The sequence below is a fragment of the Eleutherodactylus coqui genome, chromosome 12, assembly GCF_035609145.1.
Source record: "Eleutherodactylus coqui strain aEleCoq1 chromosome 12, aEleCoq1.hap1, whole genome shotgun sequence".
Lineage (NCBI taxonomy): Eukaryota > Metazoa > Chordata > Amphibia > Anura > Eleutherodactylidae > Eleutherodactylus > Eleutherodactylus coqui.
Window position 1 is genome coordinate 127,336,022 of NC_089848.1, and position 60,948 is coordinate 127,396,969.

Genomic DNA, 60,948 nt, shown 5'->3' on the forward strand with positions numbered 1-60,948 from the left:
AAGGCCTACTAGTGGCCTTTGGACACTTGACTGCTTCTGTGCTGTGAATTCCACTTGCTCAGTCATACGCACCTACGTCTCACTACAGGCTTGCGCAAAATTCTTTCCTGGCTCTGCTGTGCATTCCGTAAGCGAAGTCAGCCTCCAACCACAGGCCAATAAGCGGCACATTTAATTACAGCGTTCTGTTTATGCACTACGGGTAATACAGCATGCTGAGGGGTAGGGGTAGGCCTAGAGGACGTGGACGCGGGCGAGGACGCGGAGGCCCAAGTCAGGGTGTGGGCACAGGCCGAGCTCCTGATCCAGGTGTATCGCAGCCGACTGCTGTGGGATTAGGAGAGAGGCACGTTTCTGGCGTCCCCAGAATCATCTCACAATTAATGGGTCCACGCGGTAGACCTTTATTAGAAAATGAGCAGTGTGGGCAGGTCCTGTCGTGGATGGCAGAAAGTGCATCCAGCAATCTATCGACCACCCAGAGTTCTACGCCGTCCACTGCTGCAACTCTGAATCCTCTGGCTGCTGCTCCTCCTTCCTCCCAGCCTCCTCACTCCATTACAATGACACATTCTGAGGAGCAGGCAGACCCCCAGGAACTGTTCTCGGGCCCCAGCCAGAATGGGCAGCAATGGTTCCTCTCCCACCGGAGGGGTTTGTCGTGACCGATGCCCAACCTTTGGAAAGTTCCCAGGGTCCAGGGGATGAGGCTGGGGACTTACGGCAACTGTCTCAAGGGCTTTCAGTGGGTGAGGAGGAGGAGGACGACGATGAGACACAGTTGTCTATCACTCAGGTAGTAGTAATTGCAGTAAGTCCGAGGGAGGAGCGCACAGAGGATTCAGAGCAAGAGCAGCAGGACGATGAGGTGACTGACCCCACCTGGTTTGCTAAGCCTACTGAGGACAGGTCTTCAGAGGGGGAGGCAAGTGCAGCAGCAGGGCAGGTTGGAAGAGGCAGTGCGGTGGCCAGGGGTAGAGGCAGGGCCAGACCAAATAATCCACCAACTGTTTCCCAAAGTGCCCCCTCACACCATGCCACCCTGCAGAGGCCGAGGTGCTCAAAGTTGTGGCAGTTTTTCACTGAGAGTGCAGACGACCGACGAACTGTGGTGTGCAAGGTTTGTCGCGCCAAGATCAGCCGTGGCGCCACCACCACCAGCATGCGCAGGCATATGATGGCCAAGCACCCCACAAGGTGGGATGAAGTCCGTTCACCGCATCCGGTTTGCACCACTGCCTCTTCCCCTGTGCCCCAACCTGCCACTGAGATCCAACCCCCCTCTCAGGACACAGGCACGACCGTCTCCCGGCCTGCACCCACACCCTCACCTCCTCTGTCCTCGGCCCCATCCAGCAATGTCTCTCAGCTCACCGCCCAGCCGTCGCTAGCGCAAGTGTTTGAGCGCAAGCGCAGGTACACAGCCACGCACACGCACGCTCAAGCGTTAAACGTGCACATTGCCAAATTGATCAGCCTAGAGATGCTGCCATATAGGGTTGTGGAAACGGAGGCTTTCAAAAACATGATGGTGGCGGCGGCCCCGCGCTACTCGGTTCCCAGTCGCCACTACTTTTCCCGATGTGCCGTCCCAGCCCTGCACAACCACATCTCCCGCAACATTGTACGCGCCCTCAGCAACGCGGTTACTGCCAAGGTCCACTTAACAACGGACATGTGGACAAGCACAGGCGGGCAGGGCCACTATATCTCCCTGACGGCACATTGGGTGAATTTAATGGAGGCTGGGACCGAGTCAGAGCCTGGGACCGCTCACGTCCTATCCACCCCCAGAATTGCGGGCCCCAGCTCGGTGCTGGTATCTGCGGCGGTGTATGCTTCCTCCACTAATCCACCCTCCTCCTCCTCCTCCAACGCAACCTCTGTCTCGCAATCAAGATGTGTCAGCAGCAGCAAGTCGTCAGCAGTCGGTGTCGCGCGGCGTGGCAGCACAGCGATGGCCAAGCGTCAGCAGGCCGTGCTGAAACTACTCAGCTTAGAAGATAAGAGGCACACGGCCCACGAACTGCTGCAGGGTCTGACAGAGCAGACCGACCGCTGGCTTGCGCCGCTGAGCCTCCAACCGGACATGGTCGTGTGTGACAACGGCATAACCTGGTGGCGGCTCTGCAGCTCAGCAGCCTCACACACGTGCCATGCCTGGCCCACGTCTTTAATTTGGTGGTTCAGCAGTTTCTGAAAAGCTACCCATGCTTGTCAGATCTGCTCGGAAAGGTGCGCCGGCTCAGCACACATTTCCACAAGTCCAAGACGGACGCTGCCACCCTGCGCACCCTGCAACATCGGTTTAATCTGCCAGTGCACCGACTGCTGTGCGACGTGCCCACACGGTGGAACTCTACGCTCCACATGTTGGCCAGGGTCTATGAGCAGCGTAGAGCTATAGTGGAATATCAACTCCAACATGGGCGGCGTACTGGGAGTCAGCCTCCTCAATTCTTTACAGAAGAGCGGGCCTGGTTGGCAGACATCTGCCTGGTCCTTGGAAACTTCGAGGAGTCTACCCAGGTGGTGAGCGGGGATGCTGCAATCATTAGTGTCACCATTCCTCTGCTATGCCTCTTGAGAAGTTCCCTGCAAAGCATAAAGGCAGGCGCTTTGCGCTCGGAAATGGAGACGGGGGAAGACAGTATCTCACTGGATAGTCAGAGCACCCTCATTTCTATATCTCAGCGCATTGAGGAGGAGGGGGAGGAGCATGAGGAGGAGGGGAAGAGACAGCTTGGCCCACTGCTGAGGGTACCCATGCTGCTTGCCTGTCATCCTTTCAGCGTGTATGGCCTGAGGAGGAGGAGGAGGATCCTGAAAGTGATCTTCCGAGTGAGGACAGCCATGTGTTGCGTACAGGTACCCTGGCACACATGGCTGACTTCATGTTAGGATGCCTTTCTCGTGACCCTCGCGTTACAAGGCTCAGTCATATAATTTTTGTAAACAATTTTTATACGTTTCAATGCTCATTAAAGCGTTGAAACTTGCACCTGAACCAATTTTTATTTTAACTGGGCTGCCTCCAGGCCTAGTTACAAATTAGGCCACATTAACCAAAGCGATTAATGGGTTTCACCCGCCCTCTTGGTTGGGCATGGGCAATTTTTCTGAAGTACATTTGTATTGCTGGTACACCAATTTTTTGGGCCCTCGTCTACAGTGTAATCCAATTAATTTTTAGCCCACCTGCATTAAAGCTGACATTAGCTCAGCTGTGATGGGCACTGCAATGGGATATATTTATGTACCGCCGGTGGGTTCCAGGGAGCCACCCATGCTGTGGGTCCACAGGGACTTCACATTAGGGATTTGTACCTGCCAGTGTCTATGTATTAAAAACCCCGGTCAGACTAGGGCATGCAGTGTGGGCCGAAGCCCACCTGCATTAAACCTGACGTTACCTCAGCTGTGATGGGCACTGCAATGGGATATATTTATGTACCGCCGGTGGGTTCCAGGGAGCCACCAATGCTGTCGGTCCACACGGAGTTGTAACTGCATGTGTCCACTTCTAAAGAACCCCAGTCTGACTGGGGCATGCAGTGTGGGCCGAAGACCACGTGCATTTAATCTGACGTTACCTCAGCTGTGATGGGCACTGCAATGGGATACATTTATGTACAGCCGGTGGGTTCCAGGGAGCCACCAATGCTGTGGGTGCACACGGAATTCCCATTGCGGAGTTGTACCTGCCTGTGACTATTTATAAAAAACCGCTGTCTGACTGGGGCATGCAGACACCTTGACAGAATGAATAGTATGTGGCACATGGGTTCCCCATTGCTATGCCCACGTTTGCAGCTCCTGATGGAGGTGGCACAGGATTGGATTTCTCATTGCTTCTGTACAGCATTATGGACTGTCGCCCCGCCCCTTTTAAAGAGGGTCGCTGCCTGGCCGTGCCAACCCTCTGCAGTGTGTGCCTGCGGTTCCTCCTCATGGCAGACGCACTTATAAATAGACATGAGGGTGGTGTGGCATGAAGGCAGCTGAAGGCTGCGCAGGGACACTTTGGTGTGCGCTGTGGAGGGGAGGGGGGGCGGTTGGGCAGCATGTAACCCAGGAGAAGTGGCAGCGCAGGGTCATGCAGGCAGCGATTGTGCTTTGTTGGAGGTAGTGTGGTGCGTAGCTAAGGTATGCCATGCTAATGAGGGTTTTTCAGAAGTAAAAATTGTTGGGAGGGGGGGCCACTCTTGCCGGTATTCTGGCTTAATAGTGGGACCTGGGAACTTGAGATGCAGCCCAACATGTAGCCCCTCGCCTGCCCTATCCGTTGCTGTGTCGTTCCCATCACTTTCTTGAATTGCCCAGATTTTCACACATGAAAACCTTAGCGAGCATCGGCGATATACAAAAATGCTCGGGTCGCCCATTGACTTCAATGGGGTTCGTTACTCGAAACGAACCCTCGAGCATCGCGAAAATTTCATCTCGAGTAACGAGCACCCGAGCATTTTGGTGCTCGCTCATCTCTAATAGGGATATAAATACTACTTTTCATTCTTGTGCATGTGTTTAATTACTTTGAGTAGGATATTGTAGAACCCTTCTGTTCTGGCAATATATCTGGCATAAATAAAAAAAATACCCACTGAAGGTGGATGTATCCTGAGAATATGTGTATGAGGCATGCCAGCCTGCACAAAAAACGCCAGTAATGAACCTAAGAGCCAATTCAGAAAGGCCCAGCACTTCTTCTTCCTCCTATTTAATATGCCCATTGATTGTAGTCAAATACACATAATTACCGTCTCTTCCTTTTGCCTTTGTTCATGGGGTTTAAGACTTGAGGGGAATACTGTAATAATTTTAAATGATATGAAAGATGCTCCGTGTTCTCTCCAACATCTGGATAATTGCTTCTAATGAATTATTGATTATGTAGCAATTCACAATTCTTCTCTTAAAAAAAGCATATTGAAGAGATAAACAAGCTAAATGAGTGACATATGTCAAATCCAAAGAAGTCAAGGGTAAGGTAATCATGTCAAAGTGGAAGTTACATACATAAATCACCCAGGAGATCAACTTTGGAGGGCAGCCATGTTTGTTAGTGCTACTTACTAATATTAATTACTGTTTCTTTGCAACAAAAAACAAACATCATACATATGTACACACACACATATATATATATACACACGTTCTGTAAAAGGCTCTCGGAGGCTCCTTGTGTGTAGTGACCTCTTCTTCCGCTTGTGTAGAGCTTGTTGGCCACTAGACGCCTCTACGACGCAGAGAAGAGATGTCACCCCATTACCAGAGTCTGAGAGGGGCGCATTATTGGGATGTGAGAAGCTGGATGGTCGTATCCAAGGGCGTAACTATAGAGGATGAAGGGGATGCGGTTGCACCCGGGCCCAAGAGCCTTAGGGGGCCCATAAGGCCTCTCTTCTCCATATAGGGAGCCAAGTACTATGAATAAAGCATCATAGTTGGGGGCCCTGTTACAGGTTTTGCATGGGGGCCCAGAAGCTTCAAGTTACGCCTCTGGTCGTATCCATGAATTATCCCCCACCGGGCCGCTCTGGCCAGACTGTTAGGAGGCGTTGGGACCAGTGGATGTGTGAGGGCACACATGGCGACTGTGCTCAGGACCCCCGACAGACCACCAGTAGAGAGGATTGTCTTCCAAGTACGAGAGACTCCAACTGCTTTGTTATCTACCTTCCAGAAACAGTTGACACCATCGTTACAGGCCCCAGTGTCTGGCGGAACCATTTCCAGACATTTGGCTGAAGGACATTTGGTCTCATGAAGCCCATTATGCGTATTGCCTTTGACACCCACCAGCACCTTATGTTTGCAATGGTGTCGTAAACGACGAGTGGGTCCGGGTTGCCTTCAGAGATAAATCCAGGTTTCAGTTTGAGCACTGACGACGGCCTTGTTCGGGTCTGGAGACCTTGGGGTGAGCGACTTAATCTTACCTTTGCTGTGGAACAGCACATTGACCCCACTGCTGGTGTGATGGTCTGGGTCCATCACATATGACAGTCAGTCCCTCATAGTAGTGGTACAAGGGACAATGACAGCTCAGCGATATGTTCAGGACATCCTGCAGCTTCATGTGTTCCTCTCATGGCGGCTTCCAAGAGGCAGCAGGATAATCCTTGGCCGCGCAGCTGAGAAAGAGACAGAGTACTGTGCAAACGTTATAGGCAGATGTGTAAAAAACGCTACAAAGTTAGAATGTTTTCAAAAATAGATGTGCTAATAGATTACTTTTTGACAGTTACCAAAATGCAAGTGAATGAACAAAAGAGAAATGTAAATCGCATCAATATTTGGTGCCTCTGCCCATTTCCTTCAAAACAGCATCAGTTCTTCTAGGGACACTTGCACACAATCGGGCATTTTGTATAGTCAGGCGTATGATTAACCAATTATACCAAGCTGGTGACAATCATCATCATTTTCATATGTAGGTTGAAACACAGTCATTAACCAAAACAGAAACAGCTGCGTAGGAGGCTTAAAACTGGGTAATAAACAGCCAAACTCTGCTACAAAGGTGAGGTTGTGGAAGACAGTTTCATGTCACAGGTCATACAATATGACATGACTGAGCACAGTAACAACACAAAAATTATACTGTATCAGCAAGGTCTCTCCCAGGTAAAGACTTCAAAGCAGACTGGGGTTTCAGGATGTGCTGTTCAAGCTCTTGCACCTGTGGTCCTGGTTTGCTTGTAATAAATGAAGATCCTCAGATATCCTTCGGATTGAAGGAGGGCAGCAGGAAGAAAAGACCCCCAAAGGGAGGAAGTATTCCAGTGGGTTAATACCCAAAGTCCAAAGGTTAGAAAAAAAGATTTCCTCCGCGCTCTTGCTGTGGATCTTTTGCCCAAAAAGAATCAACTGTCATACCAGACAGTCTTTTTCACAGGACAAATTTATTCAAATTTTCCAAACAAGTAAAACAATCTTATATCGGTGAATTGCAAACAAGAAAAAACTCTCTTGTAGCGGTAAAAATGCAACGCGTTTCGGGGTTTTGAAAAGGGCGTTTTACCGCTACAAGAGAGTTTTTTCTTGTTTGCAATTCACCGATATAAGATTGTTTTACTTGTTTGGAAAATTTGAATAAATTTGTCCTGTGAAAAAGACTGTCTAGTATGACAGTTGATTCTTTTTGGGCAAAAGATCCACAGCAAGAGCACGGAGGAAATCTTTTTTTCTAACCTTTGCACTTTAATCATTAGCGTAATAGTCAGATATAGTCCCTTTTTTGAAGTATATAAAAGAGTTATGGAATTACTACCATTTAAATAAGATTTGCTCTGCCAATTATTAACAAAGGAAGACGACTCCAGACCTTAATCTTATCCTCAAACGTTTGCAGCAATACAAGCAAATTAGCAGAAATAAAGATCTGAGGTCTAGAAGATACCACAACTCCCAAATATTTGAATGTTTCAATGGAAAGTCTACTGGCTATGAGAATAATGACAGTTTCCCCCAATGAATAGTAAGACCTGAAATCCTACCAAATATATCAAAGATGGACGTAATGGGGCACATAGATTTACTCACATCCCCATATACAACAAGTCATCTGCGTACAGTGAAACATGTCCTTCAATTTATCCATGATGCAGTCTGCCCATATCAGGTGATTGCCTTATAAAACCAGCCAGGCGCTGAAATGCCAAGGCAAAGAGAATATAAGGACCGGCTGTTCGCGGGTCCCTCGTACCCTCTCAGCCAGTCCTGTCACACGGGCTGCTGCTGTGCGGCACAGGGCAGCCCCGATCATCGTCACCTCCCCTGTCCGCCGAGCTCCTCCTCACTGCTGGGTAGCTAGGGACACGGTGGGTGTTGTGCCGCGTCCTCGGTATCTTGGCAACCAGGCATGTGTCTCCTTCCCTGCCTCCTGCAGGGCTTTGCCTGACACTCTTGTATTGCATACCCTCTCGTTGCCGACCCGGATAGTCTGACTCTCCTTGCTGTTGTTTGTTCCAGTGTCTGTCTGTCTGTTAGTCCCGGTTTTTCCCCTTCCCTAGTGAGTGTAGGGACCGTCGCCCAGTTGTCGCCCTGGGGCTTAGCTCAGGGGTAAGTAGGTAGACACAGGGGTTGCGGGTATTCTCAGGGACCTCCAGTTTCCCAAAACCTGAGTCCTGACAGAGAAGAAGGGACATTGGACATCCCTGCCTTGCTCCCCTCTCTAACACCATGTGTCCAGAGCTGTTTACCCTCACTCTTGCCCCTCGCATTGAATAAAGCAATTTAACCTATACCAAAAACTTCTCATTAAAGCCCATCCTACCAATAACAGATAATTCTGCTCAATGACATCAAAAGCTTTGGCAGCGTCAAGTGAAAAAACATCCCTTTCCCCCCGAACCCGATGGTCCGCCTGAAGACTCTAATATAATCTCCTTAAATTAATAGAGATTGATTTATTTGTCATAATGCCGGACTGATATTCATGTATTAAATGAGTCATAACCAAAATTAATCTTTTCGCAAATACCTTGGCTAAAAATGTTACATTGGTAGTCAATAAAGATATTGGATGGTGAGAATGAGGAAGAGACAAATCCCTTCCCGGTTTAAAGGGGTTGTCCCGCGCCGAAACTGTGTTTTTTTTTTTCAACAGCCCCCCCGTTCGGCGCGAGACAACCCCGATGCAGGGGTTAAACAAGAACACCGGAAAGCGCTTACCTGAATCCCCGCGCTCCGGTGAATTCTTACTTACCTGCTGAAGATGGCCGCCGGGATCTTCTCCCTCGGTGGACCGCAGGGCTTCTGTGCGGTCCATTGCCGATTCCAGCCTCCTGATTGGCTGGAATCGGCACGTGACGGGGCGGAGCTACACGGAGCTACACGGAGCCCCATTGAGAAAAGAAGAAGACCCGGACTGCGCAAGCGCGTCTAATTTGGCGATTAGACACTGAAAATTAGTCGGCTCCATGGAAACGAGGACGCTAGCAACGGAACAGGTAAGTGAAAAATTTCTTATAACTTCTGTATGGCTCATAATTAATGCACAATATACATTACAAAGTGCATTAATATGGCCATACAGAAGTGTATAGACCCACTTGCTGCCGCGGGACAACCCCTTTAAGAATTAGAAGAATTGTAGCATCTCTCATAGATGATTGAAGTCTGACTGGATGCAATGAGTCATTAAACACTATTGATAAATGTGGCAGAAGGACGTCTTGGTAACGTGTACAATTTATTTGGTAGACCATCCAACCCAAGCGTGTTTTCGTTAGGAATTGCTGCTACTGTATCCTTTAATTCAATCCGTGTGTAAAAACATCCGTGTGACTGAGCCCTAATAATTGCTGGATGCCTCCATGATGAGCGCTATAATGCATAATAAGCAAGTTAAGGGACTTTTATGTCAAAGTATTCACCTTAATGTATTATAATTCTCTTTTATTATAACTCCCACAAGAAGGGAACCTGCTGAGCGATGTCATGCGAGATTGCAGAATGGCAATGAGGAATAAGAAAGATCAAGACCAGATGCAGCTCTAGAGAAGCTCTTAAAGCTTACCTGAGTTTTCAACAAGTTTTATAAAATTCACCAGATTCTCCTCACCCTCATTTGCTGCTGTTTGCTCCCTGTTTCATGTCCGTAAGTTCTCATTTTCTGGTGGTCGTCCTCATTTTTCTGTTCTGATCCACTTTCAGGGAGGCGGCATGTAGCAAGCGCAGTATTCTGACAGTAGTTCACTGTCCTAACTTCATTGCCCTTACTTCCCATGCTGCATTGCGCTGTCTCTGGTCCAATCAGCAGGGAAGCAATAACTAAATGCCTGACCCTTTTCTTAGCTAGGATGATTAGGTATTTACAGACTTTCTGGCCAAATGCTTAGTAAAACTGCATATTGTAACAGCAGGAGAAGCAGAGACTGCGGAAATCGTTATCACAGTGTCTGCAGATCTGTCAGTCCGCAGCCAGTAAATGCAGGGGAGCTGTCTGTGAAGATAGCCCCTCTCCTGTTGCTATGGAAATGTCAGTGTCCTTGTTACTACAGAAGCTCTGTACTTAATGACAGAGAATTGATTGCAGGAAGCTGGAAGGGTGACCCCTAGTGGTGATTTTCAGCTGTAAAGCAACACATTTTTTATGTGCAAGTATATTACAGAAATGATGAGCTTAGCCCTAACCTCACCCAGGTACCCACGAGCCGCTTTCTCATGACTTTTCTCTTATTTGTGCAAAGATTTCTTCAAGCGGCTTTAGATCCTCACAATTTGACCTTTTTTGATGGAAATATTGTTTTACCAGAATTTTTAAAGCATGTAATCATTTAAAAAAATGGAGTTGAAAATAACGCTCCCGAGGCGCACCCAGAGTTCTCGGGGACACATGTGTAGTTTTGTATTATAAATGAATTTTTAGCTTTCGAAAATGGTAAGAATATTAAACTAAACATCTGGAACATTCCTTAATGATAATATATAACTCATTTCAACTATTTAATTATTATTACTAATTACATGCTTATTGAGTAACAATATTCTCACAGAGGATACATGTTGTCGTAGTTACGGCGTGCGTCGCACACGCGTTTACTACAATTCGCACAAGATTATCTTTTGTTTTTTGGAGTTTTCTGATAGTTTGCTGATGGCAAACGTGGCAAGAACCAAACACAACTTTTCGACCAGTTCGATCTAATTGTGACTGAGATGCCGAAGTTAGTGAAACCGTGGAAATCGATCGACGACGCTCTCAACTGCCAATTTGGTTTCATAATTTCTGACAACTTGCTGATTATCAGAAGGATCTTATTATTGGTTCTGCAAACTCTTCACTCAACTGTCTCAAGAAAAGCCGTCTTCGGTCAGTTTTCTTTGGAATCATTTTATTGTTTCGTAATAAATAATGTACGCGGCTGAACTCGCAACACCGACAATGTTGTAAAAAACGGCTAATGGCCATCTATTTGTACACCGATGCGCGGTATATCTGCCTAACATTTGGCCCATAGTGCCAACACCAGATTTGTATTTATTATAATTTTTCCAGGGTTTCCTAACCTCACATCAGAACGCATTCAGACTCCTAATGAGATACAATGCATTACAAGTTCTATTCATATTTGAATAAACATATAATAATATCATAAAGAAAAAAGGAAAAAACTGTAAATTTACAGCACCTGGTCCCGGGCTTAAAGCTCAGCCGTATGTAAAATTATGGCGAGCATTCAAGACTCCTGCTTCTCCAATCAATCAGAGACAGGACGAGTTGTCAGCTGTTAGTGACAGCTGATAACCTGGAGAAGAAGGCAGGACAGGTCTTTAACCCTTTCTGCCTTCTCCTTTCCCGAGTACACAGTGCTCAATGAGCGCAGTGTGCTAAAAGGAAAAGTGGAAGTGTAACTTCCACTACTGGAGCCGGGGGTCACATGACCGCTGGGATTCTCTGCTACAGCAGAGCTACAGGGTCATACTAGACCCTGGCCAGCTTGGCCAGTGATTACTGTTACTACAGGGGATGTTTTTCCCTGTAACTAGGGCACCTATGGATGCGGCTCCTATTGTTCCCCTCAGCTACAGTGGAAAAATGTTAAATTTAAAAAAAAAAAATGTGAATCTCTCCCAAGAGGTTTTATATGACGTCATGGGGGACATAGATAGTAAAAAACATAATTACAAAAATTAGTAAAACAAAATTACAGAATACAACAACAATATATACATAAGAAAGAAAATAACCCAAAGCTGGTGCCAATCAAAACCGTCGCTATAAGCACCCTGTAATCCAAAACCATACATAATATATATCAAAACATCTGGAACAAAATGAGGAACCCGTCCCGTACTTTATTTTAGTGTACATATAATTTTAAACAAAAAGTAACTACAAAGGTTAAAAAAATCTTTTCTTTAGCTTTTTATTCCCAATAAAACTAAAAAAACGGGGAAAAAAGTCAGTGAAAAAGATATATGAAAAATCGCCCTATACGTCACGGGGGGGGGGGGAAAGCAGCAAATATAATTTTGGTAGCTGAAGGGGAAAAATAGGGCAGTAAAACAACCACATGGGTAAAATCCCTAAAAACTGTCTGGTCCTTAACCCCTTAATGACGCGGCCCCCTTTTTTTTCATTTTTGTTTTTTCTTCCCCCCTTTAAAAAAATCATAGCTCCTTTATTTATCCATTGACTTCGCTGTATGAGGGCTTGTTTCGTGCGGGACGAGTTGTATTTAATGTACCATATAATGTACTGAAAAACTTTTTAAAAATTCTAAGTGGAGTAAAATGAAAAAAAGACGACATTCTGCCATTTTCAGTGCGTCTCATTTCTACGGCGCACAAACTGCAACAAAAATGACATGATAACTTTATTCTATGGGTCAGTGCGATTACTATACTAAACCTGTATAGGATTTTTTTTTACTATACTACACTTTTATACGTCATCTTCTGGGTATGGTTTGATAGGCAGTCTCTTAAGGCCCCCGGCAGCCACGACACCTGCACGGCTCCTCCAATCTCATCGTGCGGAGGCCGTACGGGACCCTCGAACATCGTTTGGGGCATTTAAAGGGTTAATAGCCGCGATTAAATGTACGACCAATTGCAGCTATTGCCCATGGGTGTCAGCTATAACAAACAGCCGGCGCTTGAGCTCTATGAAGAGAGGTCTCTCTTGATACATACCCCGACGCTCCAGGACGTAAATGTACATCCTAGAGCAAGAATGCGTTAAGGTACAAAACAGCCATGTCCTTACGGGGTTAAAGCACTGCACGCGTGTCTCCATGCATACATATATACTGCAGATGTAGCAGGCTGGAGTTTATTATGTGACTTAATTTGCCAATGCTTTCCGGTCTAACAAACGCGCTCTTTGCCGCTCTCTCATTTTTCTTTCCCTTTCCGTCATTTTGCTATTACTTAGTTATTTTCGTCGTCCCTTCTCCCCGCTGACACCTATATTGTAACTGTTAATAGGGTATAATTGTGCTTGTCACCACGAGCCACTGGCAGCGCTCCAGTCTATCTCTCCGCTGTCGCTTTTGCTGAGTTCAGCGTTATATGGCTGCTCTTAAATCCTGCGCCGCGGAAATAGTTTGTGCTTGTTTATTGCAGGCAGCTATTTATAGACGGCGATAGCGAACCGCGGCGTGAAACCTGATGTGACACTTTATTCTGCAAGGAAGCAAAAAACATAAAATGGGAGAATATTGAAAAGTACCCGACAGCTACAAGACTTCCAATAGATCGAGGTTTCCTTCAACCGAGGAAAGGGCTGACGGAATATTCCTACCTGCTCAGATACTGTAATATCACAAGGCGGCGGAGGAAGGATGTGCAGGCTGGGCGCGGGTGTATTAAAAGGGAGAGGTCATCAAACGAGACCATCAGATCATCTCGCATGGCTCTCCAGAGTTCATGTAAACGATTGCCGGAGCTGGCAAATTAACAAATGCATTAATTAGCGCTCAAACATTAACATCACCCCAGCCGGACATTGGAGGATGACCTGCGCTGATAAAATGTAGCACTTCGCAGGAAAAGTCATTATTATATGAGAGCAAATGTAATTAGGTCTCTAAAGGTAACTGATTTATGGCTGGATGATGCAATGTGTGATTTCTCTAAAAAGGTAGCTTTTCGGTTTGAGCTGGTTTGCAGGGTAACACAGTGTGTGAGGATGAAACAAAGCCCCATGGTCATCCAGTTCCCCCTCCTGTGGTGCTCCACAGGAAGGCAAAAAAAAAAAACAATGAGATAGAAGACCATTTCCACCTATTAGGGGAAACAAAATTTCTTCCCGACTTCATTCTGGCAACCAAAATAATCTCCAGATCACCAATTCTAAATATTATTACACTCCAGGCCCCTCCTGTACTCGTTTAGTGAGTTCGCCATCACCATGTCCTCAGGCAGAGAGTTTCACAGTAAAGAACCGCCTTCTGTGTTGGTGTAGAAACCTTCTTTCCTCTAGATGCAGAGGTCGCCCCCTTGTTACAGTCCTGTGTATAAATAGATGATGGGAGAGATCTCTGTACTGACCTCTGATATATTTATACATACTTATTAGACCGCCCCCTTGTTACAGTCCTGGGTATAATAGATGATGGGAGAGATCTCCGTACTGACCTCTGATATATTTATACATACTTATTAGACCGCCCCCTTGTTACAGTCCTGGGTATAATAGATGATGGGAGAGATCTCTGTATTGTCCCCTGATATATTATACATAGTTATTAGAGTGCCCCCTTGTTACAGTCCTGGGTATAATGGATGATAAGAGAGATCTCTGTACTGATCCCAGATATATTTATACATAGTTATTAGAGCGCCCCCTTGTTACAGTCCTGGGTATAATAGATCATGAGAGAGATCTCTGTACTGACCCCTGATATATCTATACATAGTTATTAGAGCGCCCCCTTGTTACAGTCCTGGGTATAATAGATGATGGGAGAGATCTCTGTACTGACCCCTGATATATTATACATAGTTATTAGAGCACCCCCTTGTTACAGTCCTGGGTATAATAGATGATGGGAGAGATCTCTGTACTGACCCTAGATATATCTATACATAGTTATTAGAGTGCCCCCTTGTCACAGTCCTGGGTATAATAACTGATGGGAGAGATCTCTGTATTGTCCACTGATATATCTATACATAGTTATTAGAGCGCCCCCTTGTTACAGTCCAGGATATAATAGATGATGGGAGAGATCTCTGTACTGACCCCTGATATATCTATACATAGTTATTAGAGCGCCCCCTTGTTACAGTCCTGGGTATAATAGATGGTGGGAGAGATCTCTGTACTGACCCCTGATATATCTATACATAGTTATTAGAGCGCCCCCTTGTTACAGCTCCAGGTATAATAGATGATGGGAGAGATCTCTGTACTGACCCCTGATATATCTATACATAGTTATTAGAGCGCCCCCTTGACAGGACTTATTATTAAATAATTAAAGCTCATGATTGTAAAAGTAGATTATATTGAAGCAGAGGCATGTAATAGTCTCTAGAGATGAGCAAACACACTTGTTTTAGGCTGCTACTCGATCAAGTAGCAGTCTTATCGAGTAACTGTGTGCTCACCCGAGCAGCATGCGGTGGGGGGGGCGGGGGGAGAGTGAGAGAGATCTCTTCCCCTCCGCATGCTGCTCCAGCGAGCACACAGTTACTGGATAAGACTGCTACTCAGTGTGCTTGCTCATCTCTAATGGTCTCACATCAAAATATTTTTAATAATCTTCAAAAAAAGGTTTTAGACTTTATACTATTTTTCCAAGCTTCGGAGCAGCTGGACTTTTCTCTGCATGTATCCACATATTTCAGGAACGCAGAGGATGCATAATTAAATTGCAAGACACAGAGGATACACAGTTAGATTACTGGGGCGAAGGGGACACAGCCTTGAATCATGAAGTGAAGTTGCTTGGGGGACACTCAATCTAAACTTTTGCACCAGGGTCCATGGGCATTTCGCTATACTTCTATGTCACACTGTGCGCCCATCACTCAAATCAGATTTCTTTGGTCCAATGTTGCTCCTCCCACACAAAAAGTGGCACCCTCACTGAATCCCACCTTCTCCTTCTCCCCTCCCAGTTTTGTAGATACTTCTGTCCCAGCCCTTGCACTGTCGGCTCCTGCTCCCTGGCCCGTCTTCTTCTCGGGCCCCTCTGCACAAGGCTTACAGTACAAAAAACTAGAATAGCGTAACATAATGCAGAACTTCAGCTGTAAATCAGCACATCAGCATCCGCGTTCTTCTCCTTTTGTGTTGGGAAGCTGTGTTCTATCCTGGTTGAATCTTTTAATCCCCGCTGAGTGGTAAACATCTCATTTGGCAGCGAGGAAACGCCGACGAATTCTACTAAATGATAATCTTATCTTTAATTGGTCAGAAGGCTCATTTCCCCGCAGAGCTCGCTTACTTCATGTTTCCTCTTCTTTTGCTTCTCTTTCATTACAGCACCCATTATAACACTGCAATGTAATCAGAAATGATGGCTTGTGCTGGGCTTCGGCCTCTCTGCAGTTTATGAAGGCGTCCTTTCCACTTCTCGGATGTGCAGAAGGCAGAGTGATGAGCGTTATTGACCGTTATGAATGCACGCGTATTTTGCATATGTTTAACAAGTTAAGTGTAAGGGCTCATGTCCACGGGGAAAAGAAGAATTAAAATCCGCAGCGGATTTTAACTCTTCTCCCACACGCGGATCCGCACCCCATAGGGATGCATTGACCACCCGCGGGTACATAAATACCCGCGGATCGTCAATAAAAGGCATTTAAAAAAAAATGGAGCATGAAAAAATCCGGACCATGCTCCATTTTCATGCGGGTCTCCCGCGGGGACGGCTCCCGCGGGCTTCTATTGAAGCCTATGGAAGCCGTCCGGATCCGCGGGACACAAAAATCATATTTTACTTACCCGCTCCGGTTCTTCTCTTCGGCGCCGCGCCATCCTCTCTCAGCCGCGGCCGGATCATTTTGCTTCGGCCCGGCGCATGCGCGGGGCACGTCACCGACGTCATCGTGCACATCCGCTGAGCCGAAGAATGAAGATCCGGCCGCGACGAGAGAAGATGACGCCGCCGCGAAGAGAAGACACGGAGCGGATCGGAGGTAAGTTTATTCTCATTTATTCTCCTTTTCGGCGCTCATGTCCGCGGGGCAGGAGGGACCCGCTGCAGATTCTACATGTAGAATCCGTAGCGGGCCCGATTTTCCCCGTGGACATGAGGCCTAAAAAAATGGAGCATGTCCATTTTTTTTCATGCTCCATGATTTTTCTAATTCACATTTATTGACCATCTGCGGGTATTTAGCTACCTGCGGGTGGTCAATGCATTCCTATGGGGCGCGGATCCGCGCGCGGGTGATCCGCTGCGGATTTTAATTATTATTTTCCCCGTGGACATGAGGCCTAAGGCCTCATGTCCACGGGGAAAATCAGATCCGCTGCAGATTCTACATGTAGAATCTGCAGCGGGTCCCTCCTGCCCCGCGGACATGAGGGCTGAAAATGCAAATAAATGAGAATAAACTTACCTCCGATCCGCTCCGTTTCTTCTCTTCGCGGCGGCGTCATCTTCTCTCGTCGCGGCCGGATCTTCATTCTTCGGCTCGGCGGATGTGCACGATGACGTCGGTGACGTGCCCCGCGCATGCGCCGGCCCGAAGCAAAATGATCCGGCCGCGGCTGAGAGAAGATGGCGCCGCGGAGAAGAGAAGAACCGGAGCGGGTGAGTAAAATCAGATTTTTGTGTCCCGCGGATCTGGACGGCTTCCATAGGCTTCAATAGAAGCCCGCGGGAGCCGTCCCCGCGGGAGACCCGCATGAAAATGGAGCATGGTCCAGATTTTTTCATGCTCCATTTTTTTTAAAATCACTTTTATTGACGATCCGCGGGTATTTATGTACCCGCGGGTGGTCAATGCATCCCTATGGGGTGCGGATCCGCGCGCGGGAGATCCGCTGCGGATCCTAAATCCTATTTTCCCCGTGGACATGAGCCCTAAAGGTAGAGTCCCGCGGTGCGAGCACCGAGTCATGACTGACTCCTCAGGTGACGTCACATAGTGACATTTTCTTGGTAGCCTGTTTTTGCAGGGTGGTTTGCCGTTGCCTTCCCCAGTCCTCTTTTTACCCACCAGCAAGCTGGGTACTCTTTTTTTTCCGACCTAAGAAGGATGAAAAGCTGAGTCAACATTGAGCCGGCTACCTGAACCAACCAGGAAATGAACCTACAACCTTGAGGTTGTGAGCGAGAGCTTAGCACCACACGGAGCTCAACAGGTTAAATACCCATGCATATATATATATATATATATATATATATATATATATATATGTCTATTATTTATGGACTATAAGTATGTTCCTTCTAGAACCTTCACAGAGGTCCCATGACGGTGCTTTTTTAACTCTAAATTTACTGCTGTGGATTAACATGGAGTGAGCTGCTCATTGACTGGCTGATGGGCTGGGTATAAAGGGAAGTTCTTGTTCCCCGGTTCTGGTGTGACTCAACAGTTTTTGCAAAGAGCAGAGATCCTTAAGAGGAGTGAGCTGCCCCAGTGTCGCTGGAGAGCTGAATTCTTCTGTACCAGAAAGTGAGCGCAACTCAGATTTATGAGGTGGTGCTATTTCTACAGGGGAAGTATTGCCACACTGGAACTCTCTGGAGCCCAAACCATGGCAATCACTTTTTGAAAAAGTGGTACAGTGCAGCCCCTTTAAATGGGTATTCACATTCTTGGCAAAATTTGATTGCAATGGGAAAAACTCTCTACAGAGTGGTTGTGTGGGGGGGGAGGATGGAAATAGCTGAGCGGGGCTATGCTGTTTCTGCAATTCCCTTAGAAGTGAATGGTAGTTGTGGTAACAGTGCAGCAGGCCAAATTATGTTGTTTCTGTGAGTGGCATACAGTCAGGCTGTTGCCCTTGGGAGGCAAATCTGAAGATAGATGCAGGTCTCAGAGTTTAGACCTGCATCTATCAGACATTTATAGCATATCCTGTGGTATAACATAAAAGGCTAGATGGGAATGCCCCTTAAAGCCATGGAGGTAAAGCTTAACATGGTGCTTCTTTTTATGCACACTTAACCACAGGGGACATTGTTGTGAGAGCATAGAGAAGGTCTTCACTTGATTAAAGGGGTTGTCAGAGATTAGGGTGTGACATCTCCACTTTCAATAATTTCCTTTTTGTGGATCCAATGAATCCCAGTGCAACATTGCTGTGAATCAATCATTCTTAAAAATAACATACACATTCATGGAGCTCCAAATCTGATCCATATATATGGTTAAATGACTGATGACGTTTGACTGTTTACAGTCTCCACTAGAGCCGGCTTAATAGTTTACTGTTTACTATAGTAATACTGTATGCAGTAAGCTCCTAAGCTCCCTCTAGTGGTGGCTGCATGTAGCTAGAATTGTATTTTTAACTTAGTGCAGAGAATTTGGAGCTTCATATTAAAAAAAGAAGCATCACAGGCCACACTGAGGACTTTGAGCCGCAGCACACTGGGGGTTTGAGAGTTTTATGTTTTCTCTGTTCTGTTTTTTTTTTTTCCATTTTCTTCTTTTTCCTTTTTTCCCTTTCTTTTTCTCTTCTTTCTCCTCCTTAGGCCTCCTTCACATGACCGCATATGTTTTATGTTCGCCCATACGCAGTGTACATGCGTATGAATGACTTTTTGACACAATCGAGTCCCGATCTGAATTAATGTTTTTAAAGCCATTTACACAGGACACTGCTGTGTGAATGTTAAAAAAACACAACTCACAGAAAAACAAGGGATAATTGATAAACTTGCGAGGCAGACTCAATTACCGTGTCCCCAGTAGCATGTAGAAAGCCAGATTATAATATAGAGGAGATAAATAATCAGAGGCAGATTAAATGAGCAGCCACCCAACTGAACCCAGACTGGGGGAGGGGTGACTGCTAACAGACATAGTCTGCACATAGGAACTGATACCAAGGATGTCAGCCATAAATAAGTGCACCCCCACCATACAGGAATGCAACCCCTACTGGCAAAGCAGTGGATTGCCTTGTATCCACACTGGCATGACATCCTGGGCTCCCCTAGCATCTATAGTAAACTGCATGAAAAAAGCACACTGATACGCTTACGTGTTTTGGCCAAAATGAAAACTAACACCTGCATTTATTAGTGTGGTTTTTTTCATCCCCGCTCTCCAAAGTTATACAATGCGTTATATGAACCCAGAAAACTGTACTAATAAAAACTACAGCTGATCACACAAGAAACAAGCCCTCATACGGCCATTAAAATAAACCTGGTGGCTCAGCGCCGCCCTCCAGGCTCAACTTGGCAATATAAGCAACCGGCATTGGAAAATGCGTTTCGGTGCAAAACCCCTTCATCAATTAAACTGGATAGCAGACTAAAAAATACACAATGATACACGAAGAATAAGGTTGAGCAAAAGAAAAACGATTTAGAAAAGGTAAAAAATCTATATAAAACACACGTGGGACGTACCAAAAGAGAGATGCGAGAGGTTGCAGAATCAAATAAAAAACAAATAAAAACTATTACATGGAAAGTGTCTATAATAAAACAATAATAGTAATAATAAAACGTATATTGAGAAAAGCCATAGAGGACATAAATTACAGCAGAAACTGTAAACACGTCTCCGAAACATTCATAACAGTCAAATTGCAACATAAGATCCAATGGAGCTGATTGGACGAGCAGTGATAGATAGAAATAAAACCTCAATCTGATTGGCAGCACTTCCGTAATATCTTGTGTACTTCAAACCCAAACAACCCTTGCCTTGTCTTTGGGCCCCTCTTACCACATGGGTTTTGCTCCACCCCTTTTTTCTATTCTGCACTCATACGGCCATGTAAAGGGAAAAAAGAAAAAAGTTATGCAAAAATATCATCATGTCCTTATGGCCAAAATAGGCCGTGCCCCTAAGGGTTTAATGGATAGTACATTGAGGATTCTTTATGTCTGTTCTCCTTCATACATCATCTTCACATTCCTGAGACCTAACCCAGTATGACCTGGTAGATGGACTCTCACCACCCGCCTATCTTCCCTCTACTTTCCCTTCTCTGCTCTCTTCCTATGTCTGTTGCTGCCATATTTGAGGGACGCTCTTATTATATTTGCAAAACGTTAAATTAAAAAAGTTTTAAAAAAAGAAAAAGTAAATTGAAGAATCAACCGTTTTAAAGAAACTGATCAGCACTGAATGCGGGATGCGACGGTCACATGATAGATGGTGGACATTCACTTAGAGGGAACTTGTAACCAAATCTGGTAACATGTTCCTCTCATTGTCCCCAGGCTCGGCATACCTGCGCCTGTCTGCACACACGTCAGTAAGGCCTCTTTCACACAAGCGACAGCGATTGTGCGGGGAGAAATTTGGGCAAAATTTCTTCTCTGTTCCCGCGTTTTTTCTCGATTTAATCTCGCATTGCATCACAAAAGTCAATAGGAGTCTCTGATGTTAAAGTTGCATGGCACGAAAATGGCAAGTTCATTCTATGCGATGCGATAAAGGAGGCTCCATAGGGAAGCATGGGAGAGATAAAATAGCCCAAAGCAGAAGGATGGAGCATGCCGTGATGAGCATCAGTGAGAAGATCGCTAATGTGAAGGAACCCATCGGAAAGCCCAGGTTTTGCGCTGTTGCATCGTGGGAAAACTGTGAGATTTTGTCCCCTGTGCGAAAGCGGGCTAAAACCAACTGCACGGGTATCGCTCCTTGGAGCGATGTGGATGGTATCATCCACATCAATCAAAGAGAGAGGGACATGTTTACAGAGGAGATCCCGAGAAGCTGAAACAGCCCGGGTTCACATACTTCACCTAATTAACATACGGCTCATGAGTTTTAAAAATACAGAAATATCAGACAAACGGGCAACAGAAGCTGCATTAACCCAACGGCATCCACAAGGGGTCACTCTTTGGTGCAAGATCAGGTGTGTGAGACCCCCTTATGCCCCTGCAGTGACTGCAATTATAAAAGAAAATAGAAGGCATGAAGCTAAAACTAATGCTGAATTTGCTACATTTAACCCCTTAGAGACCGGCCTATTTTGTGTCCTAAGACCAAGAGATTTTCATCGTTGCATTGCAAGAGCCATAACTCGTTCACATGGCTGTATGAGGGCTTGTTTTATTGGGACCCCTCTAGGGTACATATAATGTGTTGCAGAACTTTTATTAATTTTTTTTGGGGGGGGCGGGGGGGATTTTAAAAAATGTCTAGACGTTCAATTGTTTTGTAAATTATTTTTACAGTGTCCAGACTTTGGGAAGAATAACATGATAAGCACAATTATTGTGATACCAAGCTTATAGAGATTTTTTTATTTTTTACTACTTTTACACAATAAAACACATTTTTAATGAAAAGCTATTGAATCTGCATCGCTGCATTCTGAGACCCAAAGCAATTTTAGATTTCCGGCAGCGGAGCTTTGTGGGGGCTCGGATTGTGCAGGAAGAGTTGTAGTTTTAATTGGTACCATTTTGAGGTAACATAGTGTGTAAGGCCAAAAAAAGCCCCGTGTCCATCCAGTTCAGCCCATTACCCACCAACGTCGTACAGTTTGTGCGTGAGGCTCCAACAGGCAGACATTGACAAATATATAGAAGATTATAACATGTAATATGGTATCGCTCATAAAGGCATCCCGGCTCCTCTGGAACTCTTTTATTGAATTTGCCATCACCACATATATGTGACCTTCGGGCTGCTTTTTATTACGTTTTTTGAGAGGCAAACAAGAAAAATAACAATTCTGGCATTACTTTGTAAAGTTAGTTTTCGGGTGCTCACGGCTCACCATGTGAGATAAGTAAAAAAAATGTTTTCATGGTTTGGGTCATTATGAACGCAGTAATACCTATTATGTTTTTTGCTTTTTTAACTTTTTTCTGTATTATATCCATTTAAAATGGGTTTTTGTGGGGAAAATGTGCATTTTATAAAACTGTCTCTTTCTTTAAATTAACTTTTTTGACACTATTTTTTTAGTCCCTCCAGAGGACTTGAAGATGTGATTGTTCGATCGTTAGGATAGTACACTGTATTACTGATGTAGTGCATTCATCCAAACCTATTACATCAGCTTGTTAGACTCTGGTGGGGTCTAATAGACTGAGGTATATGGCAGACATGGAGGTCTTTGACAAGCTTCTGGCTGCCATTGGGACCCATTGGTACCTTGCATTTGAAAAGGCGAACACAATTCTGGAATGTATTAAGAGGAGCACAGAGTCTAGATCACGTGAGGTCATTATCGCCCTCTACTCTTCCTTAGTCAGACCTCATCTGGAATACTGGGTCCAGTTCTGGGCACCCCACTTTATACAAGACATAGACAAACTGGAGCAAGTTCGGAGAAGAGTTACCAGGATGGTGAGCGGTCTGCAAATCATGTCCTATGAGGAACAGTTAAAGGATCTGGGAATGTTTAGCAGAAGAGAAGGCTGAGAGGAGACTTAGCTGTCTACAAATATCTGAAGAGCTGTCACAGTGCAGAGGGATCAGCCCTATTCTCATCTGTACAAGGAAAGACTAGAAGCAATGGGATGAAACTGAAAGGGAGGGGACACAGATTAGATACTAGACAGTGAGGGGGATCAATGAGTGGAGCAGGTTGCCACAGGAGGTGGGGAGTTCTCCTTCAAAGGAAGTGTTCAGCGGCTGGACAAATATCTGTCTGGGATGATTTAGTGATCCTGCATTAAGCAGGGGGTCGGACCCAATGACCCTTGAGGCTCCCTCCAATTCTACGTTTTTATGAGATTAAAGGAGGAGACATTTTCCTTTCTTTTTCTCCTATCTCTTTCTTCCTTCTTATTTTTCTTTCTTCTTCTGTCTTTTCTTTTTTCCATTTCCTCTCTTTCCTTCTCCACCTTCTTCTTCCTTCTTTTTCCTTCTACTTTTTCCTTCCTCTTCTTTTTCTTCTTTTTTCCTTCTTTTAAAAAGAAGAAGAAGAGGGAAGAAGGTTTGGGTTCATGCCAAACCAAGCTTTTGGAAAAGTTTCACCCAAAACTGGGTTCAACTGCTTCGGTTTGCTCAACAGTTTCCTGGCCTAAAACTACTAACAGGGGCCCCGAACATCACTTGCCATTTGTAGAAGTGGTTTCCCCTGATTTGGTGATATCTTATGTGACTGCCACCGCATGACCCCCCCTGCGTGATGTTATGGCGAGACGGTCTGATCAGTATCTACGATTGCAGCAAGTTACTGGAGAGATGAGTCGGGGCGGCAGCTGCTGTTGTAGAGGATTCTCCAGGATGCAGAAATAATCTATCCCATTCATTATTAATACTGTACCAGCCACATATTGTAAGTGAGGGGTCGGGTGCGGCGGGTCACATCAGACGGCTGACGATATGTCTAGAAAGCACTTCTTCACATTATTCACAGTCTGTGATTAAATGCTCTTTACTTAAATGTGGTCCCTTAGGAGGAGGAGGAGGAGGGAGGGGGGTAAGGAAAAGGATCAGGAGGAGACTGTAGTATCGGTGTAGCCATCACTGAGAGCCCAGAGGATGCGGGGATCGGTATAATTTATAGAGTACATATATATGCACACATAGTGGCAAGAGAAAGTCAGTGGATTGACCCGGATCTCTGTATTGATTACTAATAAAATGTGATTGTTAGACACTAGAGATGAGCGAACGTACTCGTAATGAGTACTTATGCACCCGAGTACCGCCATTTTCGAGTACTTCAGTACTCGGGCGTAAAGATTCGGGGGGCGCCGGGGGGCGGGGAAAGGCGCGGCGGTGCGGGGGGGAGCAGCGGGGAACAGGGGGGAGCCCTCTCTCTCTCCCTCTCCCCCCCACTCCCCACTGCTACCCCCCGTGCCGCCACGGCGCCCCCCAAATCTTTACGCGCGAGTACCACTGTACTCGAAAATGGCGGTACTCGGGTGCGTAAGTACTCGTAACGAGTACATTCGCTCATCTCTATTAGACACATATATCATTAAAGAAAGAGTTTCAGCCGGTCAGGAGAGCCTGTGTCAACGGCTGCACTTATCGAGCACACTAAACACTCGTAGTGTAGAGATAAAAAATAAGTGAACCCTTGAATTTAAAATCTCAGTGTCCGGCCTTTTTTGAGCCTTAAAGGGGTATTCCCATCTCAGGAATCCTATTTCAATGTGTTTGAAATTGCAAGACAATGCGATCACCAACAAGATAGCGGAGCACAGCGGTGGTTGGTGGCCAAGAGTTAGTGCACACGCTCCTGAGATCCCGGCCACCAGATTTAGATGAGAGAAGTGCACAAGTGCCGGCCTGCTCTGCTATTCTGCTACTTCATTCCATAAAGGTTGTCTTGTTTTCCTGGTACGGAGCAATATGCAACCAGAGGGCAGAGGAATCAATATCTGCAAGATCTGGAGAACGGAGCATTTTGGAAGTAAACATCTTCTGGGTGAGTGAATTGTTTTGCAATTTCGAACACATTGAAATAGGATTCCAGAGATGGGAATACCCCTTTAACTACAAGGATTTCTTTTTGTTTTTTCATCATTGCATTCCAAGAACCATACATTTTTAATGCGGGACTTGTATTTTTTAATGCCAGCACTTTGGGGTACATATAATTTATTTTTTAACTTTTATTAAAAGGGTTCTCCAGGCAGTTTTTATTGATGACCTATCCGCAGGACCCCAGGTGATCAGCTGTTTGGGCTCCTGCTGTTACCCCACAATATAGTGATGCGGCGGAAGCAGATTGTTCCGACCCCTATGTAGTGGCTGGCGCTGATAATTGCAGGTGCAGTTCTTTATGATTTTAATGGGAGCTGCAGCTGCAATTACCAGCGTCGGCCACTACTCATCTACTTTCACTCCATACACTTTGCTGTGGCAGCGGGTGCCCAAACAGCTGGTAGACTGGGATTGGATCCATAAGCCTGAAGAAGAACCCTGCGTTGGTTCGGAAGCTCGCTATTATTACATCATGTATTTTTGTTAGCCATTAAAAGGTATCATATCTACAAGATTACGTCGTTTCTATTGTTATGTCATTTGGATGGTATAAGGGCGACCTCTACTGACCATCCTACATTACTGCAGTTTGTGTATTTCTCTATGGAGCATTGCATGTGACTTCCCATTGGCGGCAGAGGTCAGGTGGGAGATCTGGAGGACTTGAGATCACAGAGAGCTGCAAGCTGTAGAGCAATTCCAGTAGTACTGAGCCTTAATAGAGACTGCATTGCTGGGAGAGAGGGCTGCCAAAGGAGTGAGGAGTCGGCTTGGGGAGCCACGGAGGACGTGTCCTGGAGAATATGCGCCTGGTAGAGGTACAGTTGCACAAGAAAAGAAACAGCTGGTATTTGAGAATCGTAGTACACTACAGCTCTGTGAATCGGGGTACCACCAATAGATGTGCAAGGAGACATCACCTACATTATAGTACCAAACATGTTGGAGATATGTAAGTGAGGTAGGACCTCAGGAAAGGGCCCTAGGCATGCACACAATTAGTGACTTAAACACATTAGTAACACTTGAGCTGACACCAGAGGAACACATATTCATCCGCCCGTTGAGGACAAGTTATTGAACAACATCTGCGTTACTTTCAGACTGTTTGCAGGCGACCGCCATTGCTGGGGTGAAGCATTGGGTGGTACTTCCACGTGTTCTACAGTTGAAGTGTATTGCTGATCTCTGATTTATAACAGATTGTTACCATCCACCAATTACGGTAGAGTTGAGCATACTCTTGATTGAAGTTAGTCAGGTTGCCTAATGTTTCTCAGTAACTCCATATTACTTATCTACTAACAGAAGGTTCTACGGCGACTTCATCTCTAAGTTTATTTGTTAAAGATACACATTACAGATAGTCCCCGACTTGCGAACATTCGACTTACGAATTTCGCTAGATACGAACTATCTGTACAGCACAGTATGATGTCATGCTATGGCATTACATCATACTGTGCAGGGACCGGGCAGGCTTCTATCAAGCCTGATAGAAGCCTGTCCGGTCACATCGCGGTTGCTGGGCAGCCGGGGGCCTTCTGAAAGGCCATAGGGCTGTCTATGCAGAGCGCCTATCAAGCCGTGCGCTTGATAGGCACTCAGCATAGGCAGCCCTGGGGCCTTTCAGGAGGTCCCCGGCTGCCTAGCAACCGCATAGCGTCCCGCGATCTCATCATGGGACGCTGTACGGGCCCCCTGAACGTCGGGTGCCGGCTGTTCTTACAGCGGGCACCCGGCGGCAGCAGTTCAGACGAGCCGCGCCGCTTGTCAGAACTGTTAACACTTTAAATACCGCTGTCAGAGCGGTATTTAAAGTGTTAACCTTCCGACAAGCGCCACGGCTCGTCTGAACTGCTGCCGCCGGGTGCCCGCTGTAAGAACAGCCGGCACCCGACGTTGTATGGAGCGGGATCCACCCGCGATCCCGCTCCATACTACCATTTGTTCAACTTGCGAACAAAACGGACTTGCGAACGGGCTCCCGGAACGGAACCTGTTCGCAAGTCGGGGACTAACTGTATTGTAAGCCTGGTGTCCACATCGTACCCCCCTGTGTCACCTGCCACTACCGAGACAGAGGCACTATAGAAAAATGTTGACCCTTGCCTAAAGGTTCCTCCGCTGAGTAGAGTTGATTGCTGGAGATCCCATCAGTTAATCATCCTGTCAGTAGCTGATTTTTGCAGAAACATTTCCTACCAGAACTTACAAGTTGAGGTTTCCAGAGATCGCTGTAACCTGTGAAGTAGTAAGCTGACCCCCTGCGTACTGTCATGGCAGCCTCTCAGTTCTATTGATTCAACTGCTTGTTTTTACAGATTTTTAGAAAACTGGTGCGCTGCTGCCATCTGGGGGAAAAGATCTGTAATTACAAAAGGTGAAAATGATCAAACTTATCTTTATCTTTATTTGTATAGCGCCAACATATTCCGCAGATTCAGTTTTTAGAAAACCCAAAATGGAACTTGTTTCTCCACCATCTCTAATAGTATTTAATGGTATAATAATCATTTTTTTTTCCTTTTCATCTTTTTCCTTTTTCTCTTTCCTTTGTTTTTCCTTCTTTTTCCATTTTCTTCTTACTCCTTATTTAATTTCCTTCTTTTTCTTCCTTCTCTTTTTTCATTAAGGCCTGTGTAATACGAGAGTATGCATATTTGCGCTGCGTTTTTGTGCATTCGAAAGTTTCCTTTTTTTCGCAAATGCTGCTGTAATTTTTGCTTTACTTTTTGCGCACACGATAACAAAAAAGCACAGCCACGGCCCTATGCATTGCAATGGCTAATTAGCCTGTTTAGTTTCCTATGTTCTATTTCCCTGCGCACGCAAAATACGTGCATGTGAATGAGCCCATTGAAATCTATGGATTCTACTAGCTGCATATTTGCATACGCAAATACACGCACAAATATGCTTGTGTGACACAGGCCCTACTCAAAAGTACTTAGCCTCTTAGATACCCTCCTAGGTGACCTAATAGTGTTATAGGGCTTTTAGAGGGTGTTATACACCAGTTTTAGAGGTATTGGGGAATTTACGGTTATTTGGAACAAATCAAACTTTTTGTTGAAATTCAGCGAAGCGCTCAGATGCAGCAACAATGTTTGGTGCACAAAAAGAAGACCGCAGCGGCATTGGGGCTTCCAGCACTAATATGTGGCTTCTGGTTTAAGCTACGGCTACACAGCAACTTTGGTCATGCGATCAAAGATCATTGTGTATCCCTGCGACCTCACAGTCAATCGGGTCGCTGTGCGACTTGCAAGCTGGCGTGAGCCATGGACTGCAGAGCATCCACCAGGGTTGGAGGCCAAAAATGTTGTGAACCTCTTAAAGGGAATGTTGGGGGTTTTACTATTGATGACCCGTCCTCAGGATGGGTCATCAATAGTTGATCAGTTGGGGTTTAAAGTGGGAGGGATAAGCCGGGCAAGGGGGCAAGACAGAGTCTATGGTGACTTAGTCCTTGAGACGTACCTGGAGGTTGGTGGTTGGTTACTTGCAGAACAAATCCCAACACACATTGGCCAGCACAGGTATATGCAAGGATGGCATCAAAGGCCGAGACCACGTGTTACCTGAAAAAACTTGGACGTTGCTCTTGCATACGACATCTTCTCCCTGCAGAGCAGTTTCTTACAACAGTTATAGCCAGAGCTGAGAGACAGCGGGATCGCGGCATATATCGCTGGATGCTGGGAACTCTGCTTGATGATCTCTCGCAGAGCACCTCGACTGCTCAACAATCTCTGACCGTAGGTCATCACTATGGACATAACTCTGCATGAAGATCACCTGCTCTTATACCCAAGGTAAGGTCAGCCAGGTTGTCCGCTAGAGCCGCAACTACCGTATGCCCCACATAACAGTAGACAAACCTCATTACAGTATATTGTTCACAAAATAGTTACCGCATCACCTTGAAAATCCTTAAATTAGAAGGGTACCCCTGTTACAAGTCTGCCTCTTGGTATTTCTGCTGATCAGTTGTCCACCTGGCCCACTGTCAGTACAAACAGAGCCACAAGCAGACAGCACTGTCCATACTGCAGTGGCTCACGTTGGTATTGCGGGAACAGTTCTCACTGAATTCAATGCAATGACAAGCCAGACATCTGCATTGTTGTCAGCACTATCTCTTCTCCCAGACCCAAGTGGCAAATCATTTGGAGTGAAGTCATATTTTTAAATCCAGACCCACTTTTTACCCAACTTGGGGTGTATTTACACCTATTGGTTTTGTGACTTTAATTCCAATGATCGCAGCAAAAAACACTTCCAAAATAGCATTTATAAATACGCCCTGCACAAAGCCGTAAATTTTTTTTTTTAATTCGTTTTATTTATTAATGATGAGCGGTCTGTGAGACACATAATAAAGAAGGTTTGTACAGTACATATTAGTGTAAATAGAAACATATTCGTACTTTAAAAGTTAACATCAAACTTGTTACTGTGTCTTCCAAACTATCCGTCTGTAACTTTATTAACAATAAACATTTTCAAACTTATATAAACCGTAAGTTGAGTTTTGCTCTTCCTTATTTTGGGTCTTAGGGGTTACAGGTCTTCCAGGCGCTTGTCAATGGGGGGGGGGGGAATGTTAGGGGGTGGGGAGGGGGAGGGAGGGGACTAGCGTGAATTGAGTTTAAATTTCAGTAGAAAAGCCGTAAATTTTAGTAGAAAAGGTGACAACAACCCTTTCTTTATTAGGGGGCATAGACAGAATCAAACTGGCTTGATGAAGGACCAGAAAGTCTTCAGGTGAGCCCTGCACAGCTGCTATGTGGCCTGTGAGTTAGAGGGGCCCAAGGCTGCCCGCTGTTCCTCTTGTTGGATCCTCTGAGACTCTAGAGGGCAGTACAACTACTGTAACTCACTTAGGACTGCCTGACACTGCATGTTCTGTGCTACCCGAGCCATCCTTCATCTCAGTTTACTGCAGCAGATGGCGTAGGAGTTGGGTAGCACAAGTCGCATGGCATGGCAGAAAAGACAGCAGTACTAAGTGGGTCGACAAAATGGGGCTCTATTACTAAGTAGAGTCATAAAAGTGACATTAACTGAGTGGGGTAACAGTGAGGGCAGTATTACGATACAGAGCCAAAGAGGGGCACTATTACCAAGTAGGACCACGCAGGGGGCACTATTACTAAGTGAGGCCAAAGAGTGAGCTGATTACTAAGTGGGGCTCTATTACTATGTAGAGTCAAAAAGAGGGCACTGTAACTAATTTGGGCCACAGAGGGGGTCTTATTACTAAGTAAAGCCTCAAAATGAGGCTCTTTTACTGAGCAAGGCTACAGAGGAGCAGAGCAAGCACTAATACTAAGTGGAGCCACAAAAGGGAGCTCTATTAGTAAGTGTAACTACAAAAGGGGTCCTATTACTAAGTGAGGTCACTAAGGGGCTTTGTTACTAAGTGTGGCCTCAAAGGGGGCACTATTACTAAGAGGGCCCACAAAAGAGGCATCTATTATTTAGTGCTGCTACAGAGGGGGCACTACTAGCAAGTAGGGTCATAAAACTGGGCACTATTAAGTGAGATACATAAAAGGGGGCACTGTTACTAATTGGGGCACAAACAAAAGGCACCATTACTTAGTAAAGCTATAGAGGGGCACTGTTAGTGGGGCCACAGAGAAGGGCAGTGAGAGGAGAGGTAGAGGTAAGATGGGGAGTTTCTGTCCAAAGATGAATCATTGCTGGAGGAAATCTTCAGGGCAGTCTGAGACTAAGATGAAGAAGCAACGGAAAAGACTTCAACGACACTCAAAGAAGGCATCAACTGTGATGACTGGAGGTAATTGCACTATAATCACTATCACTGTGGAGAACTGGTATTATTTTGTAGCTATATTATTTAGAGATATTGTATACTACCATGCTGTGCACAGAAGTGAGATGCTGCAAGCCGGATGTGTTAGAAAACGTGTCTTATAGAATATATAAGCTCTACGTGTGCCCCTAGCCCTGGGAGTGGAGATCAAAACATGCAACAAGCTGGTGGGACCCGTGAGATACTTCATTCTGTATAGAAAGAAGGTGGGCCCTGAGAATAATATCCACTGTGGGATCAAGGTAACCCAGTCCAACCCCGGACGTGCTTATCCTGCACTGAGCAGGAGGTTGGACCCGATGACCCTGGAGGTCCCTTCCAACTCTACCAGTCCAGGATTCTATTCCATCTGTTCAGCTACCCCAATATTAGTAAATCTATTATTCTTCATTATGTATGGCTTCAGAAGGGTCGGGGATTATTCTGACTGCCAGATTTGGAGTTGGGAAATACATTTTTTTCCTAAGATTAGGAAAATTGCCCCCCCCCCCCCTTACGCCTCACAGCAGCACAAGCGAGGTTTTCATTCCTCTCTTGGTTACTATTAGGACAGGTGAAATTTTAATGAATCAAATTAAGCCATTGATTAACTAGAGCCCCCTGCCCCTACTAGAGGAATGTCCAGCCTCTCCCACCATGATTTTTTCTGTCTTTTGGACAAGTGGTTTATTAGCTGGTTGTTTGCTGCTGTTTTTCTGTTTTAAAATGACTGTGCTGGACTTCCTAGATGACGCTGAGAGATGCACGTGGGTGTTGCATGGACCCTATGTAGTGACCCAGAACAATGGGGCCCCTCCATAATAGTATCCATGCATTTGTCTATGTAATGTCAGTGTCTTCTGTGTTGCATGATTGATGTGTATTGCCTAGCTGCAGCACTGAAAGAGTTAACTGTCTGGTATGTGAGCTGACTGTCTGAAAAATGTATCTGTTTGTTTGTCATGTGACCTTGTGATATATATGTGGATGCAAGGTGCATGAGTGGGAGTTCTGAGCTTGCAAGAGTGAGGGGTTCTGCAAGAGGACCACGCAGGCATCTTCAGCCAGTGTGGCCCAGAATGGAAGAGGCCGAAAGGAGTCCACAGTCTGCCCTGGGCCTGCTGTAACCAGGAGTTGGGAAAGTACCCCTTCAATGCTAAGAGAGTGAGAGAATGAGGAGCCGCCATGCAGTGCACCCTTTTTCCAAACTTGAGTGTTGACCAGTAGAGAGTGTAAGAGAATACAGAGTGTTGTTGAGACCAGGACCTACAGATAACAAGGAAAACAATGTGCAAAAAATCAGGATAGCGCTTCCAGAGTAGACGGGTCTATCATAGTATAAACGCACTATTTAAAATCATATAGCACTCACCCGGTGCTCAGTGAAGATCCTGTTTGTGGGGTCTCCACTCACACCCATTATCCGGATAGTCTTTCAATATAGTGTGCCTCTAGTTCCCTGGTATCCTGCTGGGCCAGTCAGCTGGGGAGCCGCTTGTATCCTCCGTCTCTCTGCCAGAGAGCCGCTCAAAGTGTCAGTATAAAGTGAAAATGGATCCGTGCTCCAGGAACTGACACTTCAATCTTTCCTTCTTACAAGTTTAATCCGTATCTCTGCACTAGAGATACGGATTAAACTTGTAAAAAGGAAAGATTGAAGTGTCAGTTCCTGGAGCACGGATCCATTTTCACTTTATACTACAGATAACAAGGACTGGGGCTTCTTCTGTTCACCCGTGAATCTGCCAGGACCAGGACCCACAGATAACAGGCCTGCGGTTTCTCCTGTTCACCCATGAATCCTCCCTGTCACACCACTTTGAAGTTTGCACTCTGTTTTCCTGCTGGCATGTATTTTTAAGTTATTGCAAGTAAACGAGCTTCACCGACCGTTCCCGGTTTGGCTCAGAAAGTTAACTCCCTATGTGTGGACTCTTTATACCAACAACTGGATTCACCACAGAGGATGGGACGGTGGCATCATGTGTGACATAAAGGACTAAGATAATCCATCATTTGGGTTCCCCTGTTTAATATCCTGCCCTCGGCCCCTTGGACGTGTCACTGGTTACCCTCCAGGTGGGAGACGATAGAGCCACCGTGACAGGGCCCAAACTCTACCCCGCTGTCTCCTAGGCTGGGGCCGATTCCCAGGACACTACACCTATAATAGGTTCTTAGCGGGTAACGCTGCTGCTTGCAGCCTGCTGTTGTGTGTTTAGCTTGTTGCATCTTTATTTTTCCTCTCCATAGGCAGTCCATCTTAGCATCCTTCAGGAGGCCGTGCGGAGGTCGAGTTGTCCATAGTTTCGGTGTGTATCAGAATACGTATTTACCTTATAAAATCAGAGTTGCAAGAGGAGGAATCGTTTTGTGCGCAACCTTAAAAAATACTTCTCAATCTGGGAAGGAGGTTTCCTTGGGTGTTTGTGCTGTAGGTGAGGCTTCATCTCGCTTTGGCTCCAGTTCACACTATTAAACTGGGCATAGCGCTGCCTGGACTTGATTGCATACTACTTTATACACATAAAGAGCCTCGTGTGGCGCAGAGTGTTAGGGCAGCAGAAATGCAGTCCTAAACCCTCGCACACGACCCGAATCCCTGCTTGGTTCAGGTAGCTGGCTCAAAGTTGAGGTCAGTAAAATGAGCTTACTGGAGGGTAAAAGATGATTGGGGAAGGCAATGGCAAACCACTCTGCAAAAAATGGTGTGCCAAGAAAATTTCACAATGTTACATCACCCTAGGACTCAGTCAGTCATTTACCTTTACCTACATAAAACTATTTGTACTCATGTGACTTAAGTTATTAATAAATCCCTAATTTATGTCTTTCTTTGTTGGATGTTTTCAGCAGGTACTGCCAGAAGAAGGCTTTCGATGAAGGAAAGCAACCTCCAAATAAATGCACTTAGCTACAAGGACTGTGATATCCACCTATCTGATAGCTATGTATTCCATGCATAAGACTGTAACAATTGTAATCTTGCTGGTGAACCATCTCTGCAAGAGGGTTTGGATAAAAAAAATCACTGGGATAAAAGAGAAATTGTACCCTGCCCTTATTAATTTGCAGGAAATTACTGAAGTCCACCCGGTCATATGACCATGATGTTGACCTGTGCCAAGCTCCTGTCTCCACCTCTAGGAGGTCTAGGGCCTTCAATGTACATGGAGCTTTGGAAAAAAAGCTAGGATGGCTGAAGAGAAACTTCCTAAAATAGGACCAATCCTTGCTAAAGATTAGGTATAGATTTCCAATGGGATTAGCATGCTGTTAAAGATTCAGGACTGGCAAATATAACTTAAAGAGCCCTCTTCCGAAAGTTGAAATGGCTACTACCGAAAGACCAGGTGCGGCAGCTAAGTGCAGACCTTGGTGGGGAGACAACGGAGAAATGAGATTGTTGTCAACGGTGACTCTACTGTCCCCTCCTGAAAGATGCGGCCTGGCACAACTGTGCACAGTGTCAAAGATAATAAGATTGATGGTAAATACAATAGTTAGAATGTTCACGTGACACCAGTATCGTTTTAGTGAAGCACTCTGGTGATGGTGAAACAAAAGTCCAAACCAAATTTGACAAAGTAAACCAAAGGTACACAGTTTACTCAAGATGTATTAAGAGAAGCATAGAGTCTAGATCACATGAAGTCATTATCCCCCTCTACTCTTCCTTAGTCAGACATCCTTTGGAATACTGGGTCCAGTTCTGGGCACCCCACTTTAAAAAAGACATAGACAAACTGGAGCAAGTTCAGAGAAGAGTTACCAGGATGCTGAGCGGTCTGCAAATCATGTCCTATGAGGAACGGTTAAAGGATCTGGGAATGTTTAGCTTGCAGAAGAGAAGGCTGAGAGGAGTTCTAATGGCTGTCTACAAATATCTAAAGGGCTGTCATAGTGCAGAGGGATCAGCCCTATTCTCATTTGCACAGGGAAAGACTAAAAGCAATGGGATGAAACTAAAATGGAGGAGACACAAATAAGATATTAGAAAAAACTTTTTGACAGTGAGGGTGATCAATGAGTGGAACAGGTTACCACGAGAGATGCTGAGTTCTCCTTCAATGGAAGTGTTCAAACAAAGGCTGGACAGACATCTGTCTGGGATGATTTTGTGAATCCTGCACTGAGCAGGGGGTTGGACTCGATAACCCTGGAGGTCCCTTCCAACTCTACAATTCTATGACTCTGAGAATGAAATATTTCAAAACAATGACCGCAGTGGTTTTGGCGTGAGGTCTTTGACAGGGATTGCCACAGTGAATTATGTGTAGTGATCTATCATGGTCAAGACATAGCTATATTCTGCCAAGCTAGTCTCACTTTTTAGATGATCTATGGCTAACAGTTGCAGGAGTTTACTTGCGATAATTGGATAGAGAGCAGCTTTCTGGTTATTTTTTTGCTCGTCGTCTCATTTCACACACACAGCATTGTTGGCACCATTAGATTCGGTTTTGTGCATGCCGAAATGTCCACATTGCTCATGATATGCCGCAAGGACTTGACTAGCATCCCGACGTGGAATTAGTATCTGATGAAAGCGATTGCCAGATATAGGATTGGTAGAATTCCTTAGAATGAGATGTTTTTAAGGCACAGTTTCTTTCTCTGTCTCCAGAGACGCTGGAGTTCTGGATCAGAGGTTTTCTAGAGGATTCCTTTGGGGATCGTTCGTGCCAACAAATATTCTTGCTGATCTCCGAACGGCCGGCTGTCTTGTTGGAGTAAGAGCCTTTCTGGTCAGTATTCTGGGAGTTTTGAGATTTGTGAAGTGAGCTTTCAGAGGAGAAACAGGTTTGCTGTGCTAGCCAGACCCCAAAGTCAGGCACATCTATTTCTTCCCACTTATCTTCTTCAGGGAAATACTCTACAGCTTCAGGGAGCTTAGAGAGAGCGTCTGCATTGGTGTTGACTTTGCCAGTCTTTTCATTGCAGTCTAATACATCTTCCGGTTGAAGAAACAAGACTTGGGCTATGGCGGTATATTTTTTCAATGGCACAGGGATATACCCTATGTTAATAAGACGAATAGGAACTCTACCATTGATAACTGTGGCAAGGCTTTTGGCGGCCATTAGAAAGGGATGACCATCAATTGGGATATGCTCTACTAGGGCTTCGTAGTCTTTTTCCTGCAAGCCAGGGCGAGTCTGACACCTGAGTAGGAACTCTGATTCCAGGGGAACTACCACTGCCAATATTTTTCAAAGTCTGTCCTTGTAATGGAGGTCACTTGAGACCCAGTATTCAATAACGCTGGCAACGGTATGCTGTTCACATAAATGCTGACTTCTGGACATGGTCCGACATACTTGGTGATCCCTTTTGAGGGGGTTAGACCTACTCTTTGTCCACCCAGGAGTCGGTCCGTCTTCCCAGGAGATGGCCGTTTAAAGCTTAGCACGAGTTTTCTTGATAGCCATAGTGGCTACAATAGTGTCAGTGGCCCTGGAAGTAGCCTCCAGAAGGTCATTTTTTGTTATTGAAATGGGGCCCTAGCCCTTTAAATTTCAGCATTTTGTGCAGCAGTGTGAATTAGGTCACAGAGATAACTCTTCTGTTCGTGACACCAAGACTTGTGGCGGCCAAGCGCAGACCATGGTGGGGAGACAGCAGGGAATGAGATGTTTGTCAACAGGGGCTCTACTGTCCCCTTCTAAAATATCAAGATGTGGTCTTACCCAGCTGCTTGCAATGGCAAAGATAATAACAGTGATGGTGAATACAATAATTGGTGAAACTCTGGTGGCAATGAAATATAGAGTCCAGACCTTATTTCACAAAGTAAACCGAAGGTACACAGTTTACTCAAGGCTTGCCAGATTAACAACAATTCACACTTGGCACGTTTCCTTTTAACATTAGCTTCAACAGATTTGCTGTAGACAAGGAGTACTCGTACAAGCTGTTTAACTTTTCCTCGGTTCAGGATAACTGAGCGCACCAGTCTATGTTATCTGGGAGTACTTCCAGAAAGGGGTATTTGTAGAGAAATGGAGACTTAAGCAGAGTTGACTGTACTCCACGGACTCTTAATTACACAGGATAAGTTACACTCACTGTTGAGAAGTATTCTCTCTGGTTCCTTCTCCTCACTGTGCATTGTTCCTGAAGATTTCTCCTAAACCCCAATCTCCGATTACTTCTAGGTTGCTACAGCTCCACACACTCCTTCCTCCCTCTTCCATCTACAATGAGCAGCTTTCTCTTCCTGTCCTTTTCTCTCCCTGCCAATTCCTTCCTGCTCCACCCTGCTCACTTTCCTAGGCTTTACTCAACTCCTCCCACCCCACCAATCAGAGAATTTACTAGTCAGCAGCCAATCATAGAAAGTGGTTGCCGGGCAGACTAGACTTCGCCCAATATCAGGAGAATGACAGGGTCTTTCTCCTGCAGGATACCTCCTATATCCCCCTAGAAGCTCATAGCGAGGTATTTAGGACTCAGAAACTGTTTGACTACCCTGTGGGACCCTCCGTGTCACTACACAGACATACTATGCTACCTGCTCTAACAGGTCAAAACTTCAAGAGCCTAGGATTCGCTGAACTAAAACACAGTATCAAGTACCTACAATTCACAGCTCATCTTTTCAGGATCATCTCATCATTTCACGCCATTATGTAAGGTGGTAGCCGCTAGAGCTGCTTCCTTAAGAGCACAGGGAAGATCTCTGTTTTTATACCTGGATGGTTTCAGACTACTGACCAGTTATTCCAACACTTGGGTTTGAAATTAGACTGGGGAAAGTCTGACATCAGGCCAAAGAGGTTCATATACATGAATTATTATTGGAGGCATCTCCCAATGTGGAACCTTGTGTTTTAGAGCACTCAACGCTGCTAAAATCCTATTCAACCTGACAGCCTGAAGGTTGACCAGCCTCACTTATAATCTAGAGAGCTTTTGTTATGTAGTGTTAAAGACATTTTCACAGTGCAGGTCTCAATCCACCAGCACTTACAACCTATACAAGGACAGGTCTTGTACATCCGGAAGCACAACTCAAGAGAATTGGACAAGAAATCATCCCTGTAAGGCTTCAATCACACGGGCGCTGTCCGCATGCATTAGAGGTGCACACAAGATGCGCCTCTATAGGAACCAATGGGCTCCCTTAGAAGCAGTCACATGAACGATTGATAGGACATGTGACTGCAGGTCGCATCTAAGCTTCGTGGTGCGCGTAAGGATAGGACCTGACCTATCTTTGGTGCGTGCTCCTATGGGAGCTGGAAAACACACACCACGCACCTCGGATCATTGAATGGGCTACTTCAAGAAACAGGAATTAACCCATTCATCCAATCTTTAGAGCAGCATAGCTGTGATCACATGGCCATACTGCAGGCCCACAGTGCTCGTCCGAACAAGCCCTACCTGGAAGCCTGTTGCTCCATCAAATGGCAGAGCCAGTTGGTAGATGGAAAGTCCTTGGTCCAGCCTTCCTGGATCCTGTTGACTACTGATACATTCCAACTAAGTTTGGGAGCCCATCCAGACATCTACGATTGTTACAATATTTTCATTAGTCCTAACAGCAGCACAATTTTACTGCCCTAGCTATATACTATTGCTTTATAAAAAAAAAACACAGGATGGGAGGGACTAGACATCTTCTTATACAGTCAGGGGTATCAAGATAATTAGAGTTTAATTTGATTCATTAAACATTCATCTGTCCTAATAGTACACAGGGATGGAATTACCCCATGGTTGTGCTGCTGTTAGGACTAAGGGAGAACAGATTAATAATCATGATCAGTGCTTCTACCTCATGGGGGGGTTTGTCTTCCTTTGGATCAACATTGCAGGATAACAGGCTGGACTGGATGGACGTGTCATTTTTCAGCCTTGCATACTATGTTACTATGTATTTATTGCCTACAATCTGTGTTTGTCCAAGTTTTGAGCCATTTAACAGCCCAATAATCCAAGTCTACGTGATCCTTGAAACCCTTTTTATTTGCAAATTTATGCTGAGTAAACACGGCCCGTCGTAACGGGAGTCTCTGCTCCGTAAGACTACATTACTTGCTGGGAAAGTTCGTTTTAAAAGTCTTAAGTCATAAAAAGAGTAATGATGAAATTAGGCCTTGAGAAACCGTAAAAACAATTACGGCCTCTAAGTCAAACACAAGCGACCAGCGGAAAATCACAAGACGGCCATTAATGGAAGAGACAGAGATTTACTGGCAACTCTGAGTTAGATTTTGTGGTGCCAAATCATTTTATTGGCATTTTAATGATTTGGTAACTTAAGTAGTGAGCATTCTGGAACTACTAATGAAATCACCACTCTCTGATGAGCCAATGAACACTGATCGCTCTCTTGTAAAAAAAAAAAAACTTTATTTTTAAGAAAATGAACAAAAATGACTTGCTTTGAAAGACAAATGTTTTTCACATGTCAGGAAATTGAGGCTTGTAAGATGTTACGCTCTAGATGGCGCCAGAAGACTTCATTATAAAGTCAGACGACCCCGGTTATAATATCTTAAAAATATAAAAAATACAATAAAAGGATAAAATTATATCTTTTTGGATGCTTAAATTGGGGAAGTTGAGGGATCAAACACAACCCGATGAGTTGGAAGGCAATTGGTCACTAGAACAGACCTTTCACCCCAGGAGTGTATAGCACATCCTACCCGAGAGAATCAACATCCACTAGCAGTCCTCGGACTGCTCGGATCAGGGAAATGCAGTAGATATAGTATATCTTGACCTAGGCCCAGTGTGGTTCAACATTTCTATAAATGATCTAGATGAGGGGATTGAGGGAAAACTGATCAAATTTGTGAATGACACAAAGCTAGGAGGGATAGCTAACACTAGAGAAGATAGCGGATTCAAAAAAAATCTAGACACGCTTGAATAGTGGGCGGCAACTAACAGAATGGTATTTAACAAGGACAAATGCAAAGTCCTACATCTGGGCAAGAAGAATGAAGAAAGCACACACAGAATGGGAGGAATTGGGCTAAGCAGCAGCACATGTGAAAAAGACTTGGGTATACTAATAGATCATAGACTGAACATGAGTCAACAATGTGATGCAGCAGCCAAAAAGGCAAACACAATTCTGGGATGTATGAAGAGAAGCACAGAGTCTAGATCATGTGAGGTCATTATCCCCTCTACTCTTCCTTAGTCAGACCTCATTTGGAATACTGTGTCCAGTTCTGGGCACCCCACTTTATACAAGACATAGGCAAACTGGAGCAAGTTCAGAGAAGAGTTACCAAGATCGTGAGCGGTCTGCAAATCATGTCCTATGAGGAACGGTTAAGGCCGGCTGCACACAACTGGATTTGCTTTGTGGAATTCAGAGCAGGCGTCCGCATCTGTGTTCCGCAGACAATACCGTCCATAGCATGTTGTGGAAAAGCGCTTTTCCTGCACATGAGCGGAAATCAATTGCAATTTTCCGCTCGCGGAGGAAAAGTCGCAGCATACTCTATTTTAGTGCGATGTCTGCATGGACGGCTTCCATTGAAGTCAATGGAAGCCTTCCGACCCATGGCCTGTCCGCAATTAGCACTGCAGACAGGTCATGGAAAATCTGTACTGTGCATGTCCGACGGTGAGCCGTCCAGACTAGTGATGAGCAAGTATACTCGCTAAGGGCAATTGCTCGAACGAGCATTGCCTTTAGCGAGTACCTGCCCGCTCGAGACAAAAGGTTCGGGTGCCGGCGGCGGGCAGGGAGCTGCAGGGGAGAGCGGGGAGGAACGGAGGGGAGATCTCTCTCGCCCCGCTCCCCCCTGCTGACTGCCGCTACTCACTGCTCTCCCGCACCAGCACCCGAACCTTCTGTCTCGAGCGGGCAGGTACTCGCTAAGGGCAATGCTCGCTCGAGCAATTGCCCTCAGCAAGTATACTCGCTCATCTCTAGTCCAGACCATACGCAGCACAGGTAAAGAAGAGAAAAGACAGGGTCACCGGCCTGGCCCAGGGTCGGATTCTGCTGTGGGAGCCCGCATCTGGAATTCGACCTGGTCGTGTGCAGCCGGCCTAAAAGAACTGGGAATGTTTAGCTTGCAAAAAAGAAGACTGAGAGGAGACTTAATGTCTACAAATATCTGAAGGGATGATTTAGTGATCTACATTGAGTAGGGAGTTGGACCCGATGACCTTGGAGGTCCCTTCCAACTCTACCAGTCTATGACTATTACGGCAAAAGCCTGCAGAGGGGCAGCAGGGTGTACCTTTTGACTGAAGTCCAGGTGGCCCATGCAGTAGGGCTGCTCACACCCAGACCTCAACATGTCATATGACGGAGGAATTAAATGACAGAGCCCACACAGTTATGGATTCATCCTTGCATCCATGGGAAATTCACATGATGATGATCGCGATATCAGGCCTTGATTCGCGGCCTGATATTGCACTCACCTGTGTTAAGTCAACCCTAGGCTGCTGTTAGGCTATGGGCGCTGCGATGCGAGAGCATGCACAAAGATAGAACATGCCGCAACGCACAAATCCTGTGCAATTTTCTCACCCGTGTGAAGGCGGTCTTGTGGGGGGGAATCACACGGCGAGTTTCTCACATTTTGTGAGCTGCGAGAACTTACAAAACTTGCACTAAAAAAGAGCACGTTGTGTTCAATGGGCCTCGTTACATGTGGGATTTGTGTCTTGCAGTGACGCTGGGAGGTGGGATAATTGCAGCAGGTGCTAAGTCCACAGTAATCTTACCTATTGTTTCCATTGGATGAGAAAAAAAATGGCATTGTGCTTGCATGTTCTTCCGAGCTTCATGCCAGTGCGATTTTTAATTTCTCCTATTGAAAATACATGCAGTTTCCATGAGTGTGAAGATCGCACGTTCAGCAATGTAAAGAGATTTTCTTGCAACTTGTAAATCACTCGCAATGAACATCGGCCTGATATCGCGCTCGCCCACGTGAATGCACCCTAAGCGCCCCTTCACACGGGCAAGAAACTCGTGCAAGATATCTGTGTTGCAAGGCACACAAATGTCGCACAAATATGAAACCCATTCTTTTGAGTGGGTTCATTCACACTTGTGACATTTCCCTGCAGGGCACCGTGTTGCAATGCAGTGCGGGAAACACATTGCAGCAGGTCCATTCTTTTTGCAATATAGCCCATTGCTTGCAATGGGGCTGGCGGTAGCAGAACAGCCCCTATTAAATCAATAGGAGAAGATCGTGATCCCCTGCTGCGGCTATGACAGCTGTGGGGGTGGGGGATTTCTTTAGCCCTGCAGGGATGCGAAGCGGTCGCATCCCGGGGTTTCCACATGTTTTCAATGGGGCCGGTGGCAGCAACGTCAGGGATGAAGGGAACCCCCGCAGGGATGCAAGACTGTTCCATGAGAAAACGCCTTGCATCCAGGGGTTTTCAGATGGATTGCGTGGGTGATATCGGGCCGTGAATCACATGATATCGCCCTCGCCCGAGTGCAGGAGCCCCAAGTGTGCTGTTTCATCACTTTTATATATATTGTCATGCGCTGTTTCTGCTAAAAGAGGCGCCTGTTCCAACTTTTCCTTGAAGGTTTCTTCAGTGAAGAACTGGTAAAGCATCACTGTGTGGCACGCTCTCTTCTCTCCTCCGACACCTCGGCTCACCCCCCCCCCCCCTCCCGCGAGACACAAGCTTGTCACATTACTGGCTGCATGTACCGGTGAAAGAATAGACTTCAGTATAAGTCAGCTGTGACTGCGACTCAATTTATGTTGGGTGTTGCACAGAATTTATATCCAGATCTCTCTTTGGGCTGCGACCGCACAGTCACTTTGGTTGGGACACAGATGACACAGCCAAAGATGGCAGTGTAGCCCGGAGACCTCACAATCTAAATGAAGTCAATGTAGTTGCGTTGTGGCTCACAAGTAGCCATGATCAGGACTCGCCAGTTGCAGGCCAAAACACAATTACATTGACTTCTGTGAGATTGTCAGACGCCAGGAGTAGCGACACGAGACGGAGGCACGAGCGAGCGGGGAGCTGAAGGGGACAGAGGAGCAGCTCAGCAGCCGAAGCAGGTGCGGGGGCAGCGGCAACTGAAGCAGGCACGGGGGCAGGAGTGTCCAGTGGGACCGGAGCGCAACAGCGCAGCAGCCGGCGCCAAGAGGCCACCAGGAGTTCAGCGGAGCAGCTGAGACAGGAGGGCAGAGTGAGCGGCCGCCGGGACGCATATTAGTAGTTTACACTGCGGTTATTCCTGCTGCCGATTCCAGCCAATGAGGTGGCTGGAATCGGCACCATGTGACCTCCCATTGTGCACGAGCAGTACAGTTCAGCTGCCGTGCACGATGAGAGCTGTGCCCGCGCCTCACGTGACCGGTGACGTCACCGGTACTTGAATTTGCCCGCGAATTCCGAGCCTACAGAGGAAGCTGATGGTTGGAGCCTTTTATACTACTTTCAACGTGGTGAGTACCTACCTGAGATTAATGTGCTGTGTGCTGCTGTGTGGTGAGTACCTATCTGAGATTAATGCGCTGTGCGCTACGTGTGGTGAGTACCTACCTGAGATTAATGTGCTGTGTGCTGCTGTGTGGTGAGTACCTACCTGAGATTAATGCGCTGTGCGCTACGTGTGGTGAGTACCTACCTGAGATTTATGCGCTGTGCGCTACGTGTGGTGAGTACCTACCTGAGATTAATGCGCTGTGTGGTGAGTACCTACCTGAGATTAATGCGCTGTGCGCTGCGTGTGGTGAGTACCTACCTGAGATTTATGCGCTGTGCGCTACGTGTGGTGAGTACCTACCTGAGATTAATGTGCTGTGTGGTGAGTACCTACCTGAGATTAATGCGCTGTGTGCTGAGTACCTACCTGAGATTAATGCGCTGTGTGGTGAGTACCTACCTGAGATTAATGTGCTGTGCTGATGTGTGGTGAGTACCTACCTGAGATTAATGTGCTGTGTGCTGCTGTGTGGTGAGTACCTACCTGAGATTAATGCGCTGTGTGGTGAGTACCTACCTGAGATTAATGTGCTGTGTGGTGAGTACCTACCTGAGATTAATGCGCTGTGTGGTGAGTACCTACCTGAGATTAATGCGCTGTGTGGTGAGTACCTACCTGAGATTAATGTGCTGTGTGCTGCTGTGTGGTGAGTACCTACCTGAGATTAATGCGCTGTGTGGTGAGTACCTACCTGAGATTAATGCGCTGTGTGGTGAGTACCTACCTGAGATTTATGCGCTGTGCGCTACGTGTGGTGAGTACCTACCTGAGATTAATGCGCTGTGTGGTGAGTACCTACCTGAGATTAATGCGCTGTGTGATGAGTACCTACCTGAGATTAATGCGCTGTGCGCTACGTGTGGTGAGTACCTACCTGAGATTAATGTGCTGTGTGCTGCTGTGTGGTGAGTACCTACCTGAGATTAATGTGCTGCTGTGTGGTGAGTACCTACCTGAGATTAATGTGCTGCTGTGTGGTGAGTACCTACCTGAGATTAATGCGCTGTGTGGTGAGTACCTACCTGAGATTAATGCGCTGTGTGGTGAGTACCTACCTGAGATTAATGCGCTGTGTGATGAGTACCTACCTGAGATTAATGCGCTGTGCGCTACGTGTGGTGAGTACCTACCTGAGATTAATGTGCTGTGTGCTGCTGTGTGGTGAGTACCTACCTGAGATTAATGTGCTGCTGTGTGGTGAGTACCTACCTGAGATTAATGTGCTGCTGTGTGGTGAGTACCTACCTGAGATTAATGCGCTGTGTGGTGAGTACCTACCTGAGATTAATGCGCTGTGTGGTGAGTACCTACCTGAGATTAATGCGCTGTGTGGTGAGTACCTACCTGAGATTAATGCGCTGTGTGGTGAGTACCTACCTGAGATTAATGCGCTGTGTGCTGAGTACCTACCTGAGATTAATGCGCTGTGTGGTGAGTACCTACCTGAGATTAATGCGCTGTGTGGTGAGTACCTACCTGAGATTAATGCGCTGTGTGCTGAGTACCTACCTGAGATTAATGCGCTGTGTGCTGAGTACCTACCTGAGATTAATGCGCTGTGTGCTGAGTACCTACCTGAGATTAATGCGCTGTGTGCTGAGTACCTACCTGAGATTAATGCGCTGTGTGCTGAGTACCTACCTGAGATTTGCGCGACGCCACCTGACGCAACCTGTCTTTTTTTGCAGATTTGTGCGCTACGTGGGGAGACGCAGCCACCCGAGATTTGTGCGCTTTTTTTTGCAAACTTACGTGTGGAGAGGATCCTGACGTTTGGACGCGTTTTGAGAAGAATTTCGCTTCGCTTGCACACAAGCTGACATAACTCGTCGAGGTAAGCTGCTGCATCTGCTAAAATTTTCATTGCGTGCATCTGCTCATACGTGCTTATTTTGCGCATATTTGCAGGTTTTCGTGTGTACGTGTATATATAATATATGATTCTTCTGACCAGGTTGGGGGAGTAGTGGTCAATGTAAGTGGGTAGAGCGGATCTAGGGATCAGTAATACTGGTGTGATGTGACTGTTAACCTGCTGATTTTTCGTTATTTCCTGCAGATCTGACGTCCTTGAGAATGGGAAGGCTGGCGGACAGTGAAGAGACCCTCGACGTTCAGCAATCTTGAAACCCTTCGTTTTATGGACTGCTTTTTGCCGGTGACTCACCTTTTTTTTTTTTTTTTTATAAGCTTTTTGGAGTATCCTGAAAAACTGCGCAATATTTTACACCGATTGAGTAAACAGAAAAGATCCCCAAACACAGCGGCCTTTGGTTTATCAGGGAATGACACTTGGTGTAAAATCCACATTTTTAATAAATAATAAAACGTGATTTGAATTTGTTTTACCTTATTTATGTTTTCAGGCTCCTGATTACCCACGCTGTAAGGCCGGCTGCGACGAGCTCCACCATGGAATTCCGGGGCGGAGCCCATCACGGCAGCCCCAAGAGACCCCAATACTTACCTCTGGTTCCGGAGTCCCGCATGACGCCTCAGTGCGCATGGGTAATAGAGCGTGAGACGCACCGCAGCGGCATGTGACGCGGCTGGCGGTAGGCGTAGAGGCGGTTTCACGCTATTTTCCGCTGTGCTACAGCGGAAAATAGCGTGAATGGACGGCTTCCACAGACTGCAATGGAAGCCGTCCGCGCGTATACCCGCGGCATTTTACGGTGCGGAATTCCGCTGTGAAATTACGCACCGTAAGCATTGAGCTATTAGGTTGAATACCGTGTTTCCCCGATAGTAAGACACCCCCCGATTTTAAGACGTATCGGGGGTTTCAGGGGGGGTCGGCCAATGTAAGCCGTACCCCGAAAGTAAGACATATGTCTTACTTTCGGGGAAACACGGGGGTATTGCCGCCTCCCTCTCATCTACGGTAGCTGCGCGCCGCCTCCTGCCCACTTCCGCGCCGCCCCCCCTCCATACGTCACCGCGTCTGCCGCCTTTGGCCTCATGTCCACGGGGAAAATCAGGCCCGCTACGGATTCTCCATGTAGAATCTGCAGCGGGTCCCTCCTGCCCCGCGGACATGAGCGCTGAAAATAGGAATAAATCAGAATTAACTTACCTCTCACACGCTCCGGATACTTCCTTCGCTGCGGCGTCATCTTCTCTCGTCGCGGCCGGATCTTCTTTCTTCGGCTCGGCGGATGTGCATGATGACGTCGGTGACGTGCCCCGCACATGCGCCGGGCCGAAGCAAAATGATCCGGCCGCGACTGAGAGAAGATGGCGCCGCGGCGAAGAGAAGAACCAGAGCGTGTGAGTACAATTTGATTGTGTCCCGCGAGACCCGCATGAAAATGGAGCATGGTCCAGATTTTTTCATGCTCCGTTTTCCAATATAAGACATACCCCGAAAGTAAGACATAGTGGGGCTTTTGGGGATAAAAAGAAAGTAAGACACTGTCTTACTTTCGGGGAAACACGGTAGACACGTCTGTGGGAAGGAGCCTTAAGGCCTCATGTCCACTAGCAAAATGGAATTGCGGTTTCCGCAGCGGATTTGCCCCTAGGGAATCATTGGCCATCCCGTCCATTAAACTGATTTTTGCACCCGCGGATGGAATTTTAATAGAATTGCGTTTTTCATGCGTGGGAGAAAAAACCGCGGCATGCTCCATTTTACCGCGGATCGGCCACATTGCTATCACATTGACAGCAATGTGTGCGTATATCTGCATGAAAATTATACAATTGAAAGCCGATTCTACGCGGATTGTATTTTTCCAGTGGACATGAGGCCTAAGGCCGCCTGCAGACGGCCGTGTCGCATCCAGCTGCTCGCAACGGGACCCGACCTGAGCGCCTGCAGAGAGCAGTGCGGAACTCGCCCACTCCCGCAGCTCTGTCTCATGTGCCAGCAGACGCCACATGCGCAGAGCCGGCAGCCAGCGAGTGGCGTTTCTGTACGGGGCTCTGCGAACCCCGCACAGAATTAGAGCATGGCGCGGTTTGTTTTCTGCGCGTGATTGCGCGTAGACAAACCACGGCCTTCTGCATAGGATTGCGTATTGAAATGCAATCCTATGCAGGCGTGTACAGCCGGAAATGTACGGTGCTGCGTCTGGCATAGACTGAAGTGGCAGCGGTGCGCACTCGTCATCAGCTGATTGGCAGGGATTCTGGGAGGCAGATCACCACTTCACTGCGCATAGATCATCAGTACTGGAGTCCCAGGGAACACTTTTAACCCCTTGCCACCGCAGCACGTGAATGTATGTATATGTTAGGAAGCAGCTTTCTGGAATGGACTTGCATCTACATCCTACAGATCTGAGCCCACACCATCTACTGCTGAAGACTGTTGCTAATGACAGTTGGCCTCCCGCAGCCACAGAGGGGATGGGTGAGACAGATTCCCGCTGTTAACCCTTTCCAGTCCAATGTCGGGCCTGCCCCGACATCATAATTTCCCTCCAATGTCGGGGCAGGCCCGACACTGCAGTGCAGGAGTGGATCTGCAACCGATCGTCAGGCACATCGGGTGCAGATGCACTCCTGCACTGGTCCTCATCGAAGACCCCCGAGGAGAAGGCAGAAAGGGATTTTAATCCTTTCTGCCTTCTCCTTTACACATTACTTAGCGCTATGTAATGCATAGATTCTGGCCGGCGATCATGTGACCGCCGGTGTTACCTGACCCCAGCAGTCACATGATCGCCGAACCGGGAGGCAGAAGGAGAGTACTGAAGACGCCGGACAGGTAAGCAGGTCCCTCCCTGCACCCTCCTGAACTCTGTCAGCTCAGGAGGGTGCAGGGAAAGTGTATTTTTTCTCACCCATTCTCCCCAGAACCAATTTATTTGGAGCTGGGGAGAATGGGTGAGAAAAAATAAGTGGATTGGAAAGGGTTAATGCTTTGCATGCAACGATTGCTCTTATTTCATTAGGTTTTTGTATGTAATCAGATATACTTCAGTCTAAGCCGACCTGAGTATAAGCCAAGGTACCAACTTTTACCCCAAAAACCTGGAGTCAATTATTGACTTGAGTATAAGGCAAGGGGTAATATTAGGTACCTCGGCTAACACTGGGATCGGCTATACTCGAGTATGCATTGTGGCTGCTGCTACAGGCCAAGTGGGCAGTATTGTCCGGGTCTCCTGAACTCATGGTTAGTGTGGGGACTAGCGGTATAACCAGGAGCTTAGAAGTTCGCCCGCTAGCTTCACGTTTTGTCTACAATGTCAAGTAATACCTGTTCTTTATAATCAGCCTGTTAGTAGTGGTTGCATTTTTGGCTTCTGTATGCAGTGTTTTCTATCTCTGTGTATTCTGTTCCGTCTCTGTTATATGCCATGCGTGTGTCCTGTTCTGTGGCTCCTAGGATCAGCTATGGCCCAGTTCCGAAGACCGCTGGGCCGCCCTCTTATTTGGGGATGTATATGCTTAGGTTGGGCCACTGTTGACACCCCCCCCCCCCTCTTTAGCACAGGGTTAGTTGCATGGATTCCATGTGAATCTCCTGTGTTTCCTGTGTGCATGTATACTACTAGACTACTAGTCCTTTGGTCACGATGGTGTTGGCAGTCTGCTCAATCTGCCCACACGATCATAACAGTCTGTTCAGAAAGCCACATAGTACTGATTACATTTTGGGTCCCATTTGTGCATACTAACATAACATTAGGGCCACAATGGGTACATTTCTGAAAACAATACAAACAGGGGTATCCATTTTGGGGTGTCAGTGCACATGAAAATGATGATTTTTGGTGAAATAAAGCCTTATTATAATTTTTTTTTATCATAATTCCATTAATTCCTGAAAATGTGTGATCTAAATACTCCTGACACCACTCAGTGAACACAAAGGGGTGTACTTTGTAAAATAGGGCCATTTTAGGGGGTATGTATTCGGACACCCACGAGCCTTTGCAATCTTGGCTCGGTGGAGGAAAAAGGATTTAGCAAAATGAGGAAAAATGAGGTTCAACTTGAATGTCTCCAAAATGGTTCCAAACAAAGGATGTTTTTGCAAATGTGCGTCCAGAATAAAGTGAACAGATGGAAATATGTTGGCAAAGATGTGTAGAGTATGCTTGCACATATGAGATAACATTTGCAAATGTTAAAAAATTACAATGTCTTCAAAACTGTCAATATTCTTAATTTTAATTAATATACACAACTTCTAACTGCCCATTTTTACCACTTAAACGAAGTACAACAAGGCACAGAAAAAACAATGTAAGAATCACTTCGATTTGCAAACATGCCCATCTTGAAAGCGTCCTACTGAGCCAACATCTAGGACCGTCAGTCTCTGCTGCTTCAACAATGATTGTGAGCAAACGCAGTGTGGTAATCTTGAAATAACTTATCAGCTCACCTGTAAAGAAGAAGGAAAAAAAGTTTGCAAGAAAATAAATAAAAGCTTAGTCTATCCAAAAATACCCCCCCAAAAAAAAAGGTGAGTCACCGGCAAAAAGTAGTCCATAAAACGAAGGGTTTCAAGATTGCTGAACGTCGAGGGTCTCTTCACTGTCGGACAGCCTTCCCATTCTCAAGGACGTCAGATCTGCAGGAAATAACGAAAAATCAGCAGGTTAACAGTCACATCACACCAGTATTACTGATCCCTAGATCCGCTCTACCCACTTACATTGACCACTACTCCCCCAACCTGGTCAGAAGAATCATATATTATATATACACGTACACACGAAAACCTGCAAATATGCGCAAAATAAGCACATATGAGCAGATGCACGCAATGAAAATTTTAGCAGATGCAGCAGCTTACCTCGACGAGTTATGTCAGCTTGTGTGCAAGCGAAGCGAAATTCTTCTCAAAACGCGTCCAAACGTCAGGATCATCTCCACACGTAAGTTTGCAAAAAAAAGCGCACAAATCTCGGGTGGCCGCGTCTCCCCACGTAGCGCACAAATCTGCAAAAAAAGACAGGTTGTGTCAGGTGGCGTCGCACAAATCTCAGGTAGGTACTCACCACACGTAGCATTAATCTCAGGTAGGTACTCACCACACGTAGCGCACAGCGCATTAATCTCAGGTAGGTACTCAGCACACAGCGCATTAATCTCAGGTAGGTACTCAGCACACAGCGCATTAATCTCAGGTAGGTACTCAGCACACAGCGCATTAATCTCAGGTAGGTACTCAGCACACAGCGCATTAATCTCAGGTAGGTACTCAGCACACAGCGCATTAATCTCAGGTAGGTACTCACCACACAGCACATTAATCTCAGGTAGGTACTCACCACACAGCACATTAATCTCAGGTAGGTACTCACCACACAGCAGCACACAGCACATTAATCTCAGGTAGGTACTCACCACACTGCGCATTAATCTCAGGTAGGTACTCACCACACAGCAGCACACAGCACATTAATCTCAGGTAGGTACTCACCACACAGCACATTAATCTCAGGTAGGTACTCACCACACAGCAGCACACAGCACATTAATCTCAGGTAGGTACTCACCACACAGCAGCACACAGCGCATTAATCTCAGGTAGGTACTCACCACACGTAGCGCACAGCGCATTAATCTCAGGTAGGTACTCACCACACAGCGCATTAATCTCAGGTAGGTACTCACCACACAGCGCATTAATCTCAGGTAGGTACTCAGCACACAGCGCATTAATCTCAGGTAGGTACTCACCACACAGCGCATTAATCTCAGGTAGGTACTCACCACACAGCGCATTAATCTCAGGTAGGTACTCACCACACGTAGCGCACAGCGCATAAATCTCAGGTAGGTACTCACCACACAGCGCATTAATCTCAGGTAGGTACTCACCACACGTAGCGCACAGCGCATAAATCTCAGGTAGGTACTCACCACACGTAGCGCACAGCGCATTAATCTCAGGTAGGTACTCACCACACAGCACATTAATCTCAGGTAGGTACTCACCACACAGCAGCACACAGCACATTAATCTCAGGTAGGTACTCACCACACATCAGCACACAGCACATTAATCTCAGGTAGGTACTCACCACACAGCAGCACACAGCACATTAATCTCAGGTAGGTACTCACCACACAGCAGCACACAGCACATTAATCTCAGGTAGGTACTCACCACACAGCAGCACACAGCACATTAATCTCAGGTAGGTACTCACCACACAGCAGCACACAGCACATTAATCTCAGGTAGGTACTCACCACACAGCAGCACACAGCACATTAATCTCAGGTAGGTACTCACCACACAGCAGCACACAGCACATTAATCTCAGGTAGGTACTCACCACACAGCAGCACACAGCGCATTAATCTCAGGTAGGTACTCACCACACGTAGCGCACAGCGCATTAATCTCAGGTAGGTACTCAGCACACAGCGCATTAATCTCAGGTAGGTACTCACCACACAGCGCATTAATCTCAGGTAGGTACTCAGCACACAGCGCATTAATCTCAGGTAGGTACTCACCACACAGCGCATTAATCTCAGGTAGGTACTCACCACACAGCGCATTAATCTCAGGTAGGTACTCACCACACAGCGCATTAATCTCAGGTAGGTACTCACCACACGTAGCGCACAGCGCATAAATCTCAGGTAGGTACTCACCACACAGCGCATTAATCTCAGGTAGGTACTCACCACACAGCAGCACACAGCACATTAATCTCAGGTAGGTACTCACCACACAGCAGCACACTAATCTCAGGTAGGTACTCACCACACAGCAGCACACAGCACATTAATCTCAGGTAGGTACTCACCACACAGCAGCACACAGCACATTAATCTCAGGTAGGTACTCACCACACAGCAGCACACAGCACATTAATCTCAGGTAGGTACTCACCACACAGCGCATTAATCTCAGGTAGGTACTCACCACACAGCGCATTAATCTCAGGTAGGTACTCACCACACAGCGCATTAATCTCAGGTAGGTACTCAGCACACAGCGCATTAATCTCAGGTAGGTACTCAGCACACAGCGCATTAATCTCAGGTAGGTACTCACCACACGTAGCGCACAGCGCATAAATCTCAGGTAGGTACTCACCACACGTAGCGCACAGCGCATTAATCTCAGGTAGGTACTCACCACACAGCACATTAATCTCAGGTAGGTACTCACCACACAGCACATTAATCTCAGGTAGGTACTCACCACACAGCAGCACACAGCACATTAATCTCAGGTAGGTACTCACCACACACAGCGCACAGCACATTAATCTCAGGTAGGTACTCACCACACTGCGCATTAATCTCAGGTAGGTACTCACCACACAGCACATTAATCTCAGGTAGGTACTCACCACACAGCAGCACACAGCACATTAATCTCAGGTAGGTACTCACCACACAGCAGCACACAGCGCATTAATCTCAGGTAGGTACTCACCACACGTAGCGCACAGCGCATTAATCTCAGGTAGGTACTCACCACACAGCGCATTAATCTCAGGTAGGTACTCACCACACAGCGCATTAATCTCAGGTAGGTACTCAGCACACAGCGCATTAATCTCAGGTAGGTACTCACCACACAGCGCATTAATCTCAGGTAGGTACTCACCACACAGCGCATTAATCTCAGGTAGGTACTCACCACACGTAGCGCACAGCGCATAAATCTCAGGTAGGTACTCACCACACAGCGCATTAATCTCAGGTAGGTACTCACCACACGTAGCGCACAGCGCATAAATCTCAGGTAGGTACTCACCACACGTAGCGCACAGCGCATTAATCTCAGGTAGGTACTCACCACACAGCACATTAATCTCAGGTAGGTACTCACCACACAGCAGCACACAGCACATTAATCTCAGGTAGGTACTCACCACACATCAGCACACAGCACATTAATCTCAGGTAGGTACTCACCACACAGCAGCACACAGCACATTAATCTCAGGTAGGTACTCACCACACAGCAGCACACAGCACATTAATCTCAGGTAGGTACTCACCACACAGCAGCACACAGCACATTAATCTCAGGTAGGTACTCACCACACAGCAGCACACAGCACATTAATCTCAGGTAGGTACTCACCACACAGCAGCACACAGCACATTAATCTCAGGTAGGTACTCACCACACAGCAGCACACAGCACATTAATCTCAGGTAGGTACTCACCACACAGCAGCACACAGCGCATTAATCTCAGGTAGGTACTCACCACACGTAGCGCACAGCGCATTAATCTCAGGTAGGTACTCAGCACACAGCGCATTAATCTCAGGTAGGTACTCACCACACAGCGCATTAATCTCAGGTAGGTACTCAGCACACAGCGCATTAATCTCAGGTAGGTACTCACCACACAGCGCATTAATCTCAGGTAGGTACTCACCACACAGCGCATTAATCTCAGGTAGGTACTCACCACACAGCGCATTAATCTCAGGTAGGTACTCACCACACGTAGCGCACAGCGCATAAATCTCAGGTAGGTACTCACCACACAGCGCATTAATCTCAGGTAGGTACTCACCACACAGCAGCACACAGCACATTAATCTCAGGTAGGTACTCACCACACAGCAGCACACTAATCTCAGGTAGGTACTCACCACACAGCAGCACACAGCACATTAATCTCAGGTAGGTACTCACCACACAGCAGCACACAGCACATTAATCTCAGGTAGGTACTCACCACACAGCAGCACACAGCACATTAATCTCAGGTAGGTACTCACCACACAGCGCATTAATCTCAGGTAGGTACTCACCACACAGCGCATTAATCTCAGGTAGGTACTCACCACACAGCGCATTAATCTCAGGTAGGTACTCAGCACACAGCGCATTAATCTCAGGTAGGTACTCAGCACACAGCGCATTAATCTCAGGTAGGTACTCACCACACGTAGCGCACAGCGCATAAATCTCAGGTAGGTACTCACCACACGTAGCGCACAGCGCATTAATCTCAGGTAGGTACTCACCACACAGCACATTAATCTCAGGTAGGTACTCACCACACAGCACATTAATCTCAGGTAGGTACTCACCACACAGCAGCACACAGCACATTAATCTCAGGTAGGTACTCACCACACACAGCGCACAGCACATTAATCTCAGGTAGGTACTCACCACACTGCGCATTAATCTCAGGTAGGTACTCACCACACAGCACATTAATCTCAGGTAGGTACTCACCACACAGCAGCACACAGCACATTAATCTCAGGTAGGTACTCACCACACAGCAGCACACAGCGCATTAATCTCAGGTAGGTACTCACCACACGTAGCGCACAGCGCATTAATCTCAGGTAGGTACTCACCACACAGCGCATTAATCTCAGGTAGGTACTCACCACACAGCGCATTAATCTCAGGTAGGTACTCAGCACACAGCGCATTAATCTCAGGTAGGTACTCACCACACAGCGCATTAATCTCAGGTAGGTACTCACCACACAGCGCATTAATCTCAGGTAGGTACTCACCACACGTAGCGCACAGCGCATAAATCTCAGGTAGGTACTCACCACACAGCGCATTAATCTCAGGTAGGTACTCACCACACGTAGCGCACAGCGCATAAATCTCAGGTAGGTACTCACCACACGTAGCGCACAGCGCATTAATCTCAGGTAGGTACTCACCACACAGCACATTAATCTCAGGTAGGTACTCACCACACAGCAGCACACAGCACATTAATCTCAGGTAGGTACTCACCACACATCAGCACACAGCACATTAATCTCAGGTAGGTACTCACCACACAGCAGCACACAGCACATTAATCTCAGGTAGGTACTCACCACACAGCAGCACACAGCACATTAATCTCAGGTAGGTACTCACCACACAGCAGCACACAGCACATTAATCTCAGGTAGGTACTCACCACACAGCAGCACACAGCACATTAATCTCAGGTAGGTACTCACCACACAGCAGCACACAGCACATTAATCTCAGGTAGGTACTCACCACACAGCAGCACACAGCACATTAATCTCAGGTAGGTACTCACCACACAGCAGCACACAGCGCATTAATCTCAGGTAGGTACTCACCACACGTAGCGCACAGCGCATTAATCTCAGGTAGGTACTCAGCACACAGCGCATTAATCTCAGGTAGGTACTCACCACACAGCGCATTAATCTCAGGTAGGTACTCAGCACACAGCGCATTAATCTCAGGTAGGTACTCACCACACAGCGCATTAATCTCAGGTAGGTACTCACCACACAGCGCATTAATCTCAGGTAGGTACTCACCACACAGCGCATTAATCTCAGGTAGGTACTCACCACACGTAGCGCACAGCGCATAAATCTCAGGTAGGTACTCACCACACAGCGCATTAATCTCAGGTAGGTACTCACCACACAGCAGCACACAGCACATTAATCTCAGGTAGGTACTCACCACACAGCAGCACACTAATCTCAGGTAGGTACTCACCACACAGCAGCACACAGCACATTAATCTCAGGTAGGTACTCACCACACAGCAGCACACAGCACATTAATCTCAGGTAGGTACTCACCACACAGCAGCACACAGCACATTAATCTCAGGTAGGTACTCACCACACAGCGCATTAATCTCAGGTAGGTACTCACCACACAGCGCATTAATCTCAGGTAGGTACTCACCACACAGCGCATTAATCTCAGGTAGGTACTCAGCACACAGCGCATTAATCTCAGGTAGGTACTCAGCACACAGCGCATTAATCTCAGGTAGGTACTCACCACACGTAGCGCACAGCGCATAAATCTCAGGTAGGTACTCACCACACGTAGCGCACAGCGCATTAATCTCAGGTAGGTACTCACCACACAGCACATTAATCTCAGGTAGGTACTCACCACACAGCACATTAATCTCAGGTAGGTACTCACCACACAGCACATTAATCTCAGGTAGGTACTCACCACACAGCAGCACACAGCACATTAATCTCAGGTAGGTACTCACCACACACAGCGCACAGCACATTAATCTCAGGTAGGTACTCACCACACAGCAGCACACAGCACATTAATCTCAGGTAGGTACTCACCACACAGCAGCACACAGCACATTAATCTCAGGTAGGTACTCACCACACAGCAGCACACAGCACATTAATCTCAGGTAGGTACTCACCACACAGCAGCACACAGCACATTAATCTCAGGTAGGTACTCACCACACAGCAGCACACAGCACATTAATCTCAGGTAGGTACTCACCACACAGCAGCACACAGCACATTAATCTCAGGTAGGTACTCACCACACAGCAGCACACAGCACATTAATCTCAGGTAGGTACTCACCACGTTGAAAGTAGTATAAAAGGCTCCAACCATCAGCTTCCTCTGTAGGCTCGGAATTCGCGGGCAAATTCAAGTACCGGTGACGTCACCGGTCACGTGAGGCGCGGGCACAGCTCTCATCGTGCACGGCAGCTGAACTGTACTGCTCGTGCACAATGGGAGGTCACATGGTGCCGATTCCAGCCACCTCATTGGCTGGAATCGGCAGCAGGAATAACCGCAGTGTAAACTACTAATATGCCGCCGGGACAGCGGGTGACGTCACCAGGAGGAGCGGAGGAGCTGAGTATCTACCTCTGTGTGTGTTTGTGAGCTGTGTGTCTTCTGTGTATCTGGTTAGTTGTGTCTTCTGTGTGTGTGTGTGTCTGGGGGTCTAAGTGTTTGTGAGGGGGAAAAAAAAAAAAAAAAAAAAAAAAAAAAATAATTTTGACTGTTTGCGCATAAGTGTCAGCGGGTAAGAGGTTGCGCGAGAGAGGCAGCGGGTGAGGGGTTGCGGCAGCGGGTGAGGGGTTGCGGCAGCGGGTCAGCGGTTGCGGCAGCGGGTCAGCGGTTGCGGCAGCGGGCCAGCGGTTGCGGTAGCGGGTCAGAGGTTGCGGTAGCGGGTCAGAGGTTGCGGCAGCGGGTCAGAGGTTGCGGCAGCGGGTCAGAGGTTGCGGCAGCGGGTCAGCGGTTGCGGCAGCGGGTCAGCGGTTGCGGCAGCGGGTCAGCGGTTGCGGCAGCGGGTCAGCGGTTGCGGCAGCGGGTCAGCGGTTGCGGCAGCGGGTCAGCGGTTGCGGCAGCGGGACAGCGGTTGCGGCAGCGGGACAGCGGTTGCGGCAGCGGGTCAGCGGTTGCGGCAGCGGGTCAGCGGTTGCGGCAGCGGGACAGCGGTTGCGGCAGCGGGACAGCGGTTGCGGCAGCGGGACAGCGGTTGCGGCAGCGGGACAGCGGTTGCGGCAGCGGGACAGCGGTTGCGGCAGCGTGTGAGCGGAGTGTGAGCAAGGCTATCTTCACTACTTCCACAAGTAAATTGTAGATCCCCATTAGGATGAGCTCCATGCCTGGCAATGTCATCCAGTGTGCTACTTGTGCAATGTATGCGGTCCTTGATCAGCCGATCGAGGGTGCATACTGTTGCGCAAGATGCATGCACGTTGCAAATTTAGAAGCCCAAATTCTGGATCTAAATGGGCAACTGGCAACACTGAGAGCCATTGACATCATGGAAAGGAGTTTGGTGCTCACTGAGCAGACACTCGCTGGGGTAGAGGCGGGGGCGGATGGTAGTACGGAAGAGCAGGGGGAGCAGGCAGTCAGCTGGGTGACAGAAAGAAGGAGGGGTAGAGGGAAGAGAACCAGGGAGGCTAGTCCTGAACTGGCACAACCCAACAAGTCTGCACGATTGGCAGATGAGGGGGATGCCATTACAGAGCCAGCACCGCTGCAGCACGACACGCCCTCTGAACGCCAGGGGGATGACTGCTCCAGTGAGACAGGGACGGGGAGCGCAGGGCAGGCTAGACAGGTTCTAGTGGTGGGGGACTCAATTATTAGGGGGACAGAGAGGGCAATCTGCCATAAAGACCGGGATCGTCGAACGGTGTGTTGTCTTCCTGGCGCTCGAGTTCGACACATCGCGGATCGGATTGACAGGTTACTGGGAGGGGCTGGTGAGGATCCAGCGGTCATGGTGCACGTTGGCACCAATGAACAAATTAGAGGTCAATGGAGGGCCCTCAAAAATGATTTCAGGGACTTAGGGTCCAAGCTCAGGGCGCGGACCTCCAGGGTAGTTTTCTCGGAAATACTACCTGTACCTAAAGCCACACTAGAAAGGCAGCAGGACCTTAGGGAGGTAAACAAGTGGCTCCGGAGTTGGTGCAAGAAGGAGGGATTTGGGTTCCTGGAGAACTGGGCTGACTTTGCGGTCGGCTACAGGCTCTACCGTAGGGACGGGCTGCATCTAAATGGGGAGGGTGCAGCTGTGCTGGGGGAAAAGATGGCTAGAAGGCTGGAGGAGTGTTTAAACTAGGGACTGGGGGGGAGGGTAAAATGAGAAATAGTGGGGTAGTCAGTGTAACTAGCGATCCGGGTCCAAGCAAAGGGAATGGGGGTCGAGCAGGGGGTGGGGTTAGTACAGTTAGAACTGACAGATCAGCCATAAGTACGAATAGCAACAAAACAAATTTAAAAAACAAAAAAAATGAAATAAATTGTATGATCACGAATGCACGAAGTCTGATCGGTAAAGTGGGCGAGCTTGAAGCGAGAATGACTGATGAAAACTATGATATGGTCGGAATTACTGAAACATGGCTTGATGATAAGTGCGATTGGGCGGTGAATTTGCAGGGGTACAATCTCTTCAGAAGAGACCGAAGGAACCAGAAAGGGGGAGGGGTATGTCTGTACGTCAAATCGAACTTGAAGCCGAGGCTACGGGAGGATATAGGGGTAGGAGACGAACAGGTGGAATCTCTGTGGGTAGAAATACAGGGGGGAAAAAACAACAAAATCCTGATAGGGGTCTTTTATCGACCACCAAAAGCAACAGCAGAAACTGAAGACTTACTACTAAGGCAGATAGAGGAGGTGTCAAAACGAAACGAAGTAATTATCATGGGGGACTTTAATTACCCAGATATAACATGGGAGAACGAAACCTGCAAATCTCACAGGGGTGATAAGTTCTTGAGAGTAATTAAAGACAATTACCTGAACCAACTTGTGCAGGAACCAACAAGAGGGAAAGCCATTCTGGACCTAGTGCTAACTAACAAACCGGAACGTATAAAGGGGGTGCAGGTTGAGGGGCACTTGGGGAACAGCGACCACAATATAATCAACTTCCAGCTGTCAATCAATAGGATGCCTTATCAAGGAGTAACAAAGAAACTAAACTTTAGTAAAGCAAAATTTGATGAGCTTAGAACTACTATCGGTAACATTAATTGGGACAACATCCTCAAAAATATCAGTACGGAGGAAAAATGGGAAGAGTTCAAAAGGATCCTAATCGCCTCATGTGAGCAGTTCATTCCCTTCAGAAATAAAAGTAACTCAGCTAAAAGGAAACCAATGTGGCTCGACAAGACGGTACGAGGGGCAATAAACGAAAAGAAGAAAGCGTTCAAACTACTAAAGCGACAAGGCAGCGAAGAAGCGCTAAAATCATACAGGGAAAAAAACAAAATATGCAAAGATACGATTAAAACTGCCAAAGAGGAAGCGGAAAGACGGATCGCAAAAGAGAGCAGAAACAACCCGAAGCTATTTTTCAACTACATAAACAGCAAAAGGATTTGCAGGGAGAGCACTGGCCCTTTAAAAAACAATGCAGGAGAAATCATTGATGATGACGAAGGGAAAGCAAATCTAATAAACAGTTTCTTCTCAAGTGTGTTCACCAAAGAAAAGGAAATGCCACACGAGGAGCAGAGGAATAAAACAAACCCCTCACAAAATATCACATACCTAACGCAGGAGGAGGTGCGGAAGCGTCTAAAGAAAACTAAAATTGATAAATCACCGGGCCCAGATGGATTACACCCAAGGATACTAAAGGAACTAAGTGACGAGATAGCTAGGCCGCTATACCTTATATTTCTAGACACTATCAAGACTGGAGTAGTACCATTGGACTGGCGCATTGCCAACGTGGTACCAATCTACAAAAAAGGGAGTAAAAGTGAGCCTGGTAACTACAGGCCAGTAAGTCTCACTTCAGTAACGGGAAAAATTTTCGAGGGGATTCTGAGAGACGCCATCAATGAGTACCTCAAGGAGATTAAGGGAATAACTCCTCACCAGCATGGATTCATGAAGGGTCGCTCATGTCAGACAAATCTGATCAGTTTCTACGATGAAGTAAGCTCTAAGCTGGACCAGGGAGAATCTATTGATCTTGTATATCTGGACTTCTCTAAAGCCTTTGACACCGTGCCACATAATAGGCTAATATACAAAATGAGGCAGCTCGGACTGGGCGAAAACGTGTGTAAGTGGGTAAAAAATTGGCTCAACGATAGAAAGCAGAGGGTGGTAATAAATGGTTCGTACTCTGATTGGACCACAGTCGCTAGCGGGGTGCCACAGGGTTCAGTATTAGGCCCCACTCTGTTCAACATATTTATTAATGACTTGATAGAGGGGCTGCACAGCAAAATATCAATATTTGCAGATGACACAAAATTATACAATGTAATTAATGCAACGGAGGACAATATGTGGCTACAAACGGACCTGGATAAGCTGGGGGCTTGGGCAGAAAAATGGCAAATGAAGTTCAATGTTGAAAAATGTAAGACTATGCACATGGGCAAGAGGAACGGATGTCACGAATATTCACTTAATGGGGTACCACTAGGGAAAAGTGATATGGAAAAGGATCTGGGGGTATT

General features: G+C 46.8%; 2 long non-coding RNA genes across 3 annotated transcripts; one reads left to right on the forward strand and one right to left on the reverse strand.

The window, feature by feature from the left end:
- Positions 1 to 43,032: 43,032 nt before the first annotated feature.
- On the forward strand, positions 43,033 to 45,651 carry LOC136586510 (uncharacterized). Its single transcript, XR_010787303.1, has 3 exons — positions 43,033 to 43,257; positions 44,987 to 45,132; positions 45,358 to 45,651. It is a non-coding gene; the product is annotated as an uncharacterized lncRNA (long non-coding RNA).
- Positions 45,652 to 49,398: 3,747 nt separating this feature from the next.
- LOC136586503 (uncharacterized) lies at positions 49,399 to 56,815 on the reverse strand. Of its 2 annotated transcripts, none has more exons than XR_010787300.1 (4): positions 56,570 to 56,815; positions 50,056 to 50,201; positions 49,732 to 49,830; positions 49,399 to 49,641 (listed from the first exon to the last, which is right to left on the reverse strand). It is a non-coding gene; the product is annotated as an uncharacterized lncRNA (long non-coding RNA). The 2 variants fall into 2 exon arrangements; XR_010787301.1 differs by lacking the exon at positions 56,570 to 56,815 and adding an exon at positions 50,762 to 50,789.
- Positions 56,816 to 60,948: the final 4,133 nt, after the last annotated feature.